Consider the following 72,089-nt stretch of genomic DNA (forward strand, 5'->3'; position numbering starts at 1 on the left):
TTTACAGATGAGAAGATTGAGGCACAGAGAGTTTAAATGACTTTTCCAGGGTCACACAGTCAGCAATAAATGGTTGAGGTAGTGTTCTATTCATTGTGCCACCTTGCCAACCTTGCTTCCTAGGTTTATGGGGTCATCTTTGGTAAAGCTAACCATATTTGGCCATTTCTTGGGGTCTTTGCTCTTTTCTTCTGTTGAGGGCCATTTATTTTAAAATTTTAGTGTGTAGGCTTCCCATTCCTTGCTTCTCAAGAAGGCATTAAAAAAAAAAGGTATTGACTATTGAGAGCAGCATCTTCTCTCTATTCACAAAGCCTCTACTCTCTAGTAGGCCCTCACCCCCTCTAGACTGGACTACTCTAATAGCATCCTACTTCCTGGCTCTCCCCTTCCCAGCCCATCTATCACAAAGCTGCCAAATTAATATTCCCAAAGCATAAAATGACTATAACTGCTCCGCTCAAAGACCTTCAGCTGCTGCCCATTTCCTCTAGAGCAAAACTTCTTAAACTGTGGGTCTCCACCCATATGGGGTTGCGTAACCAAATGTGGGGGGGGGTCACAAAAATTCTGGCATCCGTAAAAGGTTACATATACCTATTTTATATACCTATATGCCTGGTGTTGTGTAAAAATGTCTCAGGTGAAAATGGATCTCGAGTGGAAACAATTTAAGAAGCCCTGCTCTAGAGGTATAACAAACCACTTAGCATAGCAAGTAGCTAAAATTCTTGGCAACCTGACTCCTACTATCTATCTTTCCATATCTATTTTGTAATATTCACTTTACAAACTATGTTCTAGCCAAACTGGCTTCTTAGCTGTTTTCTGAACTGTATATGCCATCTTCTCTCTAAATCTTTGGGCATACTGCCTCCCAGGCTTGGAATGGACCCTCTCTTCACCTCAGCTTCTCAGTATCTTTCACTTCCTTCGAGGCTCACCTCAGGCACTGTTGTTGTTTGTCTTTTGTGCTTGAAGAAGACTAAAATGATATCACTATGCCTGGGGTCAACGTACAGTGTGTCCGTCTGTGGCTGATCAGACCAGCATGAACTTGAAAGGTTCTACCACAGGTCAGGCACAAAAAGTCTATATGATCATTTGGAAGGGAGATATCTCTAAATTTGTTCATCTTGTGTTTTTTTTTTGAGCCACCACAATTATGCTTTGCTCATAGAGCACAGTGGCTTCTTTGATGCAGGCATGCCATGCTGGATGATCCTGTGATAGTATCTCCCATGTCTCACAATTGATACCAAAATTCTTCAGAGAGACTTTGAGAGTATCCTTGTATTGTTTCTTCTGACCATCATGTGAGTGCTTGCCATGCATGAGTTCTCCATAAAATATCAAATATATGTTTGGCATTCAAACATTGTGGCCAGCCCATTGGAGTTGTGCTCTCTGCAGTAGAGTTTGAATGGTTGGCAGTTTAGCTTGAGAAAGCGCCTCAGTATCCAGTACCTCATCCTGCCAGGTGATCTTCAAAATCTTCCCAAGACAATTCAAATAGAAATGGTTCCATTTTCTGGCATGGTGCTGGTAGTCTGTCTAGTTTTTATAGGCATACAACAATGAGGTCAGCACAACGGCTCTGTAGACCTTCAGTCTGGTAGGCAGCCTAATACCTCTTCTTTCTCACATATTCTTTATGAGCCTCCCAAATGCTGAGCTAGTTCTGGCAATGCATCTGTCAACCTCAATATTTCCCTAAGGTGCTACCTCCTACATGAAGTCATTTCTGATCCCTTAGTACTTAGTTTCTCTCTCTCTCTCTCTCTCTCTCTCTCTCTCTCTCTCTCTCTCTCTCTCTCTCTCTCACACACACACACACACAGACACACAGACACACACACACATTCTGTCTTTTTCCCCTCTCTCTTCTCTCACCTGAAATTATTTTGTGTTTCTTTATCTGAATGTTTATAACCCTCAATAAAATGTAAACTCCCCTGAGGCCTGTTATTATTTTTGTTTGTTTGTTTTTTTGGCCTAGTGTTAGCTCAGTGCATTGGAAGTAATAGGGGCTTACTAAATGTTTATTGACTGAAATGTTTATTGACTAAGGTTGCTTAATTGAATTGAACTTGCTGTTCTTCCAACCACTAGAGAGCATCATCGTTTGTCCTGATGTCCTAACCCCTACTTTTTCTACTCCTTGTCTTTCATTTCCCACCAAAAAAACCCCCAACTTTTCCTTTATTCTTCTCATTTCCCAGAAATAGATTTTAAAATTTGAGAAGGAAGGTATATGGTGGTAAAGAAATCCAACTTACTTCACCTGTATAGCTTAACAGTTAATGTTGCCATTATGAAATGGAGACTATGATCATGTGAATGCAACTTGAGATTTAAATAAAATAATATTTTTAGGTTTTTAAAACATTTCCTCATAACAACCCTGTTATGTAGAAGATGTATAGCACTACTGATACTGATGATCACCAACCTTGTGAGGTAGATACCATATTATTTCCATTTTACTGATAAATAAACTGAGGTCCAGTGAGGTTAGGACAAACTAGGTTCTGGAATATAAAACTGCAAGGGTCCTCAGAGGTCATCCAGTCCAACTCATTTTACAGATAAGGAAACTGAGGCCTGGGAAGTTTAATTGACTTGTTCAAGGTCATGCAGGTAGTAAGTGTCAGATATGAAACTTGTCCAGAGTTAGAGGCCACAAATGTTATAACTGGGACCAGTTCAGGTTCTCTGACTCTAAGCAACAATTTTTAAGTTGTATTGCCTCATATTGAGTTTGTTGTCAACTAAAACTCCTAGGTCTTTTTCACATGAACTTCTGTTAGGTCAAATTCTATCTCTTTTCTCTCCTTAGAACTTCCCCATGGTCCCCTTAGGGGCCTCCATGCCCCAGTTTGAGAAACATGACAGTAATTAATGGCAAAGGTTGAAGATGGAGGACACAGATGGCCTATATGAGGCTCAACCCAGAATAAGAACTTAGGAAATAGAGCTCTTTTTCCTCCCTTTTCTCTTCCTTCTTTCCTTGTAACTTCTGCATTTCTTCCTTCTCCATTCCTAGCCCTGCAGTGATAAGTTATAATTTTTTATCACCAACAGCAAATGCCTCTGTTCTTCTGAAATCAGATGATGGCACAAAGAGCAGGTTCTTAAGTACATGTGACAGCTACAATAGGAGACGGCCCCCAGATGAGGCCATCAGAACCCAATGTGACAGCGACAGCAGAGTCCCAATTTCTCATAATAAGCATAACAGCCCCTGAGAATATCTCAACACAAACTGGGTTATGAATGATTGATTAATAAGTGGATGAGTGCTGTACGGATCACCGCATGCCAGATTTACTAAGAGCAGTAATCTCCCATCCAACATGCTCTTATCACTAAGCTCACGGAGGGAGACCTGCTCTTTAAAGAACAAATACAGAGGCTTGGGGAATGTTCTCTCTGCTTAACATTGAAGGGTCTTGCAGAAGATGAAAGGTTTCTGCATGGGTTCTATAGAAAGGAAAGATAATAGTGTGTGTGTGTGTGTGTGTGTCCATATGTATAGGGTAAAGGCCCCCAGGTAAGCAACTGGAAAAAAGGAAGTACAAGTTCCTTAGAAGAATTAGATGAACAGAAGCAGTATGGTTCAGTGGATGGGGAAGACCCAGAGGCCTTTGTTTCAGTCTTTTTTTAGTGCAATAGAAAAAGTGTCAGCTTTACAGTCAGAGGACCTCAGTTCAAACATTCATTTAACTTATCTGAGCCTTAGTTTCCTCCCCCATATGATAAAGGGTTGAACCATATGACCTAAAAAGGCCCTCCCACCTCCGGTCCTCATATCTCTTCTTCCTACTTCCCTAAACCTCAAAAAAAATGGTGACAATATTTACTATAGCCCAATAAAGAAGAATGTCATTTTAGAACAGCAAAGGACCTTAGAAATCATTTAACTAATAAAGAAGCATGAACAATCAGAGCTAGAAAGGACCACACTCATTCATTTATTCAAAAGTGCTGATTAAGTGTTTAATGTGTGTTAGAAATTGTGCAAGGCATTGGGGTTACAAAGACAAAACTGAGATGGTCCCTGCCCTCAGCAAGGTTACATTCTATTGGGGGGAAACATGTACACAAAAAATTCAATAAAAAATGTACAGATTAATTTCTGGGAGGATCAGGATAGATTTTTGTAGAAGACACTTGAATGAGCTTCCAAAGAGATTCTTTTGGTGGGGCTGAGGAAGGAATGCATTGCAGACCTTAGGGGACAACCTGTGCAAAGTATGGAGATTAGAAGCAAAATGTTGTTTGTAGGGAACAGAAAACAAGACAATTTGGCCAAAAGGTAGAGTATATGAATGAAACTAATCTGGAAGAAATCTGAAGAGATAGGTGTTAGATAGTGAGGGGCTTTAAAAGCCAGACAGGGGAGTTTTACCCTAGAGGTAAGAGGGAGCAACTGGAGTTTCTTGGAGAATGTTCTCTCTGCTTAACATTGAAATGTCTTAACATTGATGTGGTCAGATCTGTGTTTTAGAAATATTAGTTTGGGGGCAGCTAGGTGGCGCAGTGGATAGAGCACTGGCCCTGGATTCAGGAGTACCTGAGTTCAAATCTGGCCTCAGACACTTAACACTTACTAGCTGTGTGACCCTGGCAAGTCACTTAACCCCAATTGCCTCACTAAAAAAAAAAAAAGAAAAAAAAAGAAATATTAGTTTGGCAACTGTGTGGAGAAAGGTTTGGAGGGGGGAAGATAATAGAGACAGGGAAAACAATTATGAGACAGTTACCTGTATTAGTTCAGTTAAGAGGGGATTAAGGTCTAAATGAGAGCAGTTGTGATGTAGATGGAAGGAAGGGGATGGATGCAAAACATATTGTAGAAATAAAATAGAAAAGATTTTGGCAATTGCTTAGAAGTGAGGGGTAAGGGGGTAATTAGGTGGTGTAGTGGATAGAGCACTGGCCCTGAATTCAGGAGGACCTGAGTTAAAATCTGGCCACAGATACTTGACATTTATTAGCTGTGTGACCCTGGGCAAGTCACTTAACTCTCATTGCCCCCCTCCCCCAAAAAAGAAGTGAGGGGTAAGGGAGAAAGATATAGAGACTGATGGATGACTGTGAGTATGCTTACTTGGGCCATTGGAAGGATACTGGTGCTTTCAATAGAAAAGAGAAAGTTTGGATGACAGGAAAGATTTGGGAAAAAGAGGAGTTTTGTTTTGGATGTATTGTGTCTGAAATGCCTATGGAATATTTAGCTAGAAATGTCCAAAAAGTAATTGGTGATACATTTGGTATTAAGAGGAGAGACTGGAGGGCTGTAAATATAAAGCCAGGAGTCATCTGTATATTACCTAGTCACATAATCATGGAATTATGGAGAACTTGGGCTAGAAGTGGCTTAAGAGGTCATCTAGTTCAGTCTATTTATGAGCTTAAAAATGATAAACAGATAGAAAGATTCCAACATTCAAAAAAAGATACAAGAAGGAGGCTTGCATATGAAACCTTGAACTTTTCTCATTTTTTAGAAAAAAGTACGTATTCAATTTAACAAGGTAGCAACTAGCTCCTTCATTTACTTAGGAAGAAACTGAGGCCCCCAAAGTAGGGATACTTCAAAGGCATGTTTTGAAGATGCTATGAGATATCTCATTTGAAAGTATTTTGAAAAATTTTGAAAGCACTAGCCTTATGTAAAGTATTACAATATTAGAATAAAAAAAAATCAGGGATAACTTAGAGCAATGTGGCAAAGTGGCTCCAGAGATGGCTTTTCAAAGCCCAGTGCTCTATCCAGTGTGCTGCCTACTTGCCTGACTAACATACAACTTTATGCTAATTCATAGACAATAGAATATTAGAATTTGAAGAGACTTTTAAATATAGAATGTGAGGAATGGAGGGGAACCTGAAAAGGGGAATACTATAGTATAGAACATATTAAAAAATGGACCTTGGGGCAGCTAGGTGGCGTAGTGGATAGAGCACTGGCCCTGGATTCAGGAGGACCTGAGTTCAAACCTGGCCTCAGACACTTGACACTTAGTAGCTGTGTGATCCTGGGCAAGTCACCTAACCCCAGTTGCCTCACCAAAAAACAAACAAAAAAATGGACCTAGAGGAGTCTTTTGTATTATCTAGTCTAACTCCCTTATTTAATAGATCATCAAATTAAGTCCCAGAACAGTTAAGGGAATTATAGATGTATAAATATACATAGTTGGAGAGACATCACAGTCCTCTAGTCCATCTGTTCTCAAGTATGGTCCAGGGATACCTGGGGGCTCCCTAAGACCCCTTCAGGGAGCTTTTGACATTCAGACTATTTTTATAATAATAATTTTTAATATGGCAAACGTAGATATAACCTACAGAAACAAAAATTCTTTGGGGGTTCTCAATAAATTTTAAGAGTATAAAAGGGTCCTGGGATGAAAAAGTTTGAGAACCATCGCTCTAGTTCAATTCATATCTGAAAACATGAATCTTATCTGTGTTTCTGTCCAGTGGTCATCCAGACTGTTTAAAGACCTCTTGTGGCAGGAAATTCCCTACTTATTTATTTTTAAATTGTTTTTTAGTGTTGAAAGTTATTTTAGGTAGAATGTTCATCCTTCTGCTTAGCTTAGAGTTCTTTCCCATATCTTTCCTCCATCAGTCCTAGGTGTTTCCTTGAGATCTAAGCAGTACAAGTCTATTTGTTTTTCTTCATGAAATTTCCCCAGAATACACAGGTTTTAGGGAGAGAAAATCTTATATAGGACCTATACTAAGGCACAATAATATTCTGTTGGCTCTGTTATGTGCAAATCACAATAAAAAATAGAATTTCTTATTGATACCAACTGAGTAATTTAGAAAATTATAGATAGACAGCATCAGATATACTCTGATTTTCATTTGGGCGCAAGAGGGAGATGAACCCCATTTATTGAAGATTTTCTTGTCTTTCTAAATATGACTTCTTGACACTCCCTGAAAGACTTCTCTAAAATGAACAGATCTATAATTCAAGGAAGTCACTATATACACCATTCCTTCAGAACCACACAGCCCTTTGGCATTTCTCTTAGGAACACATGGAAGATGTTGCCAGAGAGTATATGATTATACAGATGGTGAGAGAGCACTAGACTAGGAGTGAGGAATCCTGGGTTGTAGGCCTTAATCTGCCATTAACTAATCATGTGATCTTGGGTAAGCACCTTCCTATCTCTGGGCTTTCATTTCCTTTTCTTCAAATGGGGGAATTTGATTAGATGATCTTTAAGGTTAAAGTATTTAGGAAATATAGGGGATAGAGTACTGGTTCCAGAATCAGAAAGACCTGAGTTCAAAACCAGCCTCAGACATTTAGTACTAGCTGTGTGACCCTGGGTAAGTCACTTAATCTCTGCTTGCTTCAGTTTCTTCAACTATTAAATGAGGATGATAATAGCAACTTCCTTCCAGAGTTATATGTCAGGACTTGTATGTCCTGTACTTAAAATTCTTCCAGGAAGTCATATATACTTTGGAGCTGCTTAATAGGAAACCCCTTTCCTATTGGATTTACATGGTCCAAAGAGCTCACTATAATAGCAATAGGTGATAAAGTCCTCATCTCTTGGCCCCTCTACCCTATTTTGTGGCTTTCATTATTATACTCCTCATGCTGTTAGATTATTATTATTATTATTAATATTATTATTATTATTGCAGGGCAATGAGGGTTAAGTGACTTGCCCAGGGCCACACAGCTAGTACATGTCAAGTGTCTGAGACTGGATTTGAACTCAGGTCCTCCTGAATCCAGGGCTGGTGCTCTATCCACTTCGCCACCTAGCTGCCCGGCTGCTACATTAGATTGATGATCTTCTTTCTTCAAGAGGAATGCTGAGGAAGCCTCTCTCAGTGCACAGGATTTGGAATTAGAACTTTCCATCCTGTCTCTGACTATGTGTGAGTCTGGGTAAGGTTCTTTTCTTTCTCCAGATTTCACTTTAATAATCTGTAAGAGGAAGAGGTTAGAGCAGATACTCTCTTAAGTCCTTTGCGGCTTTGACAATTTATATTGTAAGATTCTTTCTGGCTCTGGAAATCAAGGGCTCTGCCATTGGTAGGGTTTAGTTAAAGAAGCTGATAATCTTGGAAGCCCAGAATGTCCCTTCCTGCATTATGCAGTGTTTTCCCTCATAGCTTGTCCCTTTTACTTTGCATATATGCTCTTCTCACCCCATGTCCCTTTGTAATGAGTATTCTTTTAATTCTCTTAGTCAAAAGCTGTCTACCCACCTTGTGCAGTGAGGCTCTGAGGGAGGAAGGCCAATCAGTCTTCCCAATAAGCCCCTAGCATCTCTCTGGACAATGGGTGGGTAGGGACACTCTCTTCTATCCATCGATTTAATAGATTTCTCAAGCCCTGGCAGCACATTCAGCTTAATTACCCATAAAGCTGAAGCAAAGATATTTGAGGTCCAACATAATTTTCCAGCTCAGTAATCTATATGTGGCCAACCTTGCACCATTACATTTAATGTTTTCCGAAGGCTAGGGAGGGTGCATGCATGACTCATCATTAGCCAGTGCCTAGACTTGACCAAATAACTTGAGTCGAAATAACTTCCTCCACATTGTTGGGCTATAGTCTTTCAAACCAGGAATCAAGTCGTTGAGAACTTAAAAAGAAAAAGGTCAGATCAATACGTTTGAATCAGTGTAGATGCCTATAGGTTGGAACTGGAAAAGACCTTGGAAATCTTTTAGTCCCAAACTCTCATTTTGGACCCAAAGAAGGGAAGGCACCTGACTAAAGGCACACAGTGAGGCAGTGATAGAGTCAGAACTAGAATGGTGTCTCCAGTTCTGGGTCCAGTGTGTGTTTTCCTCTACACTACAACATATCATGGGGGTGTCCTTTACTTTGGTATAGCACCATGGGGGGAAAACAGTGATTGCTGCTGATTAGGGTAAGTATCTTTGGCTGAGGGTTGCAGTAAATAGGAACAAAGTACAGTGTGTAGAATGACCTAGTGTGGTGAGTGAAAGATGAAATGACTGAAGGAAACAAAGATTTGATCTCCTGAGCATATTGATTTATTAAACAACACATACCAATTGCCCAATAAATCAGGACCAGGGCCCTTCCTCAGCTTAGGTCTGGACCCTGGATATAGGGGAAGACAGACTTTTATATATTAAAAACAATTTATCAAATAAAGGCAAAAATTAAAAGGAAACAATATAACATTAGGTAATTGATTTATAATTGGAGGAAAGACTGGGGACTTTCCAAGTTGGGAGGAGGAGAGTGAATAGATGAAATTTCCTGAATTTAGAAAAAGAGGCATCCCAATCCCCTCAAGTGTCTGTAAACAATCAAAGGAACATGAAAACAATAACAGACTGACCAGTATGGGGACAGTTTTCAGACAATACATATGTGTTGCTTGATATGTACAACTGTGAGAAAACTCCTTGCGTCAGTCTTTGGGTCTGCTTGGGTTTCTGGTCGGCTTAATCTAGGTCCTTAGTTAAAGGTCTCTAAGCAGCAGGTAGAGATGGTCCAGCTTCCCAGATTTGCAGGACCAGGTTCAAAAAATACAATAAGGTTTTCTCCTGATTCCTACAACTGAATAAAGTCTTCTCACTAGATAGACGTTGAACTAGACCCATAATTGAATAGGAAGAGAACTGAGCTAGCTCCAAAATTGAGTCACAAGAGGGAATCAGTGTGGTTCACTCTATTCCCATAATTAACCACTTGCTCTCCTAATCCCCTCAATTCCCTCACTACTCTTATAGAAGGCTAGATCTGGAATGGAACTTTTAACGTGGATGGGTATGTCTGGGAGAGCCTGTAGAATATAAATGTTGGAACTGGAAGAGAACTTAGAACTCAGAATGTGGAAGTAGAACTGACCTGGGGACATAGATCAGAGAATGTCAGATTTAGAAGAGAATTTAGGGGCAGGAAGGTGGCACAGTGATAGAGCACTGGCCTTGAATTCAGGAGGAGCTGAGTTATAATCTGATCTCAGACACTTGACACTTACTAGCTGTGTGACCCTGGGCAAGTCACTTAACCCTCATTGCCCCGCAAAGAGAGAGAGAGAGAGAGAGAGAGAGAGAGAGAGAGAGAGAGAATTTAGGTCATAAAATGATCACGTTCGAAGGGGATTGGGAACATAGAAATGGAATATCACAGCTAAAAGGGACTTTAGATTGTAGACTATGTAGTTTCAAAGCTGGAAGGGACATTAAAACAGAACATGGAATGACAGAGGCAGAAAGGATCTTACAACAGAATATTAGAACTGAGAGTTTAGAACCTAAACCACAAAATGTTAGAGCTGAATTCTTACAGCTTAGCATATTAGTATTACTGGTCATCTAGTTTGAACCTTTCCTTTTACATATGGGGAAACTGAGGCCTAGAGAGGTAATTACTTTGTCTGAGGTTACTGAATCACAGTCCTGTTCTATTCATACTCACAGACATTTATTTAAGGGAGGTGATTATATACAAGTACTTTGGAAAGCTTTCTGGGTGAAAAACAACTTGATTATTATTTCTGTAATGTGTGCCCGCTGAAATACAGTTCTATGAGGGGGTATATTATTGAAGATCCAAAGAAAGCAAAGAAAGCAAAATAGGGTTACTTTTCTTTTAGGCACCCAGCATGTTTCATCTTTTACTCATTTGACTTCTGAGGAATGTTGTTTTTTCTTGCACAAAAGCAATCTCTACCCAGGACACTTTCAGAAGCCATCCAATATTTCCCCTTTAATCTCAAGTGTGTATTCTCTTGCACAAAGGCCTGCTTTGTGTTTCTGCAAATGCCCTTAGCTACTAGCCAGAGATAATGGACTGCCCTGCAGGAATGCTCCTTGGTCCTAGAGAAGAGTTTCATCTGTTCATGGAAGTAGCCAGCTCGGCCAATTTATTTACTTCTTGAGAATAAATTCTTTCAGGGTTGACTTTTATCCCATCTACTGGACACCAAACCCCAGACTTTTAGGGGCAGTCATTAACTTTGGTGTGTACTCTTTGTTGTGGTTGCCTTCAGAACATTTTTGAGGGACAAATGATTGTAGAAAATAAAAACCTCTAGTTCTAGCCTTTAGTATTTTTTTCCCCTGCCCTCTCCTCCCATTGTGATTTTGCATTCCCTCACAGTGGGGGAATTCCCCCCCCCCCCCCGCCCCCGATTTTTCTTAATTCCCCACAGTGCTTTGTACTTGGTGGGTTCTGGGCAAATGTTTATTGAATGAGGGGAATTTTGCAGCCCTGCTGTGCTTCCTGGATCACACTGTGACCATAGATGTTTTAAGAGCATGAAATGTTGGAACTCTAGTTCCCATGAGGTATAGGTTTGGACTTTCTCAGAGATGGTGGTGTGCACAGCTAGCTAGTTTTGGCAGTAGGTGACTTCAGACAGCACCATAGTTCTTTAGGGTCTGGGCCTGAACTGCAGTGTTAGTGACCTATAGGATAAGCCTTGAATTATGGGAAACCATGCCAAGTTTGACCATATCACTGCTTTCTTCAAAATGATAGGAGATTTGTACCTGAGGGATACAAAATGGGGGAATGAATGGAGGGGGCCAAAATGGAATTCTTGGGCAGCTAGGTGGCACAGTGGATAGAGTACTGGCCCTGGAGTCAGGAGTACCTGGGTTCAAATCTGGCCTCAGACACTTAACACTTACTAGCTGTGTGACCCTGGGCAAGTCACTTAACCCTAATTGCCTCACTAAAAATAAAATAAAAAAAAATGGAATTCTTGCTAATTCCAGAAAGCCACGTTCAAGGATAGTTTAGTATTGTCTTTCATAGACTAAAAGGATCCTAGGTTTGGAGCTGGAAAGACTTTCAGAGGTCATTTTAGTCCAATGTCTTCTGGACTTCAGGAATTCTCTTTATAACCTCCCGTAAAGGTGTTCATCTAGCCTCTTTATGAAGACCTCCAGTGACAAGGAGCTCACTACCACCTAAGGATATAAGGCATTCTATAGTTGGAAAGCTCTAATTATTGGGGAATGCTTTAAAAATTGAACTGAAATCAGCCTCTCCATCATTCTTCCCCTTCTTTCTCTACTCAGTCTTTTCCCTAGCCACCTTTTAAGTATGCCTTCCCAGGCCAAACAAAACAAATTTCTTCTCCTTTCCATGTGACAGAGAGCAACAGAGGATGCCTCAGAAAGAGTTCCAGACTTGAAGTCTAGAACCCTTGGTTCAGCTCAGTTCTCATACTTATTATCAGTGAAATTCAACTAATATTTATTAGACCCCTATTATGTTTCTCAGTCTCATCTCCCACATGTGGAAGATGGGGACAATAATCTTTCATGATGTTGTGGTGAGGCAAGTGCTCCATAAATTTTAAACATGTAGAAACAATAAACCTTCAAATATATGGAGACAGCTCTTATAGCCTCACCAAATCTTTGGTCATTCAGGATAAATGTTCCAAGTGGATTCAATAATTCCTCATAAGGTATGGGTTTTAGTTCATTCTTCCATCTTGATTATCCTTCTCAAGCCAGACTGATTGGTTAATGTTCTTCCTAAAATGTGGCATCCAGGATTGGGCATGATATTGTAGATAGGCTCTGGTCAGGGCAGAGAATAGAGGGATTATCCTCTCTTTTGTTCTGTACACTGCATTCCTATTAAGAAGCCTAAGATGAATAATATTAGATTATTGATATTATTGATATTATTATTATTAGATTTTTGTTTTTTTCTCCATTGTGGCATACCTTTGACTCACTCTCTTTGCAGTTGTCAAAACCTTTAGGTCAGTGGTGTCAAATATGTGACCCACAACGTCCCTATAGAACTAGATTGAATACTCTGGTTTCTCTTCAGAACTAGATTGAAATGTAACTGGGAAAAATTTAACACAAAAAATAAAAACACAATAAAAATAGATAATGTTAATATGTGATTTTCTAAGTCAATATCCCTTCCTCTCTCTCGAGTTATTGTTATTTGCTTAGACGTCTCATTGCCCTTCATCAGACAGAGTGGACAAATTACCACATGCTAAGCTACTGGAGGGGTAGCTAGGTCAGTACAGTGAATAGAGTGCCAGGCTTGGAGTCAGGAGGACTCATCTTTCTGAGTTCAAATCTTGCCTCAAACACTGTTGGCTGTGTGACTCTGGACAAGTCACTTAACCCTGTTTGCTCCAGTTTCCTCATCTGTAAAATGATCTAGAGAAGGAAATGGCAAACCACTCCAGTATCCTTGCCAAGAAAACCCCAAATGAATATAATATATAGATATGGATATAGTATATAGTATATAGATATAGAATCAAATATAACTGAAAATGACTTAACAATAATAACAACAAACACAAAACCTATTGGAGCTAAAGGATGCTGGAAGTATTGGGCATCTATTGTTCCTCCTACTGTTCCCAAAGTGCCTAATCAACAAGTATTTCATAAATGTTCCTATGTCACATACAGAGCTAAGTGTTAGGGATACAAGTACCAAAAAGAGAGTCCCTGATTTCAAGGAATTTATTTTTCATTGAGGCTCAACTTCCCCTACAGGCCAATGACAAACACCTGATGGTCTTTTAGAGTTGCCCCACTGGCCTTAGCCCTGGTGGTGGGGGCAACAAAGGGTGTGTGCGTGTGTACATGTGTGCAAGAAGTATGAGAAATTCTGGATGAAATCTGCCTCCTTGGTAAAAACATTCACAGGCTTTGAGTTGTTTAGAACCTCTCTGCACAGCAAAAAAAGCGGCCTGGATTGTGATACAAATCAATCTTCTTTAGTTTGGAATCCTAGAAAAGTCACGCTTTGCCACCTTTATTCTCTTCTGTGTAGTTTTTTCAACAAATAAGTTGTTTATATTTTTGTTAAGCATTAATAAGCAGCATAAAAACTTGAATACCTTCACCTTCCTCCCCCAATCTAATCATCCTCTTCCCTTTTTAGCTACTTCTTTAGGAAGACACAAGCAGACTGTCTAGCAGAAAAAAAAGCTAGTTAACTTTGGCTGACTCACCCATGCAGGTATATTATCAGTTTTTTTTTTTGTTTGTTTTTTTTAGTGAGGCAATTGGGGTTAAGTGACTTGCCCAGGGTCACACAGCTAGTAAGTGTTAAATGTCTGAGGCCGGATTTGAACCCAGGTACTCCTGACTCCAGGGCCGGTGCTCTATCCACTGCACCACCCAGCTGCCCCATTATCAGTTTTTATTATTATGAATCAGTCTGGGAAGAAAAAAAAAAGAGTTGGTGCTACTTCTGCCTTTCTCTTCCCATTACCTGAGAATCCTCTGAGTTTATGGAAGTCATTTCACCTCAAAAGCTGCTGTTTTAAATCGAATTTGATTATCACAAGAGCCATTTGGCAAAGTTTCATTCAACTGAGTTCAGCAAACCTTAATAAGTGCCTCCTGGGTTCAAGGCTTTGAGTTGGGTACCAAGGACACAAGGGAACAAGATGTGAAGCTACCATGAATGAAAAGAGGATGTGGGATTTTGTCGGTGACCCACTCAGGTCACAACCTATCTATGACTTAGTAAATTAGTCCTAGGGATTTGTTTGAAGCACAAACTTGACTTGGAGGGTAGGGGGGAATCCTGTTGGGAGGAAGGTTTCACACAGCTACTTACTAGGTATAAGATTTGAACCTATGTTTTCCTGAACTCAAGCCCAGTAGTTTATCTATTATTTTATTTTATTTTTTTTAGTGAGGCAATTGGGGTTAAGTGACTTGTCCAGGGTCACACAGTAAGTGTTAAGTATCTGAGGCCGGATTTGAACTCAGGTCCTCCTGACTCCAGGGCCGGTGCTCTATCCACTGTGCCACCTAGCTGCCCCTCTATCTATTATTTTAAGAAACAAGAAACTTAAGAAATAGTAAGGGCAATGAGATGTCTAAGCAAATAACAATAAGATCATAGGCTCATAGAGATAGAAATAGAAGGAACCCCAGAGGACATATAGTCCAACCCCCTTATTTTACAGGTGAGGAAACCAATACCTGTGCCAGTTAAGTGACTTGTCCAACATCACATAGGTAGCTAAGTACAAAGATGAAATCTGAACTCAGGTGTTCAGAACCCCGAGCCAGAGTTCCTTTCAGTTAGAATGTGGTCAGTGCAGAGTAGGGTTCAGAGAGACATGAGAGATTCAAGGATGGAGAGATGACTTATTAGCTGCGGAAATCAAGGGAAATTCTTAGAGAATGTGGTACCCGAGGGGTCCTTGAAGGAGAGAGAGAATAGAGCTGTGGAAAGAATCTACTCCAAGCACAAATTGGAAGCTAAGGGAAGCAGGAATCAGAAGGCATGAAGAATTTAGGAAAGAGCCAGAGTTGGGTAGGGACAGAATATATCCCATTTACCCAAGGAGAGGCTGACATAATCTTTTATCTTTTTAATGGAGACAGACAATAGAACTTTTCTCATTCTTTTCAAATCACTAAATTAATGCTTACTAAGTACAAGGCCTTGTGCTAGGCTTGGGATGTGAAGATAAATGGGACATAATTCTTAGCCGCAAGGAACTCCCAGTCTGGGAAGATTGTATGTACAGAAGGATGTTTAATGCTAATGATGGTGATTCTGAGTTAAACTTGGCACTTGTGCTGAGCCAGCACCCTTGGGCTGTAAAAATCGAAACCAAATACCCCGTGGTATTTCCCTGCACTTTCTCTTACTTCCCCTGAAAGTAGAAGCATTCATGTTGGATCAGAGACTTTCCAGTTTGGAGAGGGAGCATCATTTCACATTATTCTATATTCCTCACTCTACATTCCTTCCAAATTGGGCTCCATTCCCCCTCTCTGTGCCTTTGCAACCATTCCCCCTCTCTGTGCCTTTGTAAAGGCTGCCCCTCCCCCTCCCCTCCCCCTCCCCTCCCCCTCCCCCTCCCCCCCCTTGTGAGGAAAACTCTCTCTTCTCAGTTCTACCTCTTAGAACCTGTGGCTTTCTTTAAGGTTCGGTTGATGGGTCTGCTCCTATGGGAAGCCTTGTCTGAGACCTCTAGATATTAGAGTACTCTCCCTTCCCAAATAATCACAAGTATTTCTCTCAGTTTGCATGTTATTTTCCCCAAGTAGATTATAAACTCTTGGAGAGCAAGGACCAATTTTCATTTTGTCTATATATCCTCAGCCCCTATTTCACAGGGTTGTTGTGAGGATGAAATGAGATAATATTTGTAAAAAGCACTTCACATAATGCCTAGTACATGGTAGCGGCTATATAAATGCTTATTCCTTTTCTTTCCTCTCTATCCACTGTATCACCTCGCTACCCCTAATAACTCAGGATAGTGTCAGAGAAGTACTTTTTCAAGTTTACTCAGTCATAGACCCACTTGAAGGGGCTCATATCCCCACAGACCACCTATCTGACCTGGTCCAACTTACCACTGAAAAATCATTCTCTCAAATGAATGGGAAGAGGGGCTGCTATGTTGAATGACACTCCGATGGGAATAATGTCAGAATTTTATCTGATCAAAGGGCAGATAGGTAGCACAGTGAATAGAGCACCAGGCCTGGAGTCAAGAAGACCTGAGTTCAAATCCAGCCTCAGATACTTACCAGCTGTGTTTCCTTGAACAAACCACCTACCCTCAGTTTGCCTCAGTTTCTGCAACTGTAAAATGGGAATAATAATAAAGTGCCTACCTCTCAGGCTTGTTGTGAGCCTTCATTGAAATAATGTCTGCAAAGGAATGAGTACTAGGGGCATCTAGGTGATGCAGTGGATAAATCACCGACCCCGGACTCAGGAGGACCTGAGGTCAAATCCGGCCTCAGACACTTACTAGCTGTGTGACCCTGGGCAAGTCACTTAACCTCATTGCCCTGTTAAAAAAATGAATTACAAAAAAGAAAGAAAAAAGAAATGAGTACAGTACCCAGCACAGAGTAGGTGTGATATAAATACTATGATCATCATGATCATGATCACAATCATCTCCTAAATAGATTATTCATATCCAAACATCTGTATTATACATCAGTATAAAAACTATTCCTGGGTATGACTTGCTTTCAGAATTTCTGCTAGATCTACAAAGGTGCTACAGTCATCTTATGGCACACAGAATCCCAGCTATACCATTCTTCCTGGAAGCCCCTTATTTTGCTATTGCCCATCCCCTGCCTTACAACATGGGTTGAACTTTGAGGGAGTTATTATTATTATTTTAATTAATAAAGTATTTTTTTCCCGTTACATGTAAAGATAGTTCTCAACTTTTGTTTATACAAGCTTTCCAATTTCAGATTTTTCTCCCTCCCTCCCCCCTCCCCTAGACAGCAGGTAATCTGCTATAGGTTTTATATATATATATATATGTGTGTGTATATATATATATATGTATATATGTATATATATATGTATATATGTATATATATACACACATACACATAATAACATTAAACATATTTCTGCATTAGTCATGTTATATGAGGGAGTTATTATTAATAGTTGCCAGATGATTATTAGGAACCAGGTGAGAGTAGAGGATGAAAAAGATTCCTGGTGAGTGCAAGGTCCAAAGGGTATATGTATATATGTATATATATACATATAAAGTTTTAACCTAGTCTTCATACTACAAACTATATCTCAGGTTCATCTCTTTGTCTGCAATGGTTAACAGCTCAAGTATACCCAGGTCACCTTCATAGGTCTAGCAGAAATTCTGAAAAGTGAATCAGTTGGGCTCTGGCAATACCACTGGTTGGGCAAATAGTTCATCCAGTGTGATAAATTTTTCCTCTGAACCTAAGAAATAGATGGAAAACCCATAGATTGGGTTGGCATAACATAGAGGATTATGATACTCCTTCGTGTACTGTTCCCTCAGGAGGGAAGATTCTTTTTTTTTTTTTTTTTTGCCAGAGCATCACCCCTGACCAAGCTACATTTTCATTCTTTTTCCAAACCGATTCCTTAGTAAACCAGTTAAACTATCTCCTGTCTTCCTCTCCTTAGTCCCTTGCCCTGTTGTTGTATCACTGATCTTGCCATTCCAAGCATCAGCCTTCAATCGCGCCCACCAAATGATGCTTCCACTCCCACATGTGCTGATGAAAGAATCTGGAGAGTCAAAAATCTGTGCCGAGTCTTCTATAGATTTATTTAACATCACTTCATTTGGGCCCTTAGTGCTGCAAGGCAATTTTTTTTTGGGGGGCCAGGAAATGAGGGTTAAGTGACTTGCCCAGGGTCACACAGCTAGTAAGTGTTAAGTGTCTGAGGCCAGATTTGAACTCAGGTCCTCCTGAATCCAGGGCTGGTGCTCTATCCACTGTGCCACCTAGCTGCCCACAAGGCAATTCTTTTACACCCTCTTAATTGACTTACTACTCCACTCACCATAGTGGCCTTCCTAGTCCTTTTTATCCTTCCTTAAACACTTCCATGGCTTGCCTTCCTTTCCCCACCCTCAACTGAGAACCCTACCTCATGTTTTACTGAAAAAATTGAGCCCATTCACCAAAAGCTCCCTCTTGTCTCCTCCTCCTCATCTCACATTCCTCAGATGCCTTCTGCTGCTACCTCCTCACTCACCCCTGTCTCCTTGATCCTTCCCCTAGGCAAGGAGCACTCATGCACAAGTAATACCATTCCATGCTTCTTTTCTAGTAGGTTGCCCCCTCTATAATCCCTATTATCTCACACTTAATTTTCCCTTATTTTCTGATTTCTTCCTTTCTTCCTAAAAAATGCCGGTGTCCTATTCTTAAAAAATTCTCATTTGATCCCATTTGTATCTAAAATCCCTGAGAAGGCTGTCTACAAAAGTGACTCCACTTCCTTTCTTATCACTTTCTTCTTGACTCTCTACAGTCTGGCTTCTGAGCTCACCAGACAACTGCTCTCTCGAAAGTTACCAGTGATTCTTAATTGTGAGATCTAGCGCTCTTTTCTCAATCTACATTATCCTTGACCTCTATGCCACAGTTGACATTACCGATCATCCTCTCCTCTCTGACACTCTCTTCTCTCTAGATTTTTGTGTCACCTCTTTCAGTTCTCCACCTAGCACTGCTTTTTTTCATCTCCTTTGCTTGATCATCATCCATGTCATATTCACTTACTAGGGGTGTCCCCAAGAACTGTGTCCTGGGCCTACTTCTCTTCTCCCTCCAATCTATTTCACTTGGCGATTTTATCAGTTTCCATGGTTTCAGTTGTCATATCCATGCTGATGATTCTCAGATCTACTTATCTGGCTTTAACCTCTCTGTTGACTTTCAGTCTTGCATCTCCAAGTGCCTATTGGACATCTAGGACGATATCAAAAATTGAACTCATTAATTTTATTTTTAAACCTTCTTCCTTCTAACCTTCCCTGTTACTGTGGAAGTTACCACCACCCTGTTACCACCATCCTCCTAAGCTTGCAAGGTAGGTTACCATCCTCTCTACTCCTCTCTCTCTTTCATCCATATCCAATCTAAGACTTGTCAACTTTACCTTCGCAACATGTTGTAGATGCATCCCTTGTCTTCCCTGACAATGCCACCTCCATGGTTCAGGCTTTCATCATATCACAACTAGAGTATTGCCAATAGCCTATTGCTTAGTCTCCCTGCCACAAGTCTCTCCTCAGCCCAGTCCATTTTCTTCTCAGCTGTCAAAATGAGCTTCTTAAAGCACAGTTTGACCATGTCACCCTCTCTACTAAATAAATTCCAGTGGTTCCTTATCACTTCCAGGATTAAATATAAACCCCTCTTTTTGCCTTCATAATCTGCCTCATCCAGTCTACTTATACCTTAAGCCCCTCCCCTACCATATACTCTGTGATTCAGTGACACTGGCTTCCTTCCTGTCCCTGGAATAAGACATTGCATCTCTTCAATCCAAGCTCTTTAACTGTCTGTCTCCCATGCATAGGAAGTTCACCCTCCTCATCTCTGCCTATTGACTTCCTTGGCTTTGTTTAAGTACCAGCTAAAATCTTGCCTTCTATAGGAAGCTTTTCCATATCATCCTTAATTCTAGCCCCTTCCCTCTGCTGATGAGTTCCAATGACAATTGCGATGTATATCTTGTATATACACAGCTGTTTGCATATTGACTCACCTATTAGACTGTGAGCTCCTTGAGAGCTACCTTTCTTCATATCCTCATTTAGCACAGTGCTTAGCACATAGTTGACACAATAATTGCTTATTAAGTGACCAAGACAGTAGTTTTGCATTATATTCATATGCCATACTTTGTTAAATGATTCTTCTATTGATGGGCACCCCTTAGTTTCTAGTTGTCACCACAAAAAGAGCTACTGTATTCTTTTTTGTTTTTATGTATCCTTTTCATTTTTCTTTAGTCTTTTTGAGGTATGGGCCTAGTAGTGGTATTGCTAGGTCAAAGAGTAAGCATAGTTTAATAACTTTTGAGGCCATAGTTCCAAATTGCTTTCCAGAATGTCTAGACTAATTCATATCTCTACTAACAGGGCATTAATATGTCTGTTTTCCTACAACTTCTCCAACATTTGACATCTTTCCTTTTTGTCAACTTCACCAATAAGATGGGTATAAGGTGGAACCTTGGAGTTGCTTTAATTTGCATTTCTCTAACTATTAATAATTTGGAATATTTTTTTTTGCATGGCTATTGATGGCTTAGATTTGTTTCTTTAAGAACTATCCATTCATATCTTTTTATCATTTATCAATTGGAGAATTTATTCTTATAAATTTGCATAAATTCCTTATATATCTTGGAATAGTCTTTCTTCATCTTCTGTAACCTTAACCCTTCTTGACTTCTCTGCAGCATTTGATATTGTTATTCACCTTCTTGTCCTGGATATTCTCTCTTTTTTTGCGTTTCCATGACACCGCACCCTCCTGGTTCTCCTCCTTTATGTTATACATAACTTTATCAGTCTCCTTTTCTGGTCCTTAATGTATGTCACTCCCATTAAGCATAGCTTATCTCTTAAAGCTCAGTCTTGAATCCTCCTTTCTTTTCCCTCTATATTATCTCCTTGGTGATTTCAGGAGCTCACATGGACTTCGGTTATCACCTTTATCTGGATTATTCCCAGGTCTATAAATTCAGATACCTTTTAGGTATTTGAAACGGGATGATCCATAGGCATTGAAAACTCAACATGTTCAAAATTGAAGTCATTATACTTTCCCCAAAATCTTCTCTTCCTTCAAACTTCCTCATTATTGGCAAGGGCACCATCATCCTCTCAGTCAACAAGGCTCACAAAGATGTTGTGGTGTCATCTTCAGCTTCTCATTCTTATTGATCCACATATTCAATTTATTGTCAAACTTTATGATTTCTACTTTCACAATATCTTTTATGTAGTCTCCTCTTCACTTACACAGTCACAACCCTAGTTCAGGCTCTTGACACTTCTTACCTGGACTATTTAAATAGCCTTCTAATTGGTCTTCCTACCCCAAGTCTCTGCCTATTCTGAAACATCCTCCATGTAGCTACCAAGGTGATTTTTAAAAGAAGTCTAGGTCTTTCTATGTCAACCTTATGCTTAATGAGCTCTAGTAACTTCCAATTGCCTTTAGCATTAGGTATGTTTCAAAGTTTGGCATTTAAAGTTAACTTGATCCCTTTTGACCTTTCTCATCTTTTTATACTTGTGGGAAAATGATTTATTATATTGTTCAGGAAAAATTATTATACTGTTTAAATCAAACCTTATTTGATAAAAGGTTGGCTACATCCAGACTATTACCTGACCCCAGTAACTCTCTAGAAATGCTGGGGATGATTACAGGGTATTTTGGTTTCTTCTAGGTCTTGGACCCACTCAAATCTTTCTTGTTTTGCATTACTGCACCAAGAATTTGTGATGGGTCCATCCAAGCTTGCATTTTGGTTTCCCTTGTGTTTTAACTTCACCTAGATTTGATCGAATATTTTTATCTACTTATATCCATCTCAATCTATCTTGCTTTCAACTTGCCCTTTTGGCAAAATTGCTTAACTGGGTGAGTGTGGTTCATGTGCAGGCACCATTGTTGAAATCCTATATAATATAAACCTTCCAGAGTCTAGATGAGAGGGAGCCATACCTCCTTTCTGGCTTGCTCTCCTCTACCAGATGGCCTAATATTTCTTTCTAAAATTATTTCAGATTTTGGGGTTTGTTCTCTTGAACAACATGACTCCCTTCCACACACTCTATGGTCCAGTTACACTGGCCTACTTGCATTTCCTCCATCATAACCCTTTCTGTCTTTGGTCTCCATATCTTTTCTCTGAATGTCTTTCATGACTGGACACTGTGCTCCCTCACCTCTGCCCTTTGGTTTCTTTGGCTTCCTGAAATACTCAGTTCAAGTCCTACTTTCTATAGGAGGTTTTTCCACTATCCTCCCAGTTGTTAGTACATTCCTCTCAGACATTATCTGCCATTTATTCTATATATATATCATGTATATACCTAGTTATTTACATATTGTCTCTCCCGATAGAATATGAGATCCTTGAGGGCAGAGACTGTTTTTGCTATTTTTTTTTATCCCTGGCTCTTGGTACAGACCCTTTCACAAAGCAAATAATTAATTAGTCCTTGTTGACTGACTTACCTTTAGTAGTATGACCTTTAATGAAGTGTGATATATTATAAAGTCATACTCTAGTAGTCCATTTTCATTTAGGAGTTTCTCTAATTCTGAACAATTCTGATTCTGAGTATATCAGTGAATATATTTATCAGAGTTCATCCTTCTTTCACTGGGGCCAGGACTTCCACACCCATTGGAAGTGAAAAAAAATCCTTCAAACATTTTTTTTGATGGGTGGGTATTTTACAGTCTGTTGAAGATGCAAAGATCATATAACACCTAAACTTCTGAGAGGAGTTTTGATATAGCTTTCAATAACAAAGTGAGTTCTATTAGTATATATATATATATATATTTTTCAAACTTCAGCACTCTTGTTCTTGTATTTTCTTATCCCTATCAAGAATTTTTTCTTCATAGAAATGGTTAACAGTTTTTTTACTTGTCTCCTTGCCATTTTTCCAATTTCAAGAAGCTTTATGTTTTACTTTAGAGAAAACAATAACAACCCCTCTAACACTCTGAATATCTTTGTTTATTTTCTGAGGCTTAATCAGACTGTTGTACAATAATGATTTGTCAGTTCTTGCTGTTGTTTTTCATTTTTGACCTCACTTTCCTTTGTGCTTTGGTGTGATTGTGTTTCATTGTGGGCTTGAATGACCCTTGAAGTGCTTGACTTCTCCAATAGCTAATACAGTATCTCTAATGGTCACTGAGGGGTGATCTTTAATATCTACAAGTTTCATACATTTCCTTGGAATAGTATCCATACTTAAGAACTATAGTATTAAAAATACAACAAAAGTAAAAAATGAAATATATATGTATGGCATCAAACCAGCACTCAGCTAACAGAAAAGTAACTAAATGTGAACAAATCAGCTCAGTCTAATTTCATCTGGTTAAGGCCAGATTTTTGGGGTCAGCCGAGTGCCATCAGCAACTCATACACACACTTGACTATTGCTGTCTCAAAACAAAACACTATCAACATTTTGCTTATAACAAGTAATTTGCATATAACTGCAGTACTTCCCTCTCCCCCCCCATTATAGAAACAGTCATTTTGAACACCTGGGCAACAGTCTGCAGAACTGAATATAAGAGATAACTGGATGACTTGTCTTAGGACAGTTTCTATCTGAAGCCTACATGAATCAGAGAAGGTTTCTGCTCACAAGGAAGCTCTAAGTCCAAGGTGATGAATACATGTAACATTTGCATTTATGCAATTTTAGGGTCAGGGATACCTGGTTTTGTTGTCCCACTCCCTGCACCTTTATTATTCAAGTGCATGGATGATAACCACAATATAATAATAGCTAGCATTTATGTGATACTTTAAGGTTTGCAGGGGCAGTTCGGTGGTATAGTGGATAGTGCACTGGCCCTGAAGTCAGGAGGACCTGAGTTCAAATATCACCTCAGACACTTACTAGCTGTCTGACCCTGGGCAAGTCACTTAATCCCAATTGCCTTGAACAAACAAGGGCCATCACTAGTCATCCTGATCTTCTTGCCCAGATGTCTCTGGAGTAGAGAGTGGGGTTGGTGACCTTGCACAGCCCTCCCTCACTTAAAATCCAGTTCAGTGCAAGTCATAACATCACCCCAATGTCATGGTCCTCTTTGAAAATGAAGGACAATCAATGACAACAAGGTCTTGGGAATAAGGTTTGCAAAGAGCTTTACAAAGAACTCATTTTATCTTCACAGCAATTATGGAGGTAGGTACTATTATTATCCACATTTCATAGATGAGGAAACTGAGGCAGACAGATGTTAAGTGACTTGCCAAAGGTCACACAGCTAGTGTTGGAGGTTAGATTTGAACTCAGGTCCACTTCACTGCTTATCTACCTATAGATACTGAATTAGGAGAGTGGGGCTGAAGACCAGAAGGAAGAGGCTAGAGGAAATCAGACATCATCAAAACAAAGAAGTCTAATAGCAAAATTCAGATAGGGAGGCAAGAAGTTGGAGAGGCAGAGAATGAACAAAAATCTGATTGCATTTGTAAAGAGATTTTTTGGGGGTGCTGTTGTAAGGAAAAGTGTTGGAGAATAAAATAAACCACATAAAGATCTATTTAAAAACAGACTGATAACCCCCCCCTCAAAACAATGATTAATCTGACAACTGAAAAGGGTGACATGTTACAGTGGTATTCCCATTTGGGTGCTTAGAAACATCAGTTCCTGACGATAAATGGACAGGTGCAAACAGACACTGTATAACCCTTCTGATTTCTTGGTGTAATTCTCTTCTCTTTATGTTGATCATTTTGTCTTCATGACCTAGATGTAGTACTTCAGGCTTGCATGGGGACTAGAAAATGGTAGAATGCTATTTTTTTGCTCTCACATCAGTCTGCAATACTGTCAACTTTATTACATCCTGTGAAAGAGCAGTCAGGTCTCTATCTTTCAGCCATTTCTGTCCCTGTGGGACCTGTTGGCTCTTTTCTTCAAGAGGGTGCTATGTAGGAGATAGAACAGTGAAGAGGAGAGGAGATCTGGGTCTTGGCACCAAATTGAAATCACTTGGTTTATTGTGGATCACTGGATGGATCATTTATCTTTTCTATGTGTTAAGGGCTAAAATTCTAGCTAGTCTGTCTAAAATATCTAATGAGTGGTTGCCAATAAATTATAAGCTTTAGCAAGAGTTAGGTTTTTAAGCATTTATTAAGGAGAATAAGAATTTGGTAAAGAGAGAGAAAGGCCTAGATTCCTATCTATTAAAGGGAGAGCACATTTCTAGCTCCGCTCTCCACCAGAGTCCAAAGGAAAGAGCCCGAGACTGAGCGCCCGTCTCTTCCTTGCTCCCCCCACTAGTCCGCGTCACTTCCTGACACCAAAGAAAAGACTCCTGGTCTTGCCCTCAAAGACCTTCGCTTCATGGGCAGAACTCTTCTACAGTAAGTCTCCAGCAGGTGGCATCATTCCAATCGTTACATATGTGAGAACTAGGGGGCTGCTCCAGGGCCCATTCATCTGCCTTTATTTGCTTCTTTGGGTATAGTAGCAGCTACAAGAACCTGTGGGTGTTCTCCAGCTAGATTCTGTGGCTTCTTTCAAGCCTCAGCTCAAATCCCACCTTCTATGTAAAGTCTTTCCTGATCCTCTTCACCCACCAATCACCAAGTGTTAGGGCCTTCTCTTTGAGATCACCTCCCACCCACTCTTTTTTTTTTTTTTTGGCAGGGTAATGAGGGTTAAGTGACTTTCCCAAGGTCACACAGCTAGTAAGTGTCAAGTGTCTGAGGCTGGATTTGAACTCATGTACTCCTGACTCCAGGGCCAGTGCTCTATCCACTGTGCCACTTAGCTGCCCCCATCTACTCTTTATATATCTTTTATGTACCTATTTGTTTGTATGTTGTCTCCTTCATTAGACTGTGACCTCCTTGAGAATAGGATTGTGCTTTTGTCTTTCTTTGTATCCCTAGAGTTTAGCATGGTGCCTGGTATATAGTAAATTGTGTAATTTAAAATTCTAAATGTGGGTTCTAATCTGTCCCCCCAGTTTTTTGGGGGAAACTGGCTAAAATCACTGATAAACAAGTTTAGTTTTTTTAAGGGTTTATTGAAAGATAGTAAAAGAAAAAGATTGAGAACAGATTTCTTATAGCATGGCAATCCTAGCTTTCCTAAACTCCCACCTGAAGTCCTCCACCAAGCCAATGTCTCCAACCAAAAGAGGAAGAAGCCCTTTGCCAAAGCTTCTTACTTTGCATCCTCCTCCCAGAAATGAGAGGTTCTTCAAGTTGATTGGCTGGTAGGTTTGATAGACAGTACCCATGAGCAAACGTCACTTCCTGATGCCTCACTTCTTGACGCCAAGGACCTGACCACATGGCTTGCCCTCAGATGCCTTCTCCTCATGGTGGAGCTTTCCTACAGTATCTCCCCAGCAGATGGCATCACTCCAATTGTTACAAAATGCTTAACAAATAAATGCTTGCCTACTGACTGACTCTGGAGAGTATATACCTGCTTTCATCTCTGTAAGGACAATACCAAGAAGGCAGCTTAAAAACAGGGAAGAGGTCCAAATCCTCCTAAAATCTATAGTAATAACCCACTTTTGCTGCCCTATTATTTCCTATTGTCTTGTCCAACAGCAACAAATATTTCTTCAATACCTATAATAATTTCAATTGGGCCCTCAGCACAGCAATCATTCTACTCCTTCCTACTTGATTCACCATTCTACTTAAAGCAAATGCTATTCTAAACCTTATTGTCTTTCCTCAAGCCGCCTATATTATTCCCTCATTCCACTCTCTCTACTAAAGATCCCATCTTATGCTTCCCTGAAAGGATTGAAACTTTCTATTGAAAGGTCCCTCTTCTCCCTTGATCATCATCTCACAACCCTCAGATTTCTTCTCTTATTGTCTCTTCTTTCACTCATCTCTGATGAAGAGGGAACCTCTCTCTTCACCAAGAGAAATCTCTTGATATTCTCTCTTTATCTTATCCACTTCAATTTTTCTCCAGTGGATTCTCCTCTCTATCATCCCCACTTGCTTTTTTTTTTTTTTTGTGAGGCAATTGGGGTTAAGTGACTTGCCCAGGGTCACATAGCTAGTAAGTGTTAAGCATCTGAGGCCGGATTTAACTCAGGTCCTCCTGACTCCAGGGCCAGGGCTCTATCTACTGCACCACCTAGCTGCCCCCCCCACTTGCTTATTTTCAATCTCTCCCTATCTACTGGATCCTTTGCTGCTGCCTAAAAACATGTCTATGTTGCCCCCGATCCTTAAGAAAATAAAACACAAAAAAAGAAATCTCAACCCTGTAGTTGACCCCACCATCCTTGCTAGCCATCATCTCATATATTTCCTCTCCTTCTTTGCTAAATTTCTTGAGAAAACCACCTATATTCATTGCCTACTCTTTCTTTCATTCTCTCTCTCTCTCTCTCTCTCTCTCTCTCTCTCTCTCTCTCTCTCTCTCTCTTTGTGGAGCAATGAGAGTTAAGTGACTTGACAAGGTCACATAGCTAGTAAGTGTCAAGTGTCTGAAGCCGGATTTGAACTCAGGTCCTCCTGAATCCAGGGCCGGTGCTTTATCCACTGTACCACCTAGCTGCCCCCCTTTCATTCTCGTTTAAACCCTCTGCAGTCTGACTTCTGACCTTGTCATTTGACTGAAACTGTCCTCTCCAAAGTCAACAATGATATCTTAAACTCCAAAATCTAGCCACCTTTCTCAGTACTAATTTATCTTGATCTCTCTGCAGTGGTACTCTCTTATCTCTAGGTTTTCTTAGCACTGCTCTCTCCTGGGTCACTTCCTACCTGACTGATCCTTCTCAGTCTTCTTTGCTGTTTTCTCATCCATGTCACACTCACTAACCCTAGGTATTCTCCAAGACTCTGTCTTGGGCCTCTTCTCTTTCTGCTCTATACTCACTTGATAATGACATCATGATCAATTACCATCTCTATATAGATGATTCCCAGATTGACATATCCAGCCCATCTCTCTCCTGAAGATCAGTCCCACATCAAGTACCTTTTAGACATCTTGATCTGGATGTCCCATGGACATAGTAAACAACTTATCTAAAACTGAACTAATCTTCCTCCCCACACCTCTATAAACCTCTATTCCAAACTTCCCTATTTCTATCAAGGGCAGTCTAATTTTCCTGGTCCCCAAGGCTCATAAATAACCTTGTAGTCATCCTTGGTTCTTCACTCCTGCTTCACTCACATATCCAATCTGTCACCAGATTTTGTCAGTTCTACTTTCACAATATCACAATACAGCCTTCTTTCCACTCATTTGGGCAGCTAAGTGGTACAATAGATAGAACGCTGGGCCTGAAGTCATCTTCCTGAGTTCAAATATGGCTTCAGATACTTACTAGCTGTGTGATTCTGGGCAAGTCACTGAACCCTTTTTGTCTCAGTTTCCTCATCTGTAAAATGAATTGGAGAAGGAAATGGCAAACCACTCCACTATTTTTGCAAAGAAAACACCAAATGTGGTCACGAAGAGTCAGACACACTTGAAACTGAACAACAGCAATAACAACAGCAACAACAACAACTTCCTTTCAGATGGCCATCATATTACTTAAGGTCTTTGTTACCTCTTGCCTGAAATCATTGCCCTAATCTTCTAGTTGGTCTCCCTGTCTCAGGTCTTTATCCACTCTAATCCACCCTGCACTCAGTTCTCAAGCTGATTTTCCCAAGATGTAGACTTGACCATGTCACTCTTCTGTTCATTGATCCTCAGTGGTTCCCTATTACCTTCATGATCAAATTTATATTTCTTTAAAATATATTTTATATTTATGGTTCTTTACCCTTTCAAAGCTCCTCATAGCCTACCTTTCTTACATTCTATTTTCCACTCGTTTTGCCATCTGGCTCCTACTTGCAGTTTTTTGAACATGATATACCACTCACCCTCTCTATGCATTTGCACTAGCTCTCCCCCATGCCTAGAATACTCTTCCTACTCACCTCCACTGTTTCATTTCCCTGGATTCCTTCAAGTGTCAGCTCACATCACACCTACTATTGGAGGCCATTACCAGTACCCTTACCTGATAGTGCTTTCTCCTTTAAGATAACCTCCCATCTACTCAGTATATATTTTGTATATTTCTAGTTATTTTCATGTTTCTCTCCCATTAGAATGTAAGTTCTCTGAGAGCAGGAATCATTTTTTTTTATACCCCCAGTACTTACATGGGCCTGTCACATAGTAAGGACTTAATAAATACTTTGTTTATTGATCAATTATAGAGTGCCAGGCCTTGTTCTCTGGTATGCACAGTCCAATAAGGGCAAATAAATGCATAAGACTCTAATACATAATATTACATGATGAGTAAATGAGAGAGCTGCAAGACTGAGTGGTGTGTCAGAGACAGGGCTAGAGTGAAGCTGTCTGTTTCCAAGTCTATTATTATCTGCTCTAGATTATTTCATGCAGATTTCTGCTTGCATGCCTTGCCTGGATCCTCCTGACTGGTCTGTTTCTCTAGATGTCACTCACCAACTGTGTGCTCATGCACATTTGCCTAGTTCTTTTCATTTACTGTCTTTCTGGCCTTGGGCAAGTCATGGAACCTTCTGGGCCTTAGTTTCTTCATTTGTAAAACGAGAAGGTTTGGCTAGATGGTCTTTTTTTTGCTCCCATTTATCTTTAAATCTATGATCCTATGATCTTCTTTTTGGCTGGGCACTGCTTTTGACTTTCTTGTTTAGACTCAGCATCTTGCCAATGCTCTCCTATCTGGCCCGTGGGCGCTGACCTTGACATCTTCTGAATTTCTGACATCCCTTCCATACTAGCCAGCCTCTTGGTGGAGATATCTTGTTTGAACAAGAATTTGTCAGTCATGCCTCACTGACAGATCCTTCATTTTGGGCCTGTCCTCTTCTGACATGCTGCTACTCATGACTTTTCAGGGATGCTCTGTGAAATTGGTGTTGATAAAAGTTGTCACAAGATGACTGTATATAACAAAAGAGATTTGTCCTTTGAGGAGTGTGAGATGGGGAGGATTGTGATGGTGCCTGTATGTGAAATGATGAAGGGTGAATGTGTATTTTTCCCCCCTTAAAGTCCAAGAAGCTGCTCATCTCTGACAGTCTTATGTCAAGGATGGGAGATTCCAAGTGAACACCTCATCTTAATGTGAGGACATAGAGCTGCTGCAAACGAGACTCCTGATTTATTCTGTAGATTTTGGTATGATTAAGGAAGGTTCCCTCTTTGCTATGAAGGTGAAGAGTGAACCTTTCTCTTTTGAGGTGAATGGCTGATGAGAGACAAGGTCTTCATCCCTGGGTCAGGCTAATTGAAGTAATAGAAACAGAATCAGAGCTGGAAGAGATATTGAGGTCAATTGTACAATCTTCTCCCTTTACAGCTGAGGAAACTGAGGTCTGGAAAAGGTTAAGTGTTTTGTTCAAGGTCACAGTGGTCAGACCTTGAACTCGGGTCCTCTGACATCTGGAGTCAGAGACTCACTTTTCCAACTGTATCATAGATGGTTAATTCTGGCTCTCCCCTCAAGTGCTTTGGTGAGATCCTGCATTACTGAGGATTCAGGGTTCCATTTGTAGGCAAAGAGATAGAACCCCAGAACCTATTCCATGATGTATAAACTGTGCAATGAGGCAGTGACCTAGAGTGTTAATTCTCTGAATAAGAAGACTTTCGAGACACTTAAGGTACAGTGGCTAATGATCACTTAAGTTACATGGTTAATGACCATGACAGAGGGGGTTCTTTAATCTTACTTATTGATTTCAAGAGACTCTTGGCTTCTTAGTCTAAGGGACTGATTCTGTCTAAAATCGTTTAACTATTAGGGTAGTGACCCGGTTAAATGAAAATTAAAGTGTTGAACTGATCTCTTTGTGGCTTTCCCTCCAGAGCAGGTAACCTAACAGTCCCTGGAGAGAATCACAGTATCTTAGAGTGGGAAGGAACCTCATCAGGGGCTCTCTAGTCTAACCCATCCCAAATAAAAATCCCCCTCAGAAATATCCCCAACAAGGGGTCATCCAGTTTTGGCTTGAAGACATACAGTGAGAGTGACTAGAAAGTGATCAGAAGTACTTTGGGGGGCATAAGGCTATGGGCCCTTTGTGTCCACTCTTCTCTACTATTCTGCTTATAGGCCTGGCTCTCCTGTGCATTGTAGAGGCTATATTTCTTCATCCTAATTAATGCTTTCCCCTTGAGCCCTTTATAATCAGTTGTTTCTCTCTTCCTGGTGAGAGCCTGGGCACCAGGGGAGAAAAGGAGGAAGAAGCTGCTGCTCTGTGTTCCACTACCTCTAAAAGCAGCCAGCCCATTCCACTGCTCAGAGCTGGTACCTGTTTTTCTTCTGTCCCTACCCACTGCATCTACTTCTGCCTCCTGGGGCCAAATAAGACAATTATAATATTTCTTTCACTTGACAGATTTTTGAATACTTGGTAACAGCTACCATGTCCCCCATAAGTCTTCCCTTCTTTAATCAAAATACCCCTGGTTCCTACAACTGATTGATCCTCATATACCATGATATCAAGTCCCTTTACTATTTTCTGGAAGCTTAATAATTTATTACTATTTCTTGTACCCAGGACTGAAAACAATACCTTTGATGTGTTCTGATCAGGATAGAGTTTGATCAACACAGAATAGGACTAACACTGGTCATCTCTTTTTTAATAGTGAACTACATTTATATAGTACTTTAAAGTGAGATTTCCTTGCAAAACATTCATGAGGTTGATTATTGCAAGAACAATAATAGCTAATTTATATAGTACCTTATACCTGACAAAGAATTTTCTTCACAATAACCCAGCAAAGTACCACCACCACCATCATCATCCTTATCTTACATTTCTTTTGCCTCTGCTTCAAATTTTTCCCCCAGTTACTGTTGCTGTTTCCCTCCTTCCCATTTGCTCCCCATATTTGCTCTATTTTTATCTTCTTTTACCCTTTCCCTCCCCAAAAGTATTTTCCTTCTGACTGCCCCTCCCCCATTCTGCCCTCTCTTCCTTCATTCCTCCCCCCTTATCCCCTTCCCCTCCCACTTCCCCACAGGGCAAGATATAGTACTATACACATTTGAGTGCGTAAGTTCTTCCCTCTTTGAGCAAATTCTGATGAGAGTAAGGCTCATTCACTCCCCTGCTCCTCCCCCATCTTCCCATCCACTCTATAAGCTTTTTCTTGCTTTTTAAATGTGAGATATTTTACCCCATTCCACCCCTCCCTTTCCCTTTCTCCCAGTGCAATTCTCTCAACCCTTAATTTTATTTTAAAGATGTCATCATGGAGCATCTAGGTGACACAGTGGACAAAGCACCTGCCCTGGACCCAGGAGGATGCAAGATCAAATCCAGCCTCAGACACAAGATACTCACCAGCTGCTCAACCCTGGTTCTGCCACCCCACCCTGACTTCCCTGCAACCCCCCAAAAATTATAAACAAAAAATAAATGCTTTATAGATATCATTCCTTCATAATCAATTTCCACCTGTGCCCTCTGTCTAAATTTATCCCTTTCAGCTGTCCTAATACTGAGAAAGTTCTTATGAATTAGAAGTATCATCTTCCCATGTAGGAATATAAAGAGTTTAACCTTTTAACCTCCCTCATTATTTCTTTTTCATGTTTACCTTTTTATGCTTTTCTAGGGTCTTGTATTTGAAAGTCAAATTTTCTATTCAGTTCAGGTCTTTTCATTACTAATACCTGAAAATCCTCTTTTTCATTGAAGTTCCTTTCCTCCTGAAAGATTATACTCAGTTTTGCTTGGTAGGTGATTTTTGGTTGTAATCCCAATTCCTTTGTCTTCCAGAATATCATATTCCATGCCCTCTGATCCTTTAATGTAGAAGCTGCCAGATCTTGTGTTATCCTGACTGTGGATCCACAGTACTTGAATTGTTTCTTTCTGGCTGTTTGCAATATTTTCTCCTTGACTTGGGAGCTCTGGAATTTGGAAATAATATTCCTGGGAGTTTTCATTTTGGGATCTCTTTCAGGAGGTAATTAGTGGATTCTTTCAATTTCTATTTTACCTTCTGTTTCTAGAATATCAGGGCAATTTTCCCTGACAAGCTAAACTCTTTTTTTTTTTGATCATGGTTTTCAGGTAGTCCAATAATTTTCAAATTATCTCTCCTGGATCTATTTTCTAGATCAGCTGTTTTTCCAAGGAGATATTTCACATTGCCCTCTATTTTTTCCATTCATTTGGATTTGCTTTATTGTGTCTTGATTTCTCATAAAATCATTAGCTTTCATTTGTTCAATCCTAATTATTAAGCAATTATTTTCTTCAGAGAGCTTTTGTACCTCCTTTTCCATTTGGCTAATTTGTTTTTTCAAGCTATTGACTTTTTTCATGACTTTCCTGCCTCACTCTCATTTCTCTTTCCATTTTCCCCTCTACCTCTCTTACTTGTTAAGGGCTAAAATTCTAGCTAAACCGTCTAAAATATCTAATGAGTAGTCACCAACAAATTATAATCTTTAGCAAGAGTTAGACTTTAAGCATTTATTAAGGAGAATAAGAATTTGGTAAAGAGAGAGAGAAAAGGTCTAGATTCATCTATCTATTAAAGGGAGAGCACATTTCTAGCTCCGCTCTCCACCAGAGTCCAAAGGAAAGAGAGTGAGACAGAGTGCTAGTCTCTTCCTTCTTCCTCCCACTAGCCAACGTCACTTCCTGATGCCAAAGAAAAGACTCCTGGTCTTGCCCTCAAAGACCTTTGCTTCATGGGCGGAACTCTTCTACAGTAAGTCTCCAGCAGGTGGCGTCATTCCAATCGTTACATTATCTTCAAAGTTCTTTTTGAGTGCTTCTATGGCCTGAGACCAATTCATATTTTTCTTGGAAGCTTTAGATATAGGGGCCCTGAGGCTGTTATCCTCTTCTGAGGGTGCACCTCAATCTTCCTTGTCACCAAAGAAACTTTCTATGGTCCACATCTTTATCTCTCTGCTCATTTTGCCAGACTATTTCTTGACTTTTAACTCCTTCTTAAAGTGGGGCACTGTTTCCAGGACACACTGTCCCAAGCTTCATGGGGTCCCAGGTGGTATGATTTAAGCAGAGGCAGGTCTTTCTCTTGCCTGGCCTGTGATCTGGTCTGTAAATAACCCGAGGCCTATTTACTCTTTAACCGGGAAGCAAAATTTTTCACTATGGTTTCTAGCTCTGGTGAGCCTCCACCCCTCCCCGACTTGGGCTGCTGCCACTCAAGACTGCTTCCTGGTTCTCAGCAGAGGCAAAACAACCGAGTTCCACCTTAGTACCAGCAGAGACCCCTGTAATCTCCCCACTGCCAACTGCTCAGCCCTCTCACCAGACTGTGAGCTTAGTTCCAGAATAAGCCTCTGCTGATTCAGAGGTTCAGGAGGTATCTTTCTATGGCATGGTTAGCCTGGGGCTGGATCTATGTTGGTGAAACCATAGGGCTGAGCTCCACTCCTACCCTGGCATAACAGACCTTTCCTGCTGACCTACTAAGCTGTATTTGGCTGGAAAATAATGTCATCCTGTCCTTTTGTTGGTTCTGCTGCTCCAGGAATTGTCTTATGGCATTATTTGGAGGCTTTTGGCATGATCCTGTGAGGAGCTCTGAGAGATTACTGCCTTTCCTCTGCCATCTTGGCTCTGCCCCTCCAGCTCCCAACTCTGAGCATTTTTTTTAAACTCTGAGCATTTTTACTGGCTGTCCCCCATGCCTAGAATTTAGCTTTCTTCAAGTCTCAGCCAGAGTTCTATCTTCTTTAAGAAGTCTTCCCCAATCTTTTGTTTTATGCCTTCTATCTAAGACTACTTCCAATTTAACTGGTATATACCTTGTTTGTACAAAGTTGTTTGTATATTTGTTCCCCCATTAGACCATGATCTATTAATAATTACTTTTGGGTCCACGTATTCAACCAATTTCAAATCAACTTAACTGTACTACTGTATATCCTTCCCAAGTTATCTCTTCTCCAGGCTAAACATCCCATTTCCTTCAGCTGGTCCTGCATGATCTCAAGAATCCATTATCCCTGTGGTACCCAGGACTAATACAATACTCCAGATGTTGTTTGATGAGTTTGAATATAGTGGAACCATCACTTTCCTAGTTGGGACAGTTATAATAAGGTGGCCTTTTCTTTCCCAAGGCCAACTCCTCTATATGTGCCTTAATCCTATCTCCTATCTTCTTTAATAGATTGCCCCCTCAATCATTCACCCTTCCCTAATCTTTAATCTATCCTTATTCACTAGTTCTTTCCCTACTGTCTTCAAATGTGTCCAGTCTCCTCCATCATTGAAAAAAAAATTCTATTAGACCTTCTCTTTCCTCTTTTTCAGCCATACACCTAGAAAAAATTGTGCTATTCATTTTTCCACTTTATATCTTCTTACTCCTCAACCCTTGCACTATAGCTTCTTACCTCATTACTCAATACAAATCACCCTCTTGATTTGCAAATCTGATCAACTTTTCTCAGTCTTTACGCTTCTGGATCTCTTTGTAGCCTTTGACACTGCAGGTCACCCTCTTTCCTGGATACTCTTTCCTCTATGTTTTTGTGATAATACTCTTTCCTGGTTATCTTCCTACCTGTCTGACCAATCCTTCTCAGTCCTTTTTTCCTTTCAATCAATCCAGAAGCATTTATTAAGTGTCTGCTACCATGTGTGCCACACACTGTGCTAGTTACTATGAATTCAAAGAAAAAGCAAAAAGATTTGTACAGAGTAAATATAAGATAACTTTTTTAGGGGAGAAGTACTAAGAGTTGGGGCAGGAGTTGACCTGGGAAAGGTCTCCTACAGAAGTTAGCACTTGAACTGAATCTTGAAGGAAGCTAGGGATTCTAAGAGATAGGAGTTAAGAGAGAAAACATTCCGGGCCAGGAAAAAATTAACTCTGCTAGCTCATCATTCATATTCCACTCCCTTACTGTATATATTCCTTGAGGCTCTTTCCTAAGACCTCTTCTCTTCTCTCCCCACACTCTCTTGGTGACCTTATCAGCTCCCATGAGTTTAATTATCATCTCCATGCAGATACCTCAAAGATATAACCATCTATCCCTAGTCTCTTTCCTGAACTGCAGCAATATGTAAGCAGCTGCCTTTTGGACATTTCAAATGGATCTCTCAAAGACATCCATGACTCAACATGCTCAAAACGAACTCATATTTTCCCTTGAATTAATCCTTCTTCTGAACTTCTCTATTTCTATAAACAATACCACTATTCTTCTAGTCTCTTAGGTTTATAACTTCTGTACTATCCTTGAATTCTCTATCTCACCATGCATATCTAATCAGTTGCCAAAACTTTCTATTTCTATCCCTGTGATGTCTCTCATATCACACAGCTACCACTTTATTTCAGACCCACATCACATCTCATCTAGATTATTGCAATGCCCTCCTATTAAGTCTCCCTGCCTCCAATTTCCCTATTCCAATCTATTCTCCATGCAGTTACTAAGGTGTTTTTCCTTAAATGTGGACCTGACTATGTAAATTCCCTACTCAATAAACTTCATTGGCTCCACAATAATTCTAATAAAATGTAAAATTCTCAATTTGGCTTTTAAAATTCTTCACAAACTGGCTCTCACCAACCTTTTCAGGCTCATTTTATATTTTTCCTTTTCTGCATCCTATGGTCTAGCCTAGGACTTCATCTTCTTTTTTGTTTGTTTTTGCAGGGCAAGGGGGTTAAGTGACTTGCCCACAGTCACACAGCTAGTAAGTGTCAAGTGTCTGAGGCTGGATTTGAACTCAGGTCCTCCTGAATCCAGAGCTGGTGCTTTATGCGCTGTGCCACCTAGCTGCCCCTAGCCTAAGACTTCTTAAATTTTTCTACTTGCCACTTCTTTTTACCTGAGAAATTTTTATGTGACCCTGCATATATAGATAGATAAAATAGGTATACATAACCTTTTGTTGTTACCATATTTTTCACGACCCCCACATTTCATTGTGCAACCCCATAAAGGGTTGTGACCCATAGTTTAAGAAGTTCTGGTCTAGTCAAAGTAGTCTTCCCTCCATATGTGTGGCATCCACCCTCCCATCTCTTTGCCTTTCCGCTGACCATCCCCCATTAAGCAAATTGTACTCTTTTCAGAACTCTACCTCAAGACCCACCTTTTACATGAAGCCTTTTCTGATGACCCCTGCTCTTAGTGCCTTCTCTCCATAGCTGCCTTGTTTTTAACCAACTTGTAATGATTTTGTATTTTCAGCATATGTGTATTCTGCAGACACCTATGTAAGGGTATGTTGTCTGTCCTGATATACAGTATCTGTCTGTATCCCTAGAAATTAGTGCAGCGCTTGGCACAAAACAAGCGTTTAATAGATGCTTGTTGATTGATTACTTATTGACAGCCTTTCTTAATGCAGCCTGAGAGCACATTGTCAAAGCATACTGTTGATTCATATTGAATAATGCAGAGTTCTTTTTAGCTGAATTGCTGTTTAGCTATACCTTTCTCACTTTGAATTCCTGAAGTTGATTTTTTGAACCCAAGTGTAAGACTTGATATGTTTCACTATTGTATCAGAAAGTTAGGTTAAGTTTAGGATAACCTCTTCTGGATGAAATTACACTGTTTTCCCTCCTCCCCCTACAGATGTACATTGTCTATCCCTTTACTTATATGCAGCAACCCCAGAGTCTTAGTGCAGTTTTAAGCTATTAAACTTATTTAAGCTAGTTAATCCATTAAAGCATAAAGCTGCACTAAAACTTTTGGGACACCTTACATTCTAGAAATGCTGATTCTTAACTTTGGGTCCATGAATTGGTTTTGAAAAATATTTTGATAACTTCACTTAAATATAATTGGTTTACTTTATAACACTATATATTTTATGTATTTAAAAACATTCTGAGATGGTCTGTAGACTTCATCAGACTGCCAAAGACTGCCACAAAAGGTTAAAAATTCATGCTCTATAAATTTACCAGGAATTGAAATGAAACTTCCTAGTCTTTATTTTTGCAGATTTTATCCTTTTTCCTTTTTTCCAGAAAACCATGATATTTGTCCTTCTTCAATTCTGCAGCACTTTTCTTTTTCTCCACAATCTTTAAAAAATTGCTGATGCTAGCTTAGCAATCATATTTGCCACTTCTTTTAATACCTTGGGATGCTCATCTGTGTCTATTGATTTGAATTCATTGAAGGGTAAATAGATGCCTTTTTTCTATCTCCCTACTTATCTTGGGTATCTGCTTCCGACTAAACATTGTTCTATCCATTGCAGTCCAAAGATCATTATCATTCACAGAGAAAACTGGGACTAAATAAGAGGTGAGCAGCAATCTGTTCTCATTGTTGTCTATTGTTATAGTCCTTCCTGCAGCAGTAGTCCTATCCCTTCTTTGAACCTCTTCTTTCCCCAAATATAGATGAAAGAAAACCCCCTTTTTATTGTGTATAGTTGTCCTTTATTGCCTCAGCTCATTCTGAACCTCAGCACTGAACCTCCTGACACTATTATTTTTATTTTTATTTTTTGGCAGGGCAATAAGGGTTAAGTGACTTACCCAGAGTCACACAGCTAGTAAGTGTCAAGTATCTGAGGTCAGATTTGAATTCAGGTCCTACTGAATCCAGGGCCAGGGCTTTATCCACTGTTCTACCTAGCTGCCCCCTCCTGACACTATTCTTGCACAACTGTGCCATATTTTGTATTCATCCTCTGTTGCTGGTCTCTACTTTCATATTCCATATGTGTTAAATTATTGATAAAATTTTTGACATGATAGGGTTTTCCATTGAAGCAATAAAAAATGACCCCCCCCAATACATTTCCTTGAAAAAGTCTTCTTTTTTTAAAAAAAATAAAGCAGAAAGAAATGCTTTACTCTTTTACATTGACAACACAGTGTTAATAGTGACCATTGTATTTGACCAGGTTTTTGCTTCTCAATATTGACTTTATCTACATGATTCTAGTCATATATATTGTTCTTTTGGATCTACCCTTCTTTTCCCACTCTGCTTCATGTCATCAGAGTTTCCTATATTTTTCTGAATTCTTCATACTTGTTATTACTTATGGAGTATATAACATTCCATCACCTTGAAATACCATATTTTTAAAGCCATTCTTCAAACATTAGACATATATTTTGTTCCTAGCTTTTTGTCAGAAATAATACCATTATGACCATTTTCTTACATGTGGGTTTTTTCTTGATATCAATAACCTTCTTGGAGGCATAATCCCAGTAGTGGAATCGCTGAATCAATGAGTATGAACAATTTAGTAACTTCTTTCATAACTCAAAATTATTTGATAGGATGACTGAACCAATAGTGATTACCATGCTTTTTTCAATTGCTCCTCCAGCAATGTCTTCCCATTTTTGTTTATCGGCAAAGTGTGGAATGATATCTTATTATTCTTTTAAATAATGTACATTCTCTGGGGAGTTCTGTGTGCATCTATATCAGTCTCTTTAGATGCCCAACCTTTTCCTAATTGGAATTATTTTTCTTTATGTCATCATTATTTCAATTTCAAGAGTTTTCCATCCATTTTGGGTTAACTTCAACTGAATTTCTTTTAGTTTATGGGATGCTACTGACTTGAAACTTTCTCTTTCTTAATATAAATAATTTATGAAACTACTTCTGGCTTTCCTCTCCTTTATCTTAAATTCTAATATAGAATGGTCACTTCCCCATAAAATTCCTATCATTTTCAGTCAACCAGCCAGGTACTTCTTATTGATGAGAATAAGACCCAGAATAGAAGATCCTTTTGGTTTTTCCATCTTTTGAAGGCTGAAAGCAACAAGAAATTATTTATTGGTAGCTCTGCTTTTGTCAGTGAGAAAACTCTAGTAGATGTCTGAATAACTGATGTCTTCCAACATGATTATGTTATGCCTAGGTATCAGGCTTGTAATTGTTTCCTGAACTTCTTATCTATTTCCTTTTTCTGTCCAGGTTGTCTGTAGTAAACTCTGATGACAGTATCACTTCTGCTTCTCTCTCCATTGATCTTCACTCAAAACCAAATCAAACCTTCTTTTGGTTCCTGGATTTCTTCACATAAATATCTCTTCTTAATATCTAATGGTATATCTTTCCTTCTATCCCCCTCCGACCTTTCTCTTTGAAATTTCATACTCTTCCAAAGCCATACTCAAGTGATGGGTTTCATTTTACCAAATCTCAATGATATCAATGAGATAAAATTTGCCTCCTTGCTGATTACTCATAGTTTATTCATTTGTGTATAGATATCTGAAGCCAAGTATCTTATTTCTGGCTTCTATCTTGGATTTTGTTTTCTGTTAATTTTTTTCATGTGATTACTGCTATACTTTCAGCATTGTTTTTTCCTTATTCCTTTTAATTTTAAATTTCCTTTAATTAGATTTGCAATGCTCCTAGAAAAATGCACTCCCATATCAGACCTTGTTAGGTACTCTTCACCCCTGGGTAGGAGCCTGTATTTTCAGCTGAAGAGAAATGATTATTTCTTTCATATATTAATGACTAATTATTGAGTTAGGACCAAGGTTTCACCCCCTTTTCTACTTCTGCATTTAGAAATCAACCAGTGTGAGAAATCTTGGGCAAAGACTTACCTAGCCAGGAAAGCTAAGATCTAATTAAAGACAGTAAGAAATTCTAAGTTTAGGAGAATGGGTAGATTCCTCCTCATTGTGTTTATTCAGACAGATCTGGGAAAATGTGGATTCTCCCTTTTGTCAGACAGGTGATATGGAAATTGATAAATCTCTTTGACCAAGATTTGGGTGCTAATTCAAGACCCTTGTTGGAATAAGTTCACCTCTCATTGGCAGGGCAATGAGGGTTAAGTGACTTGCCCAGGCTCACACAGCTAGTAAGCGTCAAGTATCTGAGGATGGATTTGAACTCAGGTCCTCCTGAATCCAGGTCCAGTGTTTTATCCACTGCTCTACCTAACTGCTCCCTCTCTCATTAATTGTTTTTTTTTTTTTTTTAGTGAGGCAATTGGGGTTAAGTGACTTGCCCAAGATCACACAGCTAGTAAGTGTTAAGTGTCTGAGACCGGATTTGAACCCAGGTACTCCTGACTCCAGGGCCAGTGCTCTATCCACTGTACCACCTAGCTACCCCTCTCATTAATTGTTAACCAATCAGAGTTGATTACCACATTCAGTAACACCCACTCTTCCAAGGGCATATAACTGTGAGCTTGTTGCCATGAATTGTCTTTCATCCAAGAGACAATCAAATGACTGTTGCTTTTGTTAATACCATCCTAGCATTATTAATAAAACAATTAAGTACCCAGAAACGATATCTCTTTAATTTAATTAATTTATTTAGAATTTCCCCACCTTACTTGTAAAAACAAATTGTAACATCGATTTTTAAAACTTTGTGTTCCAAATTCTCTTCCTTCCTCCCTATCCCCCTTAAGAACTCAAGCAATTTAATATAAGTTATACATGTGCAGTCATGCAAAACATAGCAGACAAAAAACCTTTAGAAAAAGAAACTAATAACAACAAAATATACTTCCATCTGTATCCAGATACCATTAGTTCTTTCTCTGTAGATGGACTGCATTTTTCTTAAGTAATTCAGAGTTGTCTTGGATCATTGCATCGCTAAAAGTAACTAAGTCATTCGAAGCAGACTATATTACAATATTGCTGTCATTTTGTATACAGTACATTTCACTTTGCATCAGCTCATATAAGTCTTTCCAGGTTTTTCTTATAGCACCTTGCTCATCTTTTTATTTATTTATAGTAAACTACATTTATATAATACTTTAAAGGGAGATTTCCTTACAGAACACCCATGAGGTTGATTATTGCAAGAACAGTAATAGGTAACATTTATATAGTACCTTATACCTGACAAAGAAGTTTTTTCACAATAGCCTAGCAAAGTAAGTACCATCATCATGATCATGAGATCATGATCATCATCCTCATCCTCATCTTACATTGCTCTAGCCTCTGCTTCAATCCCCCGCCCCCAATTACTATTACTAACTGTGCAGAAACTATATCTCTTGAACTTTTAAAATGTCACACAGCCATCTTTCAGAATTCAAGATCCTGTTCTCTTTTTAACTAGTTCTTGACTTTCTATATTGGAATTTCTTTACTGTAGTCTTGGCCTTTGACAAGTGATGAAAACACCACTGAAGTCTCTTGCTAAACACTTCATAATTTTTATCAATGTTTTCTAGATTCCTTTAGGCAGTATTATTTGTGCTCATAAGAATCAGCAGAAATGGATAGTAGTTATTTAGTTTGAAAAGTCTTGGGAGGGGGTGGCTAGGTGGCACAGGGGCAGCTGGTGGCACAGTGGATAGAATACTGGCCCTGGAGTCAGGAGTACCTGAGTTCAAAGCTGGCCTCAGACACTTAACACTTACTAGCTGTGTGACCTTGGGCAAGTCACTTAACCCCCATTGCCTCACAAAAAAAAAAAGAAGAAAAGTCTTGGGAGATTCTCTGTCTCATTTCGAATAGATAGGCTGTTAAGATAATAGGCTTCTCTTCTGTTGCTATTGGGTCTACAAATACCTGCCTAAATGTCTTTCAATGGGGAGATACTAACCATTCGTTGTCATTGCTTCTTTTTCTTCTTACTGTGTGACCTCTCATCTGACAGCTCTTGTGAATCCATAACGTTCTTGGGAGAGCAAGTGATTATTTCCTTACCAAAGGGTTCAACACCCTCCTCTTTGGGAAAAACCTCATATCTTTTGCATAGCTTCAATTCCCACTCTATACAACATTCTTTCTTCCTCCAAACTCTTCTTCTACCTCTTCATAAATTTCCCCTTTATTTTCATATTGAAATTCTTCTTTTCTTATTAGAAGAAAACTTACAATTTTTTGCTACTAGATGGTAATTGAAGGCTACCATGGTGCAGGGGAGTAGCAAGAACACTGGATTTGAGGCAGCAGACCTGGATCTGCTACTTACTAGCTATTTGACTGTAGGTATATCACTCTATCTTTCTGTAGTTCACTTCCTCATACAAAATTTCCTTATATGCAACAATATCACTGGCACCATCAACCTTGCAGTTTTCTAAACACAGTGAGACATTTTATTCAGAGATTAGACAATGAAATTAGGCAATAAATTTTAAAGAACTCATTCAGTTTAAAACAAGCTAATAAGATAGCTTCATTTTAACTAAATGAAATTTAAATTTCATTTAAAAAACTCTGCCACTAAAATCTTTCTTCTATGACTCATTGTGGTGTGGTGGTGACCCTAGGCTCTTTAACAACACTGAAACCAAATTTTATTGATGCTTTTTGCTTTTATATCATAGTAATTTATTAATATGCTCCTCTCCCCCCTTGCCCAATGGAACTTTCTCTGGGAAAACAATAAAAAAGAACATTTAAACAAAAGCAGCGACCCCATCTAACAATGTATTTGATATCTTATCCCCATGGTATCCCACCTCTCTGCCAAGAGGAGGAAGGTATATTTTATTTTATGTTCCCTGGGACCAAAATTGGTTATTAAAATTACTCATAGTTTGGATTCCTATTAGTATCCCTTTCATTTACATCATTGTAGACCATGTCCTTCTATTTTGACCTTGGGCTCTTGAAGGCTATCCAGAAGCATGAAAGCTCTCAGTGGTCTTACAAAGCTATGTAAGAGTTTTGAGTATGGGCCTGGAGATTCCCCAAGTATCACCCTAGTCATGTATAAAAAGGGTGATCACCAGGTGAGGTGGTTTCATATCAGGTGATAACTTTTTTTTAGTCACAGCATCTTAGGAGGATGAAATCTTTAATTAGAAGTACTATACTTGGAAATACAAATATTCTAAAATTTCAAAAGAATTTAAAAAGTTGAACAAAAGTTACATTAATTAAAAAATGCACTTCCTTAAAAATGTTGAAAAGAATTTTTAAAAAAATGACCCTCCACACAGATATTAGGGCACATGTTTAAGACGGGCTGCTTTTATGGAGGAAAAGTCCTATAAAAATGTAAAATAATGAGTGAAGGGAGTAGGATAGTTTTAGATGAGAACAGTTGGCTTTTCTGACTTGTATGTTCAAAGTAAACTATGAATTAGAGGCTCATTCTAGCAAATGTCTTAATTCGTTATGTGGAACTATAACAATAAGTGAAACAACATGACAAAGTATGGTGAGTTCAGTAGGAACAATATTATAAATGGGACAATAAGCAGATAGATGCTGACATATGCACATTCTTTATATATGCGTGGATTTTCTGAACCCAAGTATAAAACTATAGTCATTTTTTGATTCCTGAGGAGTTTAATCTTATATCACTTGAACTGGTCAGAATAATTTTCCTTTTTTATTAATCTGGACAATTTATATTTTTATAAATATTCAACCATTTCACTTAGGTTGTCAAATTTATTGGCATATAATTGGTCAAAATAGATTTTAATAATTTCTTTAATTTCCTCTTCTTGTTGGTGAATTCACCCTTTTCATTTTTGATACTGGTAATTCGGTTTTCTTCTTTAAAAAAAACCCCCAACAATTAAACCAATCGTTTATTTTATTGGTTTTCCACCATTAAACTAGCTCTTGGTTTTATTTATTAGTTCATTGGTTTTCTTACTTTCAATTTTTATTACTCTCTCCTTTGATTTTCAGGATTTCCAATTTGGTGCAGAATAATTTTGGATTCTAATTCTGTCATTCAACATGCTTGCTCTCTCTCCTAGCTTTGTGTCATCAATAAATCTGATGATTGGGTCATCTGTGTCTTTTAAAAATAAAGTTATGGGGCAGCTAGGTGGCACAGTGGATAAAGCACTGGCCCTGGATTCAGGAGTACCTGAGTTCAAATCCAGCCTCAGACACTTAACACTTACTAGCCGTGTGACCTTGGGCACTTAACCCCCATAGCCCCGCCCCCAAAAGTTATTTATACATTAAAGAGTGTCGTGATATCATAAAATTCAACCATAACACCATTTGGTTCATGGCCTGAAGACCAGAGTCTTAAAGGACCCTTAATCTTCAAAATGTGTCATGTACTTCCAGAAAGTCAGTTGTTACACATTTACCAGCATACTCCTGGATCCAATGTGTTTTGCCTTTCAAACCACATCAGTTCTGGGCAGCCCAGTTTTGGCAGCATCAGTAGTAAAGAGAGAAAGCTGGCCTCAGACACAATGAAGACTTTAAGTCCTGCCTCAGACACATGCTGTCTGTTTGACCCTGGGCAAGTCACTTCTCAGTTCTCTAGACAATTCTTTGAGACTATAAATTGCAGATAAAATTCTGACCTTCATTGGTAAAGGGAATTTTCTCATTTGGAATTCTCTGATACTAATAACATCACAGCTTTAGTTCCTATCCCTATCCTTACTAACAAACTGGCATATGACCAGAGCAGAATAATCAGAATGGCGAGGAGATAGGAGATCAGACCATACCATGATTGGCAAAAGTAACTGAGCATGTTTATCCTGGAGAAGGCCCTACTTAAGGGAGCACATAGTCACTGTCTCTCAGTTACTGAAGGGCTGTGATATGGAAGAGGGATTAAACTTGTTCTACTTCCTGAAAAAAGAACTAGGAACAATGGAGAGCAGTTGAAGAGAAGCAGGTTTTGATGGCTTGTAAGGAAAATCTCATTGTACTAAAAATTAGAGCTTTCCCAAAGAGCAATGGGATGACTTGGAAACAGTGGATTCCCCTTCAGTAGAAGTCATCAAGCAGAATCTATAACCAATTATCTAGTATGTTAAAGAAGGGATTCCTTCTGCATATTCACCGGACTAGATGGAATTAGAATTGGAAGGGACCTGGAAGATCACTGATCAATCAATCAATCAATCAATCAACATTTGTCACTATGTGCCAGACTATGTGCTAGGCCCTGGGGAATACAAAGATAAAAATAAAGTGGACCCTGCCCTTAAAGTGCTCATATTCTATGATGACAGTCTACACACTTATAAGCATATACAAAATATCTGCCCTGTCTAAACTCCTCATTTTCTAGGAGAAGAAACTGAATCCCATAAAAGTGACTCTCTCAAGATCACAGTGGTACTCAAGTTGTGTACTCCTTGCAAAATAAAATGAAGTAGGCAGAACACAATGACACCATGAGATAAAAAGAAATATTAGAGCAAAGTTTAGAGATTGAAAAGAAAAAAAAACAGAAGAAAATGTAGGGAATCTACAGACTGATGATGTTACCCAGGGATTGTGGGTTGGGTGGGGGTTATCAAGAAGTCCTCTCCCCTGGACCTGCACAGTTCACATAACTCATGATACCAGGGAAGGGCAGGGTCCTTCACATTGTGGCTCAATCCCTTTTTGTTTCTTCATTCTGACTCCAAACTACATCAAGGTCCAGAATGATGAGGAAGTTTCTGGATATTGACATGATCCAGGATGCTTGGCTAAGAAACTCTTCTGCTTACTCTGCTGTTGCTTTACAATCGCTATCTTGTAGCTAGCTCTTGGCTCAGGGCAGGAACTGCTGGCCACTTGATCATTGTTTCTGTTTGCTGCCTCCTCTGGGGCCATGTAGTTCCCTGAAAAGTCTTCACAGATGGGCAAACTTCCTTCCCAGGAAACTTTTGTGTAGTCTGTCTCCTCTGCATTTCTCATCTTTCTTCTTCTTCTTCTTCTTCTTCTTCTTCTTCTTCTTCTTCTTCTTCTTCTTCTTCTTCTTCTTCTTCTTCTTCTTCTTCTTCTTCTTCTTCTTCTTCTTCTTCTTCTTCTTCTTCTTCTTCTTCTTCTTCTTCTTCTTCTTCTTCTTCTTCTTCTTCTTCTTCTTCTTCTTCTTCTTCCCCCTCCCTCCCTTCCAATCTCTTTCTTCCTCTCTCCCTTCCCTTTCTCTTTCTCTTTTTCTCCCATTCTCTTTTCCTTTTCTCTCCGTCTCTCTCCCTCTCCTTCTCTCTGCCCCCTCCCCATATATCTGTCTCATCAGCATGCCCTGGGTGAATTCACCTTTGACACATACTGACTGGATGATCTATTTACTCAACCTGCCTCACAGGGCTATTGTGGGGAAAAAAAAAGCAGTTTGTAACTAAGCAAAGTGATGTGATAAACTACTTTTATTCACAGTTTTGCTGAGAGTTGGTTCTGATCACATTTACTGGATACTCAGAATTACAGATTCAGGACATCCCAAAACATTGGCTTTAAAAAAAAATCCTGCTTAGCTTTTTCCAGCCTCTCCTCCCAATGCTTTGTAACAGCAGCTGAACCCTCCTCCTGGGTTTTCTCACATTCTTCAACTACCCTCCCCATGCCTGTGCCCAGAGTACCCTTGTATCTACCTGCTGTCAAACATGAATTCCCATGAAAACTCAACCACAAGGAGAGGCCAAGTTAAAAAGCCCGACTTTTCTTTCTTCCTTTTTAAAAGCCCCCAGACATGCTGCGTGAGCTAATCTGCCTGGTTGAACAAGCCCTTCTTCAGCTCTCACCTAATTCCTAGGGAGCTTCACTGAGAGACAGAACGAGATCAACATAGAGTAATATCCATAATGAAGGCAGAAGTTTATTTGTTTGTTTGTTTGTTTTTTTGAACTCAAGTCTCTTCTGGCTGTAACCTCACTACTTCCTAAGAAAGGTGAGACAACAGTTTTCAGGAAGAGATGTGGGCCTGTCATTTCTTAAGTGGTCCCTGGAGTTTGGGGAAGCTTTCAGCCATGGAGCAGGTTGTCTCTGAAAGGCAAACATTTTGGTTTTAAGTTCTACCCCGTTTGGAATTCATTTCCCAAACCCCTGTAGAGAAGATGCTTTGCTTTCCCCTTTGATTCTTAAGGCTTTTTATTTCTTGGCACAAAGCCAATGTAGTTTCATCTCTGACACAATGTTTGAGGTATTTTCCAATGAGACTATATGAGGAAAATAACAACTCAGATGGGGTTTGTCTGGAAACTGGACAATGGGGAGTAACGGCAAAGATAGCTATCCTTTCCAGATTCTTTTGGAAATCAAAAGAAATTAATCTAGAAAGACTATTTTATTTTTCTTGATCAGCAGGTGTAGTAATAATGAACAGTGTTGTGTGAGAGTGCTGAGTCAGGGGTCAGAAGGCCTGAGTTAAAAATAAGCTTCATCACTTAACTACCTGTGTGACCTTAGACAAATTTGTTAACTTCTCTTGGCCTTAATTTCCTCATTTGTAAAATGACCATGTTGGGCTAGATGTCCTCTAAGGTCTGTTCCAGCTTTGTCTCTGATCCTATGTGTAGGAATAAGCACTTTTGGCCTCTTCTATGACTATTTGATGTATCACAGTTATCCAATAGTAATGATAGTATCATCATCATTATTATTATCAATAGACAACTAATATTATAGTACCCAAAGTACTATGTAAATATAAAATGATACTTTATGGTTTCCAAAGTATTTGACATCCATTATTTCATTTGATATCAGGAAAATTCCTATGAGGTATATTGTTGCCAATATTATTATCCCTAGATTATAACTGGAAAAGTTAAGGGATTTGTGAAATAGCTAAAATAAATGGCAGAAACAGAACTCAACCTTGGCTTTCTGATTCCTGACCCAATGCTTAGTCAACTACCCTGCAGCTTACTCAGCCTTGCCGTGGTCTTATCTCCCCTACTAGCCAATGTAAATTGCCTGAGGGCAGGGGCCATGTTCATGTAGGTATCTCCTTTAGTGCCTGTTCAAGGTCGGGCACATGGTCAACACTGTCAGAACGAGGGCCTGGGTTGGAGCATTGGGCTCATTATCAAGCAGTAGGTGAAGGACAGGAATTGCCTAGCTCTTCCTTGTTTCATGTCCCTAGAGATATTTTTTTCTGAGCAGTGTGATTGCTTCTCTATTAGTTTCTTAGCATTCCCATGTTTCAGCTACACCTCTATCTCTACCTTCCATTCATGCATGAAAACTGCAGACTCATAAGACACAAGTAAATTGGTACAAACTGCCTAATTAGCACTATGGATTTTGTCCCCCAAAGAGCAATGTGGTATAGCAGAAAGAAGACTAAACTTAGAGTTAGATGGCATGGATTTTGGTCTCAGCTCTGCCGCTGACTATCTCTATGACTTTGAAAAAGCCTACAAGCTCCATGACTGTGGACATACTGGTTTATTTTGCACAGCCTCGGTTTCTTCATCTATAATGGGGGGACATTATCCCTTGTATTATCTTCCTCCCCCCGGGGCTGTTGTATAGAAAGTGCTTTGTGGATTGTAAAATGCTTTAGAAATGGGAGTTATTGTCATTATAACACCACTGTTTATAATAGAGATAAATAACTCATTAACTTATCTTTCTAAATAGCATTGATGAAACATAGCTGTGTCTGTCTAATGAAGTGACACCACGTGTCATTGTGAGTTTCTAAGTTTCCTACATGTCACTATTGAGTTTATTAATGAATTAGTAAGTTAAGATGCAGTTCTTGAGTACTTACTATGTGCCCAGCATTGGGGATACAAATATATAAGTGAAGACAGTACCAGTCTTGTAGGAAGCATTAAACTTTCCAATAAGGAGAGACAAGACATAGAGGGGAGTGACGCTCAGGGAATGATATTTTGGTTTGGAAAGTTATGGAGATGGTGAGTGGAACCAAAGAGGACTAGATTAGCATCTTTATCTCTGGAAACAATGGTAATAATGATTTGATGATTATTTCATACCTACAAAACTGGGGGATGAGGAGATGGGGGAGGGGATAACAAGAGTCTATAATCTTTATGGCCAGCAAGCTGGTTAGAAAATGAGCTGGGAGTAAAGTGAGTCTTACTCTCATAATAATAATAATAATAATAATAATAATAATAATAATAATAATAACTAATATAGATATAATGTACACAATATATAAATATATAAAATATAAAATTATGTAACATGGAATGGATAATTATAGATAAAAATACAATTAGATATAAAAGGGATTATGTTATAAATTAGATACAAAAGGGAATATATTACATATATTATATATAAAATAGAAAAAGACATTATAAGATATTATATATGTATTTATATATGTGTATGCATATATATGTATCTGCCGTCTGTCTCTCTGTCTCTCTGTCTCTCTTCTCTCTCTGCTGTCACTTACTGTGTGCCAGACACTGTGATAAGCACGTTTCTTTTTTTCCTTTTCTTTTTCGAGGCAATGAGGGTAAAGTGACTTGCCCAGGGTCACACAGCTAGTGTCAAGTGTCTGAGGCCAGATTTGAACTCAGGTCCTCCTGAATCCAGGGCCAATGCTTTATCCACTGTGCCACCTAGTTGCCTCATGCTAAACACTTTTCAAAATTACCTCATCTGATACTAGGATCTATTATTATCTCCACTTTACAGTTGAGGAAACTGAAGTAAGCAGTGGCTAAGTGACTTGAGTCACACAGGCAGTAACTGTCTTAAGGTCAAATCTGAACTCTTCTTCCTGACTCCAGAGCCAGTCCTCTATCCATGGTACCACCTAGCTGCCTCTTCTATGTGTCTTGGTCTCTGTCTCTATGTTTCTTTCTCTTTCTCTGTCTCTTTGTCTCATCTGTGTGTCCTTAATTCTCTCCTTAGCCTCAGGGGCCCCTAGGCTCTGTTTCTCCCTGGGACCCACACTTGCTAAATCAAAGATAGACTCAAGGTCTGAAGGACAAACAGGGTGACAGAGAGCTATCAGTTCTGTCACAACTCTGCCCTTGGGTGTTTAGTTAGGAAGGCATATAGGTTAAAGGACTCAAAAGATGCCCTCAGGTGATTTCCTTTGCCACCAAACTAGGAGTGGGGTTTTAGTTTATATATATATATATATATATATATATATATATATATATATATATATATATATATATATATATATATTCATTCCTTGATTTAATATTTTATTCCCTCCTTCAAATACATGTAAAAACAAATTTTAACATTCATTAAAAATTTTTTGCGTTCCAAATTCTTTGTCTCCTTCCCTTCCCTCCCCCAGTCATTGAGAAGGTAAGCAATTTGATATAGGTTATACATGTTCCATCACACAAAACATATTTCTATGTATACATATTCTTTTAAATACACAGCATCCTCAGAACTGCTTCTGACACCCTCTCCCCCGCCCCCACCTCCCTACAACACCCCCATGGCATTCACAGTCATAATCAGCAAAACAATGGAGAAGGAACTCTTTAGATACTTCAAACTTCAAGACAAAAAAAAAGACATTATTGTAAATTGGAGTAGGAACCTCCTGGGGAGGGAAGAGGGGAGCAACTTCTGGTGTCTTGTGTGCCCTTAATGGATATCTAGTCTCACTTGAACTGTCTCTATTGTCTCTCTTTGCCTTTCCCTCCGGGTTGGAACCAGAGACCAAATTACCAACATTTGCGGGATTATGGAGAAAGAAAAGGAGTTCCAGAAAATATCTACTTCTGCTTCAATGACTACATTAAAGCCTTTGACTGTGTGGCTCACAAAAAATGTGACAAAACTACAAAGAGATGGGAGAACCAGATTATCTTACTTGTCTCCTGAGGAGCTGTATGCTGGCCAAAAAGCAATGGCTAGAACGAAATATGGAATGACTGGTTTAAAATTGGGAAAGGTGGGGCAGCTAGGTGGTGCAATGGATAAAGCACAGGCCCTGGATTCAGGAGGACCTGATTTCAAATTTGACCTCAAACACTTAATACTTACTAGCTGTGTGACCCTGGGCAAATCACTTAACCCACATTGCCCCGCAAAAATAAATAAAAAAATATAATTGGGAAAGGAGTATGACAAAGCTGTATATCATTACATTATTTATTTAATTGATATGCAGAGTACATCATGCAAAATGCCAGGTCAAACAAATTGAAAGCTGGAATTAAGGTTGCCAGGAGAAATAGCATTAACTTCAGATATGCAGACAATGCCACTCTGATGGTAGAAAGTGTAGAATTAAGAAGCCTCTTGATGAGGGTGAAAGAGGAGAGTGTAAAAGCTGGATTGAAGCTTAACATTAAAAAAAAATAACGGGGCAGCTAGGTGGCACAGTGGATAGAGCAGCGACCCTGGATTCAGGAGGACCTGAGTTCAAATGTGGCCTCAGACACTTAACACTTACTAGTTGTGTGACCCTGGGCAAGTTACTTAACCCTCATTGCCCCTCAAAAAAAAAGTCATGAAAACAATAACAAAAACAAAAACTAAGATCATAGCAACTGGTCCCATCACTTCATGGCAAATAGAGAGAGAGAGAAGGATGGAAGCAGTGTCAGATTTTATCTTCCTGGGCTCAAAGATCACTGCAGATGGTGACACAGCCATGAAATTAAAAGACACTTGCTCCTTGGAAGGAAAGCTATGGCAAATCTGGGCAGCATACTGAAAAGCAGAGACATCTTTCTGACAAAAGTCTGTATAGTCAAAGCTATGGTTTTTCTAGTAGTAATGTATGGCCGTGAGAGTTGGATCATAAGGAAAGCTGAGTGCCTCAGAATCAGTGCTTTCAAATTGTAGTGCTGGAGAAGACTTTTGAGAATCCCTTGGACAACAAGGAGATAAAAGCAGGCAATACTTAAAGAAGTTTATTCAGACTGTTCACCAGAAGGACAAATACTAAAGCTGAAATTTAAGAACTTTGAGCACCTAAGGTGAAGATAGGACTCATTGGAAGAGATGCTGATGTTGGGAAAGACTGAAGGCAAAAGGAGAAGAGGATAGCAGAAGATGAGATGGATATGCATCATAAAAGCAAAGAACATGAGTTTGGATGAGCTGGAACTCCTTTTCTTTCTCCATAATCCCGTGCTTATGATCCATGGGGTTACAAAGAGTCAGACATGACTGAATGACTGAAGAACAACAGGGTCCTGAACCTCATGTGGATGCAAGGTCTTATGTTCTCTTCTCCCCATACTTCACATCGCTACTCTCACTAACTCCTTCCACCCAAGGAACTATCTCATACAGGAGAAATACAGAACAACACACTTTCCTATTGCTATGCTTTTTTTCTGTTTAAAAAAGCACCGGTTAAACCTTAAAGCATGGTGGCCAATGTATATGTAGCAAAGCTGTCCTTGACGTGTAGCATGAAGGTATTATATAGCTTGATGGTAGACAAAATAGAAATCTCCAGTGTCATTTGGGTCCCCTGTTACCCCCCCCATCTTTTCCATGGGAGATTTGCTTTCCTGACAGGAGGGGAAGCAGGAGTTGGGGAGAAAAATCTTGGCCCTAAGAAAGGGGGCACTGGGCTAGAATTATATCTATCTGCTCTTTTAAATATTGTTAGTATAGGGGATATGGTTTTCAGTTTAGAGCTAAACTTTTTTTGGAGGGGTGGTGGGGCAATGAGGTTAAAGTGACTTGCCCAAGGTAACACAGCTAGTAAGTGTCAAGTGTCTGAGGCTGGATTTGAAATCAGGTCTTCCTGAATCCAGGGTCGGTGCTTTATCCACTGTACCACCTAGCTGCCCCCTAGAACTAAACTTCTGATCACTGTTCATTAATGGAGAAAGGAGGACCCCCAAGCTTTATATCCAAGGTTTGACTCCCTTTTTGCCAAATGCTAACTCTACAATGACCACACTTAGCAAGAAGCAAAGAAACCCATTTATCCAAATAGTTACAAAAACAGAAATCTAAAAAGTATATATAGGAGAATATGTACCAGACAATACAGAATGAAGGAACTCTCCTATTGGGAGTAAGGTAGCTTAGCTTAAAAAAGGGGAAATCCTCCAAAGTCTTTAGTGTAACAAGCTGGGAATAGGGACATGATGGAAACCACTAATTGCTCTAATGTTGGCTGCTTCCCATTGTCTTATTCTGCCTTCAACAACTTGAAGTGAGGTTGGCATTGTCCATCTTCTCTCTTGAAGCTGGATGAGACTGTCATTTAGCCTCTCTGGGACTGGCACTGATCTCTACCACTGAGGATAGAGTACCATACCAATGAGTTTGAGACTTAAGTTACATATAATTTTAAGTAAGATTCAAAAAACTATTAATACCTTACATTTAGATTTTTGTTCAGTCATTTCAGTAATGTCTGATTCTGTGACTCCTTTTTTTTTTTTTTGGCAAAGATACTGAAGTGGTTTTGCAATTTTCTTCTCTGGTACATTTTACAGATGAGAAAACTGAGGCAAACATGACTTAGTGATTTGCTCAGGGTCACACAGGTAGTAAATGTATGCACTGGATTTGAACTCAGGTCTTCTTGGCTCCAGGTCTGGCACTCTATCCACTGCTTCACCCAGCTTCCCTGTACATTGAGATATTTTTCTCATTAACCTTTTACTCAGTCATATCTTTACCTACTTTGGTTTTCACCAGCTTTGATGAGATCTTACTTGTTCTAGAACTATCTTGGAGTCAAATAGCTCTTCTGGGAATCTATACATGGCTTTGATTCTGTCTCCAATGTTTAAGGCAAAAAGCCTGAATGTTAGTACAAGAAACCTGTTGACTTTTCTCTAGCCTTTCATGATTTTCATTTAGTAGGAGAAAGCTTTTGCTCCTGATTATAGCTGATTCAAAGAAAGCATGTATTCTCACCTTCCAATTTCTCAGCTTTTAGCCCTTTCTCTCTCTCTCTCTCTCTCTCTCTGCAAATAAGACAAAGGAGAAAGGAAATGTACAAGTGTGTTAGGTATCTATATATCTGTCACATGACTTTTCCATTGTCCCTTTTAATTGGTGGTTTCTGAGGCAGTTGGACTTTCAAGTCATTCTAATTTCCCTTTCTAGATGTTTACTGATTGATTATGTAGCAATTTTCTAAAAGTTTCTATATATCTATATCTGTATTCTATATATCTATATCTGGTTCATTCACAAACATATACATACCCAGATTTTTAGGGAAATGCATGTAAATGTAGTTCAACATCCTGCTATGTAGTGATTAAAGATGGCAGAAACATTTTCCAATTTAGGACTACACTATCCTCTTTACACATTGGGATGCTGACATCATTAATTTAGGTAGAGTGCTTATTGCTATAAATGATTACATTGGTATGAATACAGATCTACAAAGCAAAAATTTTTAAAAGAAAAACCATATAGGAATTTGTTGAAAAATGAGACTGATTATAGGTTTTATACAAAGCAGATTTGAGGGGAAAATGGACTCTATTTTTGGATCAACACGGGAGACTTTTAAAGTCTTAGGTTTATTTTAGTTTCTTCTTACCTAAGTGGTTATAATGCAGGAGCTTAGACCAAGCTTATGGTTCTGTTATGGAGGGCAGAAGGCATACTTTTTTGTTCTGAAAGAAGTACACTATTGAAGTGCACTCATTTCTAGCCAAGGTATCAATGAGATAAACCCTGCAGGCAGAGAATTTGGTGACTCTCTGATTTGCTCTTTGGAACAAGGAAGGAAGAACACGTGCTAACCTTGGAGAAATGGAGCCACTGGTGCTCTTGAGTGTGACCTTCTGCTTAGCTTGACTTCTCTCTACATCCGTCTTCTCTGTGGTAGATGGCAAATCTTTCACTGAAAAGCAGATGTTGCCTCCACACCCAGCTTTAAACCAGGCGGGACCAAATCAACAAATACTTAAGGAGCTCCTGTTGTATGTAGGGCACTCAACTAGGTGTTGCAGAGAATACAAGTCTTAAACATTAAAAAAAAGTCTGCCCTTCAGAAATTTATCAGTCATTGGTTTAGGTGAGAGAACTCTGGGCTCAAGGTCAGAAGACTTCAGTCAGTTTAGATCTCTGCTCTTACTTTTTTTTTTTTTTAAGCAGGGCAATGAAGGTTAAGTGGCTTGCCCAGGGTCACACAGCTAGTAAGTGTCAAGTGTCTGATGCTGGATTTGAACTCAGGTCCTCCTGAATCCAGGGCCAGTGCTTTATCCACTGGGACACTTAGCTGCCCCTCTGCTCTTACATTTGTGACCATTTTTCAAATGGGGAAAACATTATTTGCACTGTATGTGTTGTGAGAAAAGCAAATTGTTAACCTTAAAGTATTGCAGAAATGTATGATATTCATTAGATTATAAGTTCTTTGAGAGGTAGGGCTATGTTGTTTTTCATCTTAATACATCCGATGCCTCCATGTATTTTTTTGTCTGAATCTGTGGTTTTATTGCCCTTGGGAATTCCAGGTGAGGGAAAGCCTTCTTCCAATACAGATGGGCAACTCTTCTGCATCTTAAAATCATAGATAATATATTGGATTACTTACCATCTCAGGGAGGGGAAAGGGAAGGGACAGAACTTGGAACTTAAAACTTAAAAATATGTAAAAATTTATTTTAAAATGTAATTGGGGAAAATATATGTGTGTGTCTATGTGTGTGTCTCTCTATATACTTACATACATACATACATATATAAAACTGAGAGACTGTTACTTGCTCAGGGTTACACAGCCAGTTTGTGTTAGAGGTAGGTAGGCTCTCCCAGGTTGTCCTGATTTCAAGGATGATGCTCTATCCATGATATAGGTTGCACAGGGGTTAGAGCACTGGCCCTGAAGTTGGGAGGACCTGAGTTCAAATCTCACCTCAGACACTAGGTACCTGTGTGACCCTAAGCAAATCACTTAATCCCAATTGCCTTAAAACATTTAGGACCCGGCAGCTAGGTGGCACAGTGGATAAAGCGCCAGCTCTGGATTCAGGAGGACCTGAGTTCAAACCCGGCCTCAGACACTTGATACTTACTAGCTATGTGATCTTGGGCAAGTCACTTAACCCTCATTTCCCTGCAAAAACCAAACAAACCCTGCCCCCAACCCCCCCAAAACCAACAACATTTAGGACCATCTCTAGTTATCCTGATGTATATCTTGCCACTGGACCCAGATGGCTCTGGAGGAGAGAGTGAGGTTGTTCACCTTGTACACCCCTCTCTCACTTAAATCCAATTCACTGCAAAGTCATGACATCATGGTCCTCTTTGAGAATGGAAGGACAAACAACAAGAAGTTGCTCTCAGACTAAATATACGAAATCCTTAAATGCTTATTGAACTGAGGAAATAAATGTATGTTAAATTGAAATTGGCCTCCTTGAGACTTCTACCCATTAGTCCCATTTCTGCTTTTTAGAGTTCTTAAGAACTCACCTAATCCTTCTTCCGCAGTATGGTCCTTCGGTCCTTTAAAGGCAGCTGTCAGGTCTCTGCTAACTCTTTACCTTTCTGGGTCAAGCTTACCTGGTTTCTTCTTTTTCTCATGTGATGTCTTTCTACACCCTTCACTTGTGAAGTTGTCCTTCTCTGGGTGTCTTCAAGTTTGTTACCTGATTTTTTTTTTTACAAGTGCACATCTTAGTGAAAAAAAATTGCTTGTGAATTATAATTTTGATTTGATAATAGCTTGAAGACTGCTTTTCTTGAATTGAGCTAGCCCTGATTATTCTCAATCCCCAATCCCCAATCCTCAATGCCCAATTGCTGTCTCATGACTTTGGCCCTCTCGATATACCCTCTATTAGTCAGCAGGGTCAAAACAGAGTTTACCATTTGATCTATTACAGAGACAGAATGGAAGATGCAAGTTGCCTCTCCTGTCCCATCTCCTTCAACTTTTGGATTCTGATTATTTCATTTTTTCCCAAAATACAAGCTATTTTCTCATTCCAACCTTAGCACCTGCCCCTTCATCCCTCCAGCCCAGTCTACCTTGTATCAGGCCTTGTATAAGGCCTAACACTGTCCCAAATCAGTGTTCCTTTTCAGTGCATGTCTATACATTTCTTTCCTTTCAAAGAGATTTTATTTTAGGGGTAAATACTATATTTGGAGGAAAGAAAAACCACATCAATAAAGAAGGCATTCCTTTTTTAGTTTTAATAAATGTAACATTTCACCACTTTTTTCTTTCTGGGGATTTATAGCACTTTTGTTGCTATTTGGCTATGAAAATACGTGGTTAGCTCAGTGATAGTTTTAAAGTCCTGACCTTCAGAAAATATGGATACTGGAGAGGTGGTTATACAGGGTACCTGAGATTGGTACTCCTCAGGTAGCTCAGGGATGGAGCTTTGTAAGGAAGGGAAAAAGGAGGTAAAACAAAGGAGTTGGCCCCAACTACCTGAGTTTCTGCAAATGGAAAGGGTGCTGCCTTCCCATAATTCACTTTTTAAGCATGAAATATGTCAGCCTTTCCAACAGCTTCATGCTTCAATTTACACCTCTCTTTCCACCCTGCTGTGAAGGCATACTGTGACTTCACAAGATGCCTTTATTTTTTCACATTGAGATGTGAGGGAAGAGAAGGACTGTCTTTGTTCTTGAACATTCCTTTCACACTCCTCCCCGGGTGGTCCCTCCTCACACCTCCCAAGTGGCTTCCAACTCATTACATGCTGCATGCTCACAGCCAGGCCACATCTAAGTAGCTTGTCTCAAAGTCCTCACCAGCCTCTGGATTGCAGGCTTCCAGGTACAGATTGCCCAAGAAGCTACCAGGTAAAGTTCTGACATTCCACCCTGTGGGTATGCTGCATTCCAACAAGCCCCAGGAATTACACTGGGCAAAGGCCACAGAGATGAGGTGACTTGGGCCGGACTGGCTTTGGCTCCAGTTAGAAGCTTAAAATTTCCTTGCATGGTTAAGTGACTGGAAGCCCAGGTGCTCTCTATTTACCACAGAGAGTCATGCAAGAAGAAATGGACTTCTATTGCAGCCAGGGAGAATTTAATTAGACATGAAAAAGAATTTCTTCATTACCTAGGTTGATTAAACAGGCAGCCATATGCCTCAGGTACTTTAGGGATTCACATGGCTAAAGCCAAGACTGGACTAGGTTTCTTGAAGTGTCTAGCAACCAAGAGTCTATGAATCTTAGCATTGGAAGGGGGTTGAAAGATTATGTATTCTGATTCTACTCCATTATCAGATAATGAAGTTGAAGCCCAGAGAGGTAGGTACATTCTCAGGCCACATAGATAGACAGGAGGCAGAGGCAGGGTTAGAATTGGATCTTCTATCAAAATTAGTTTGTGTCCAGAAAAAATGTCAGTACCAAAAATGAAAGATTACCTGGGAAGAGAACCTCTGACAAGGTAACAGGCATGTGGCTTGTGTAAAGTTAGGCTATCTACTTATATGTCTATATAACTATAGATAGGTACTATTTATATGTATGTAAATATACCTATACTATCAATATATCCATGCTATACAATATATACTATCTAAATATGTGTGTGTACAATAGATCATAGCTAAAAGAGAACTAGCCTTGTAGCTTGGCATTAGAAAGACCTGGGTTCAACTACTTCCTCTGACACAAAATAGCTGTATAATCCTGGGCAAGTTACTTTGCTCCTCAGGGGCTCAGATGATTTTCTGAGTTATGGATAAGTCGCTTATCTGCATTAAGTGGAGGGAATATCCTCACTAGAAGTTCTTTTTTTTTTTTTTTTAAAGCAGGGCAATGAGGGTTAAGTGACTTGGCCAGGGTCACACAGCTAGTAAGCGTCAAATGTCCGAGGCCGGATTTGAACTCAGGTCCCCCTGAATCCAGGGCCGATGCTTTATCCACTGCACCACCTAGCTGCCCCAGGAGTGCTTTTTGGTGATGAAAGAGATATACACATAGATAGAGAAAGAGAGAGGCAGAGAGATGGAAAGCTATAAGGAGAGAGACAGGGTGAGGAAAAGAGAAAGGGAGAGGGGGAAGAGGAAAAGAGAAAAAGGGAGATGGTGTAAGGGTAATGGAGAGGAAAGAGGGGACTGAGAAGAGGAAAGAGAGATATGGAGAAAGACCAGGGACAGAGAAGAGAGACAGATAAAGAGAAAAAGAAAGGAAGGAAAGAAACTATATACACACATATCAATATTGATACCTATATCTACCTATATCAACATCCATCTATCTATTCATCCATCCATCCATCCATCCATCCATCCATCCATCCATCCATCCATCCGTCTGTCTGTCTGTCTGTCTGTCTGTCTGTCTGTCTGTCTGTCTGTCTATCCATCCATCCATCCATCCATCTACACACCCACCTACCCACTCACCCATCCATTCATCTATCCATCCACATCTATATAGATATCTATATGTGTATATGCATAAATACATATATAAATATGTAATAACAATAATGATAGTGCTTTGAGGTTTGCAAAGTGCTTTACACATATTTCATTTGATTCTCACAATAACACTGACAGGCAGGCAGAAACCACACAGGTCCTGGTTTCCTGAGTTTTACTGTTCTTTTTATCTTGTGGATCTGAGCATACTAGGGATGTAGAAAATAAGCAGCCAGCAGGTGGTGCTAGAGACAGTAGGTAACTAGAGAAAATATTAGTAACTCATTCTTATCTCTCAGGTTATATCAAACCCTGGTTGTTTGCTTAAATTTTAGATTCCATTAGGGAATGTATCAAATAGACCATAAGAAATTATGGTATCTTTTCCTTTCTGGATGACGGGAAACTAAAATTCAGATTGACATGGATTGGCAGGAAAGCAAACCCCATTAAAATAGCTGCAGAGGATCAATGAATAATAGGATTGAAAGTGCTTTTAGAACACAAAACAGAATTTTGGAACAGAGCATAGAGTAGCAGAAAAATAGAACACAGATTCTTAGAAAATAGAATGCAGTGTTAGAACATAGAATATAGGATGTTTGAGCTAGAAGAGACCTTTAGAAGTCACCTCATCTAACTTGCTTATTTAAGAGAAGAAACTGAGGCCCAACGAGGTTGCGTGTTTCCTTAAGGTGAAGGCATTTTGGCTCCTACAAATGCAACTATTTAAATGATTTCCCCTGGATTCAAAGAATTGATAGTCTTGTGCCATGAAACAGAAACACAAGCTTCACAGACAATAAATGTTACAGGCAGCTAGGTGGTCTGCTGTATGAAGTGTTGAAATTGTAGTCTGGAGGACCTGAGTTCAAATCCAACCTCAGCTACTTACTTGTGTAACCCTGGGCAAGTCCCTTAATTTCTTCCAGCCTCAGTTTCCTCAACTGTAAAATAGAAGTAATAATAGCACCTATCTTATAGAGTTGTTGTGAAGACAAAATGAAATATTTGTAAAGAACTTTATAGACCTTATTTATTTATTATTTTTTTTAAAGTGAGGCAATTGGGGTTAAGTGACTTGCCCAGGGTCACACAGCTAGTAAGTGTTAAGTGTCTGAGGTTGGATTTGAACTCAGGAACTCCTGACTCCAGGGCCGGTGCTCTACCCACTGCGCCACCTAGCTGCCCCCCTTTATAGACCTTAAAGTGTTATATATAAAGGCTAGCTGCTGCCGCCACCACCACCACCACCACCATTCCACTACCACTGCTACTACTGTTCCTACTCCTACTCCTAAAGTTTGATTTGGAGAAGGGAGAGATCAGGGAAGGCTTCACAGAAAAGTCTTCAGCTGAGATTTGAACAATAGGTAGAATTTGAATTAAGTGGAAGAAAAGGAAGATAGCATACTCTGTTGGGTGAGCAGGAGAGATGAGTAAATAGCAACAGGTAAAGGCTCTTAGGCAGGAATGAACATGGTGCTCATGGAGGATGGCATTGGACCATCCTAGCTGGAGGGACAGGTCTGTATGGGGGAGTAATGTCCTTCTAGCTGAACTTGGGGCTTTGAGGGGTGTGCCCATCCTGAGACTCCATAAAGAAATCTATTAGGGTTTGCCTAACTGTATAGTTATCCTAAGTTCTCCATGTTATCTGGGATCACTGGGTTTATGAAGACCAAGTCCCTGGACCATCTAGAGTCTCCTATGTGAATGGACCTCTGTTGTCATCTACTGCTGACCAAGAACCCTTCTGATAGGGCAGATGTCTTCTATGATGTACCCACTCTTGCAAAACCATTTGTTCACAACATGATTCTTAAAACTTTCAGTTCTTCAAAAGGTCTGTGATTTCATTTCTGCAGTTTTTTCTGGCACCAGTTTAGATTGTGACTTTTCTGCTCCGTGGCAAAGGGGCTTGTGACTTTCTGTGACCAAAGCATTCATCACCCCGGTGCCAACCTTCAGGGTTATGAGCCTGTCTGCACTCAGTAACCAGACTGGTCCTGGGAGAACGGCAACACAGCCGGTCTCCAGATCCACACTTGAAACCTTTGTAGCTTGGTAGGACCTGCCAGGGACCGTGTTTGGCTGGCACAGCCTTCAAGAGCCTAAGGTCCCCTTTATGCCACAAGGACAAATCAGAGGAAGAATTTAGTGGAGCATAATTTTTAATAAGATGAGGTAATACAACCCACCAGGAGCCCTGGAGCCATGTCTCATTATAAAGCTTCTGGTCCAAGACCTTCTTGGCATTCAAAGAATCACCTACAGGCATCAATCGAAAATATAAAGGAATCTGTCCCAAGGGACTCTCGCAAGGACTGCTGGCTTCAGATCTGACGGGCTTCCCTTTCTATTGAGTGTCTGCACAGCTGCCTGAGAGCCTTATCAGTGACTCCAAGACCAGTGACACAATTTCAAGGTGTCAAAAAAAAAATCCTGGATGTAAACAAATGAGAAAAAGGGAAAAAAGCTAACCATTAGACAGAAGGTTTGGGTCCTTCTTCCCCTTTTTTATCTCCTCTTTTTTCTCCTTTCTCTCTTCTTACGTCTTTTCTTTCCATTTCCCTATTTTTTTCTGCTCCCATTTGTTCCCTCCCTCCCTCTTTCCTTTTCTTCCTCTCTCCCTCCTTCCTTCCTTCCTTCCTTCCCTCCTTCCCTCCCCCATTTTAAACTGTCTTGTCGTAATAGGTGGCGAAAGCTTCTTAGTACTTAGTTCTTGTTTGAAGAGATATTTTTTGGGGGGCAATAGATTACAAATGTCAACATTAGGACTTTCGCAGCAACTTACTTTGACGATCTAATGGGATTTTATGATCTTAGAACTGGAAAGTGCCACCTCTCTTCCCCCCTTATTATTTTACTGATGAGGAAACTGAGTCCCAGACAGGTTAAATGGTTTATTTAAGGTCACACAAGGAAATAAATGAGCTTGAATTAAAACTGATTTCCTCTAACAATGAACCCACTGCTTTTTCCACTATATCTGAACTACCCTGCATATTTCCAAGTTATAGACATGATTTGACTCAGTTTACTGAAATGGTCTAAATATCGACTTCCCTGAATATAGACTACTTATGGGGAGTGAGATTTCTTTGAAAGGAAATGAATCTATATTTATATCTACATATCTATTGTGTATGTTTTAAAAATAATTATAACTATTCTAAAAAAAGAAGCAAATATATTTGTTTTAATTATTATAACAACTAATTAGCATGGCTAACTAGGTGCCAAATTCTCTTATTTCCATGCTGCTGAAGGACCACAAGTGTTGTAAAGAATCCTTTAAATTTGGCACCCTGTGGAAAAGTTCCAGTCACCCCCAACCCTAATTAAGGTTCTGCTTGAACCCAAGTTCTCTGACTCAAAATCCAGGGTTCATTTTACTTTGCTTTAGTATGTCCAGCATTCTGATTTCTTTGGTATGGGTATACCTCCACTAATACAGACTGTGACCCCTCTATGGCTTAATAGACTGTTTTAGTGAGCCCTTGTGGACTGTAAAATTTATTGCCCTGTGGCCAACCTCTGCAAATGTGGCTAGACTGGTCCTCAGACCACAGATATACGGTCTATTACTAGGCTGGTACTTGAAGACTTTCTAGCTCAGTAGGAACTCAAAGAACCTATGCTTCACTGGCACAGACTTCAAGAGTGGCAGCTCACTTCCATGCCCTGATGAGATATCCACAAAGACCCTGAGTCATAAATATACACTAAAAAATAAAATTACTTTGCACATGACAATAGGGTTCACTCAGGTTCTGTGTGAGCTAAATTTCTGGAGGAAAGGACGGCCTTTATTCCATCTATTTACTTTTTGTTTTCCCCATTAGAATATATGATCGTGGTTACTTGTATTCATAGTGCCTAGCTCAGTGCTTGGTACAGAGCAGGTGCTTAAAAATACTTATTGAGGTTAAAGCACCGGCCCTGAATTCAGGAGTACCTGAGTTCAAATCCAGCTTCAGACACTTGACACTTACTAGCTGTGTGACCCTGGGCAAGTCACTTAACCCTCATTTCCTACAAAAAAAAATACTTATTGATTAATCAATGCAGTATTTTCTGTTTTTCACCTGATGATGCAAGGCAATGGTGGAAAGAATATTAGACTGAGAGTCAGAAGAAGAGATTTAGAGAATTGCAGAAATTCAGAGTTAGAAAGGACCCCATTTTTCAGAAGGTGATATTGAGGTTTGGAGATGGAAAAATAACTTACCCATGGTTTTGTGGACTGGGGACAAGTATTATACACCATTTTTTTTAGCCTAGCAGGCTCAGTCTGGTTAAAGCAAAGACCTTGATTCAAGAATTTCTGGAAAATTTGTACTCAGGTAAATGATGCAGTTATGAGATTTGTTGTTAGGCAGTGGGCTAGTGAGCAAAGAAAGCATACATACACTCACACATACTAAATGGCAATATAAAGGACAGAGATTCATTCTCAGGAATCTAAGAAACTCACCAGCAAGGCGGAGGGAGATGTGTCAAGGAAGAAATGTGCTCTAAGTTGGAGTTCAGGTGGCAAGATTTTATATACTAAAATGGGCTTGGTTGAGAACAGGTAATTGGTGTCAGATGTAGGAGGAGGCATTCCCAATCAGACCAAAAGAGAGTGGAAAAGTTCTTGGGGGTTGGGGAGTTTCTTTATTGAGATCACCCATTGGTGGAATGATCCAACCTTAACTATCTGGGGTGAATGAAGGAGAGTGACATTCTCTGAAGGAGGGTGACTCAAGCCCCCTGCAGGAAGTCGAGTTCATCCCATCAAAAGACTTAGGCCTTATCCATATGACACAAAATTAATAATGGAAAAGTACAGATTGTTTTGCCTCTATTCTGCTATGGGTATTAGGACCATTTCGTATATGTGATGCCATATTAGATTCCTATCATTATTTTTTTGGGGGGTAGGCAATGAGGGTTAAGTGACTTGCCCAAGGTCACACAACTAGTAAGTGTTAAGTGTCTGAGACCAAATTTGAGCTCAGGTACTCCTGAATCCAGGGCTGGTGCTCTATCCACTGTGCCACCTAGCTGCCCCCAATTCCTATCATTATAATATGACATCAAACTATAACCAAACTAACATCAAATAATATGAAGTTTGTAATTATTATACAAATTGTGCCTGGGGCACTAAGAACTCCTTAATTGAGAAGGGGTGGTAGTGTGTGTGTGGATAAGATAGGATACTCCATGGGAGGGAGCAGAGACCTGGGAACAGTGGCACAAGGCCAAAGCTGGGGAATCTATAAAGTCAGGAAATAGGGAACAAGACTGGTGGGGATTAAATTCATTACAGTTCACTCACCATTTGGATGTTTCCTATTTTAGCTAGCAATTTTTATTAAGTAGGTGCTAAATCCTGTAATTTCTATGATGCTGGAAGATTGCAAATGTTGTTTGCCCTCTGTGGCAAAGTCCCAGTCACACCACCCTAGTTAAGGTTCTGTTTGATCCTCAGTTCCCTGACTCAAAATCTAGGGCTTTTTTTTTTTTTTTTTTTTTTTTTTTTACTAACTTAGACTATCTCACCAAAACTTGTGGGACTTAATTTTGTCCAGGGAAGTCCCAGAACTCCAGATGTGATACTGGCTTCAGGAAGAACAGCATGAGATTCCCAAGTCTCATATTCTCAGCTGTTCTCTCTGTCCATTTGAAGAGATGAAGAACACGGCTGTGTAAACAACAAACCAGGACAGTTATGTTTCTGGGTTCAGCAATGACTTAAGCACCTGCCACACAGAATCCAACTTCAATATAATCTGAGCATTCTGCAAATAAGATTCCTGTGAGTAATTGCATTTTTAATAAAATACAGTTTGCAGATTGGTAGGCAAATAGATTTTCTCTTCATATAGCTCAGCCTTTCTTTCCAAGACTGCCCACTTGGCCCAGTTCATATTGTGCCTGAGTTACAAATCCCTCTTAATTAGAAAAAAGTTCTTCATTGACTTATACAATTAGATAATTTTAACTCCTGTTAATTCATGCAAAAAAAGCTGTGCTATTAAGCAAGTCATTTATAGCATCACACTCATTAAGTATCACTGAATGAAATAAACTCTAAGAAGAGGCAGCAATATAATGGAAAGAGTATTGGATTTAGATCCTTGCTAGCTAGATGGAACAGTGGATAGGGAGATGGGTCTGGGGTGAAGAAGACTGACTTCAAATCTGATCTCAGACACTTATTAGCTGTGTGATCCTGGGCAAGTCACTTAACCTTGGTCTACCTCAGTTTCCTCAACTGTAAAATGGTGGTAACAGTAGTACCTCCTTCCTAGGGCTATTGTGATTCTCAAATGAGACAAGGTTTGTAAAGTCCTTGTCATAGTAGGCACTGAATAAATGTTTATTTACATTTCTCTCCCTCCCCTTCCCATTGGGTGTGTGACTGGGCAAGTCATTTCATCTCCTCATTTGTAAAATGGGAGTAACAATACTTATGTCAGGGGGGCAGGGTCTCTTAAATCTCTTAAATGCTTATTTCAAAGACCCCCTTTTGGTAGTCTGGTGAAGCCTATGGACCCTCTGCCAGAATAATGATTTAAAATACAAAAATAATACAAAAATAAAATATGTATGGTTAAGTGAAACTGACTACATCAAAATAGAGTTATTGAAATACTGACAAAGCAAGTTCATGGAAAGAGGTCAGGTTAAGAGCCCTTGTACTAGGGATAGAGTAATCAAAATGATTTGAAAATTATAAATTGTAAGCAAAACGTTAACTTATATTATTAATAATACAGTAAATTAATTGTTGGTATGGATTTATAAATACAAACTATATATGAAGGATCTGTAATTTCACCATTGTGAGAGGTACTTCCAGAAAGACAACTCCTTTCAATGAAGCAAAGCACAACCTATCTGTGACTTAGTAGTTAATACTAAGGAATTTCTGAAGGCCTATCGACATTCTGTACCAGGTAAGTGAGACATGAGTTTTGAATCTAGGTTTTTTTGACTCTAGAGTTCAACACTCTAACCATTACACAATGCCACCCTTAACTTGGCAAACTGGATAATAATAAATCATAATAAATATGGCAACTTGACCCCCTTTGATGAAAAATTTCCTCCAATGCTTTATCTTGATGTAACCTGAGTTCTCAAAGGTTGCCTGAAGATAAGGTCTGGTACATCTTGCCAGGTTGGAGAGGCTTCCAATACATGCCTCGTATGGAACTAAATTACTATTTCTTGAGGACTAGCCTAGCTAAGTTTGAAGTTCTCCACCTGAGGCTTAGTGAGAAAAGGAGAATTTTTTTTTTTCCTGGTGACAGTGTCATAGTACTAAGGTGGGAGGGTAGAGAGTGGCTTTTTGATCTGATTGATGGGAAGAGTCTCCACTCTGATGGTATCATGGAGCTTGGCAGTATAAAAGTTTCAATGGGAACTTTAAAACTCAAAGGAAGCTAGGTGATAAAGTGGATAGTGTATTGGGCCTGGAGTCAGGAAGACTCATATTGGTGAGTTCAAATCTAGTCTCAGACATTTAGCTGTGTGACACTGGGCAAGTCATTTAACACTGTTTGCCTTATTTTCTCATTTGTAAAATGAACTGGAGAAGGAAATGGCAAACCACTCCAGTATCTTTACTGAGAAAACCCCAAATGGGGTTGGACACAATTGAACAAGAACAAAAAAGGTATTTTGGCATACAGAACAAATCTGATTACTGGAAATCCAGACTGACCAAGTATTCGATTCAAAAACAATTCGATGAATATTTATTAAGTGCCTACTGTGTACAAGGAACTGTGCTTGCATTAATCTACTTTACAACCTTGGCCATAAAATCTCCTTAAAAACCAGGTAGCTCCTTGGGTGCATTTACAATATGATTCTTTTTATAAAATTCAACATTTCAAGAATGTCCCTCATACATAAAAGAAGGAACATCTGCAAAGGTCTAGAGAAAAGGAATGGTGTGAATGGTACGCTTTTTAGTGCTAGATGCTGTGTCCTTTAAATTAATGGCTACCACTGTACTTTATAAATTAATTGCTATCACACTAGTTTTGGCAGTAAGCTTTTATTAATAATTAATATTATATATCAGTAAAGTATTGACTGCATGTTGCCCTAACTTCTCATGGTCTCAGGCCTTCAGACCTACATTGTCCTAAGAGGAAGAGCACACACTAAGAGAGAGCGAGGCCAGAATGAGAGGCAAGTGTGATGTTTAAAATCTAAATGTGGGTCCTAACATGCCCCCTCCCAGTTTTGGGGGGGGACACTGGTTAAAATCACTGATAAATTCAGCAAGAGTTTAGGCTTTTAAGGATTTATTAAAGTGTATTAGAAGTTAGTGAAGAGAGAGTCAGTATAGCCAGGGGGAAATCCTTGCTTTTTCTAGCAGTCCATGTGAAGTCCCTCACCACACCAAAGTCCTAGACAGAAAGGGGGACCCTCCTATTCTCCGTTTCTTGCCACCAAACCAGTTCCGGATGAAAAGAGACCAATTCAGTGAGTGAGCCTCACCTTCCTACTTCCTGTCTCCTTCCCCAAAAGGGGAGGTCCTTCAAGCTGATTGGTTGAGGGTCATCTCCTGCTGATGTCAGTATTCCACAGCCTCTGAGAACAACACCCCACTCAGGGCCAGCCAGGCATGGTCTCGATTTAATCATTCTTAAGTAGGTACTCAGTCAGTTTCTCAGTCTCACCCAATTCAAACAATTCTAAATCAATCTTCAGGTGGCCCTCTGCCAAATCCCATTATTTTATCACACAAGAGAGAGCAAAAAAGGCTGACTTTCGTGACCCTGGTGTGGCCAAAGGTTTTATCCTCTCTAGTTGGAGGTGGGTCATTATACATTGATCAAAGCTAATTGGTTAGCATCATTCAATTTCATTGATTGACATGACTTGAGGATGATCTAAATTAAAATGAACTCTACAGATGACATCAGAGAAAGAGTATACAAAAGACCCTCAGTGAAGGGCAAAGTCTAGTATCTATGTGTGATTCTTCACTGAGCTAGACAAAAGAGTCTATCTCCATTTCCTTTGTTCCCTTGAGTCTGTCGCAGACAAGAACTGAACTTTCTGAAGTGGGGGAAAGAAAGGGTGCTGATCTCTGGGTCTCCCCTAGAAATCCATTATTAACAATTATTTCCCTCACAATGCCATATATGGTTTTATAGAGCCATAACTGGGAATTTCTGTGGTCAGGGAAAATAGCAAGAAATGAGTACTCAGTAGAGGGATGATGGGAGCAGAGCAAGGAAGGGGAGAAGCTCATTCCAGCCTTATATATGACAGATTATTGTTAAATGTTAAGCATTACTGTTTCTATTCTGATGAAGGACCCCTTGATATTTGGCACCCTATAGTGTATCTTCATCATGATCATGATCACGATCATGATCATCATCAAGAACATTTTATTCATATGGCATTTTATTGTTACAAAGCATTTTTAATCTATTTACTTAATTTTCATAGTATCCATGTGAGGAAAGTATTAAAAGTATCATCTTTATTTTATAGATAAAAAAACTGAGACTCTATTAAGTTAAACAGCTTTCAATTTGTAAGAAAAAGAGATAGATTTTGAATCCAGATCTCTTTGACACCTTGAGGCAAAGCTCCAGTCACCCTATCTTAGTTACAGCTCTGCCATTCTAAAAGATTTCCTGTCATATGCTTGGTTTTGAGTTGCTTCTAATCTGAAGAAAAATGAGGCATTAATCTCAACTTAATATAACTTATGAAACATCTGTTATAAATATAATTTCTATTTCAGAAGCCTGTCACTTGGAGGAAAATGAACCACTCTTTTTGTAATTTCCTTTACCAGGTAGTGGATGCCTGGGGTCAACTGTGCTTAAACCAAGACTGCGGGGGCAGCTTTGCTTTTAGGGAAGTCATTAGAAATATTTCTGGTGCCTCCTGCAGTAAAAAAAGGCACGAGCATTCATGGAGAAAACCTGTTCTAATTTGCAAATCATGAATGTTAAAACCAACTTATAAGATATTGTGGGGAAAAAAGACAAAAAAGACATTGTGGGGTATTGAAAAGGGCACTTGACTGGAGACATAGAAAATCTGAATTCAACTCCCATCTCTTGTCTTTACTGACTGAAAGCAAATTAACCCCTGAACTTCAGTCTCCACACCAATAAGATAGGAATGACACTAGTAATACCTCACACAGGGCTGCTGTGAGGATTAAATAAGATTATGGATGTAAAATACTTTGTAACTATAAAGTGCATATAAATGTCAGCCATTAATAATAATGATGATGATGATGTGATGTGATGATGTGGTCTTCTGGAGCAATATTCTTTATTACCCTGGACAACAGGAACCCTCAAGTATCTAGTACCTAGCCAGGTGGCATGGGGGATAGAGTGTTGTACCTGGAGTCAGGAAGACCTGAGTTCAAATTCAGCCTCAGACACTTACTAGTTGTATGACTTTGGACAAGTCACTCAACTTCTGTCTGCCTCAGTTTTCTCAACTGCAAAACAGAGATAATAATAGCAACAACTCACAGGGTTGTTGTGAGGATAAAATGAGGTAATATTTGTGAAGACCAGTTGAGATAATAGATATAAAGTATTCTGAAAACTTTAAAGTTACCTATTGACAATTTTGAAATACATGTTGGATAACTACTAGCCCAGGGTCTGAACTGGATGCTGAATAGGCAATTTCTGCTCTAGGGTCCCCCTCTTCCCTTGTCTCAGCTAATATGCAAACTCAAACTATTCAGAAACTGCAGAGACTCAGAATCCTAAACTTGAACATAAGAAAGAAAAAAAAAACCACATCTAACAATTAGCACCATCCAACTATAAAATGGATTGTATCCTGAGGTGGCAAATTCTATATCCCTGGATATGTTCAAGAAGAGGTGGAATAATCTTTGCCTCACATGTTTAAAGAAGGGATTTTTCTATGCAGCTGGGAGGTTTGATCAAATGATATCTGCCTAAGGTCTCTTACAAACAGGTTAGGTCAGAGGGAAGTCTCTTTGATTCAGCAATTCAACTCAACATGTTTCTTAAGCATCACCCTATATATAGTTATCCTTTCCACATTGCGACTTTCCCCATCACAGTTTCAATATATCACGGGTTGCCATAAGAAATTAAATGGAAATTTGGGGGGAGTTGTGTGGAAGCCACAGGCAACGTGCAAGGGCCAGCAGATGCTACAGCAAAAGTTTAGAAACTCAGAAATGCATAAAATATAGGTATAGTAGTATATAATATCAACCTAAATTTTACAACATGGGTCCCCCTCTTCCCTTGTCTCGACCAATCTGCAAATGTAAACTGTTCAGAAAGTTCAAAGACTCAGAATCCTAAACTTGGACATAAGAAAGAAAAAAACAAGCCATCTAGCAATTAGCACCATATAAACACACCATAAAAGAAAAAAGAAAATATTCAGGCTTCTTCTCTGATACTGGGGGAAGGCCACAAAATTTTATGTGCATGTGACATGCCCCATAACCCTAGCAATGTGGAAGGGATAACTGTACAAGGCACTGAAATAGGTGTGTGTGTGTGTGTGTGTGTGTGTGTGTGTGTGTGTGTGTATGCAAATACAAAAATGAATAGTCATTGTCTTCAAGGAACATACATACATTCTATTGCAGCTCTATGACAAGGTACATAGAAATTAATCCAATATAAAGGGGGAGAGAACATGAACAACTGGGGTGGGGGAGGGGGTAAGGAATTCCCCAATGGCCTTGTGTATGAGGTAGCAGTTGAAGAGTGTTTTGAAGGAAGTTAGGAATTCTATGAGGCAGATGTGAGGAAGAAGAGTATTTGTTTTGGGGAGTAGACAACTTCATGAACCCAGATGCAAAAGAAGGGGGAAATGAGACAAGGGAATCAAATTATTAGCATAATGACAATTTTTTTTGGGGTTGGGCAATGGGGGTTAAGTGACTTGCCCAGGATCACACAGCTATTAAGTGTCAAGTGTCTGAGGCTGGATTTGAACTCAGGTACTCCTGAATCCAGGGCTGGTGCTTTATCCACTGCACCACCTAGCTGCCCCCATGCATAATGACAATTTACCAGCCC

The sequence above is a fragment of the Dromiciops gliroides genome, chromosome 2 (genome assembly GCF_019393635.1).
Source record: "Dromiciops gliroides isolate mDroGli1 chromosome 2, mDroGli1.pri, whole genome shotgun sequence".
Taxonomy (NCBI): domain Eukaryota; kingdom Metazoa; phylum Chordata; class Mammalia; order Microbiotheria; family Microbiotheriidae; genus Dromiciops; species Dromiciops gliroides.